The sequence below is a fragment of the Sapajus apella genome, unplaced genomic scaffold (assembly GCF_009761245.1).
Source record: "Sapajus apella isolate SASKATOON/1434 unplaced genomic scaffold, GSC_monkey_1.0 scaffold33, whole genome shotgun sequence".
In the NCBI taxonomy this organism is placed as follows: Eukaryota; Metazoa; Chordata; class Mammalia; order Primates; family Cebidae; genus Sapajus; species Sapajus apella.
The window spans coordinates 11986329-12049385 of NW_022436973.1; the positions used below are offsets into that span (position 1 = coordinate 11986329).

General features: G+C 44.5%; 2 protein-coding genes and 1 long non-coding RNA gene across 6 annotated transcripts in view; 1 reads left to right on the plus strand and 2 right to left on the minus strand.

Moving 5' to 3' along the window:
* The window catches only part of LOC116562867, an 11350-nt gene extending 10761 nt beyond the window's left edge, over positions 1–589 (minus strand). The window contains exon 1 of the long non-coding RNA XR_004274116.1: positions 579–589. This is a non-coding gene — a long non-coding RNA (uncharacterized LOC116562867). The remainder of the gene's footprint in view (positions 1–578) is intronic.
* An 18072-nt stretch (positions 590–18661) lies between these two features.
* DEFB132 (defensin beta 132) lies at positions 18662–22107 on the plus strand. Its single transcript, XM_032294907.1, has 2 exons — positions 18662–18815; positions 20059–22107. The coding sequence occupies exons 1-2, from the start codon at positions 18758–18760 to the stop codon at positions 20286–20288; spliced, it is 288 nt and encodes a 95-aa protein (XP_032150798.1). The 5' UTR covers positions 18662–18757; the 3' UTR covers positions 20289–22107.
* A 14933-nt stretch (positions 22108–37040) lies between these two features.
* Positions 37041–60310, minus strand: CUNH20orf96 (chromosome unknown C20orf96 homolog). Of its 4 annotated transcripts, XM_032295339.1 has the most exons (11): positions 57529–58175; positions 57183–57231; positions 56470–56587; positions 50261–50379; positions 45661–45819; positions 45037–45136; positions 43571–43728; positions 43389–43490; positions 43139–43225; positions 42316–42434; positions 37151–37272 (listed from the first exon to the last, which is right to left on the minus strand). In XM_032295339.1, the coding sequence occupies exons 1-11, from the start codon at positions 57546–57548 to the stop codon at positions 37212–37214; spliced, it is 1092 nt and encodes a 363-aa protein (XP_032151230.1). In that variant the 5' UTR covers positions 57549–58175; the 3' UTR covers positions 37151–37211. The 4 variants fall into 4 exon arrangements, with proteins under 4 accessions (XP_032151231.1, XP_032151232.1, XP_032151233.1 ...); XM_032295340.1 differs by lacking the exons at positions 57183–57231; positions 57529–58175 and adding an exon at positions 60140–60159 and having other exon boundaries at positions 37041–37272; XM_032295341.1 differs by lacking the exons at positions 56470–56587; positions 57183–57231; positions 57529–58175 and adding an exon at positions 60140–60310 and having other exon boundaries at positions 37041–37272.
* Positions 60311–63057: the final 2747 nt, after the last annotated feature.

Sequence of the window (63057 nt, forward strand, 5' to 3'; positions counted from 1 at the left end):
AATCGAACCCTCCAAATATTAGATTGGCACAAAGCCAATCAGTGTCAAGGCTGCATTTCCCATCTAGAACTGGTTATTCTTCAATTCAGAACAGCCATAACTGGCCACTTTTGCAATTATTCATGAATATTCTTGGTGAAAACCTGAGTTTCCATTTTGCCAAAGTTTTCAAAGGAAAAGAGGGCCTTTTTCTAAGCCCTGAGAGCCCCACAGTGATAGTAATTTAGCTGGGCATGATGGTGGGCACCTGTAATCCCAGCTACTCAGGAGACTGAGGCAGGAGAATTGCTTGAACCCAGGAGGTGGAGGTTGCAGTGAGCCAAGATTGTGCCACTGCACTCCAGCCTGGGTGACAAGAGCAAAACTCCATCTCAAAAAAATAAAATGAAATGAAATGAAAAAATAAAAATTAAAAAAAGTGAGATGAGGATTCAACCTGGCCATCCCAGGTCCTACCACTCCAGGTCCTGCCACTCAGGGACTATGTGACTCTAAAGTTTTTCGTTTTTTTTTTTTTTTTTTTAACTTCTCAGAGCCAATATTAGAACCCAATCTGACAAAATTAGAAACCTATGAACATTCCACTTTTAGCAGTGCATTTATGGAGCACTTCACAGGGAGTCACCAAAGTATCAATCAATAAATAAACTACTACCCTACCTTGAACTATTAGGTTGGTGCAAACATAACTGCAGTTTTTACAGTGTTGGAATTTGCTGTGTGATATTGGAATGCATTCTTAAATAAATATGGTTATGTTATACATCATTTTAATAGACATTTCTCACTTTATTTTTTTGCTAATGACTTATTACTTGCTGTTTATTTTATGTTTATTTTGGACTACGGAAGTGATATTAGACAAAAAGAACATCGAAGTGATTTTCTTATTCAAGTTCAAAATGGGTCGTAAAGCAGCAGAGACAACTCACAACATCGACTACCCAACTGGTCCAGGAACTGCTAACGAACGTACAATGCAGTCGTGGCTCAAAAAGTTTTGCAAAGGAGACGAGAACCTTGAAGATGAGGAATGTAGTGACCGGCCATTGGAAGTTAACAACAACCAATCGAGAGCAATCATCGAAGCTGAACCTCTTACAGCTACATGAGAAGTTGCCAAAGAATTCAAGGCTGACCATTCTGTGGTCGTTTGGCATTTGAAGCAAATTGGAAAGGTGAAAAAGCTTGATAAGTGGGTGCCTCACGAGCTGAACAAAAATCAAATCATCGTTTTGAAGTGTTCCTCATCTCTTATTCCTTATTCTACGCAACAATCACGAACCATTTCCAGATTGGATTGTGACATGCGATGAAAAGTGTATTTTACACGACAACCAGTTCAGTGGATGGATGGAGAAGAAGCTGCAAAGCACTTCCCAAAGCCAACTTTGCACTGAAAAAAAGGTCATGGTCGCTGTTTGGCGGTCGGATCCACTACGGCTTTCTGAATCCCAGCGAAACCATTACCTCTGAAAAGTATGCTCAGAAAATCGATGAGATGCTCCGAAAACTGCAATGCCTGCAGCCAGCATTGGTCGACAGAAAGAGCCCAATTCTTCACGACAAGCCTGACCTCATGTCGCACAACCAACACTTCAAAAGTTGAATGAATTGGGCTACGAAGTTTTGCCTCATGCGCCATTTTCACCTGACTTCTCGCCAACCGACTGCCACTTCTTCCAACTTTTTGCAGGGAAAAAGCTTCCACAAGCAGCAGGATGCTGAGAATACTTCCAAGGGTTTCTCGAACCCCAAAGCACGGATTTATACACTACAGGAATAAACAAATGTATTCCTTGTTGGCAAAAATGTGTTGATCATAATGGTTTCTATTTTGATTAATCAAGATGTATTTGGGCCTAGTTATAGTGATTTAAAATTCATGGTCTGAAACTGTCATTACTTTTGCACCAACATAATATCTATGCAGGCGAAAGGTGAATTCTCTCTGCTTTTGCTACCAGTGAGGTGCTTGATGACGTTCCTGCAAGCTGCCAACAGATAGGAGGGGGAAGAGCCAGTGATGAAGAGAACTATTAGAGGGGGAGTCCTAATTGATTAGAAGACCATCCCTCTACAATCCACATCACTTCTAAAGGCCCAATTTCCAGTGCAGAGCTACTTTGAAAATGTTGTTTATGAATGCAAATTGTTACTTGTAAAAATTATAAAATGAGAGACTATTATGAGTATATATAAAATAAGTTGGTCTGTAAATGACCTAAGATGGTGAAGAGAAGAGCACTAAATAAAACCATAAATTAAGAGTTGGGAGCTTGGTAATGTCCAGGAAAAAATATTTATTTTAACAAAGCAAAAGCCTTTTGTTATACAGGAGACTCAGAATGCAGCAAGGAATATGCTGGGCTCTAGAGGGCAGGGCAGGCACACAGCAGCTGGCACTGCTTGTCTGGGAATTAGAAAAATCCAAGCAAGAAGCAGCGTTGTTACTGGCTTCCCTGCTCTCTCCTTGTCTCTCAGAGAGCTGGATACTAGCTCGGCCTGGCCTGCACCCATAGAAGACAATGGGTTATCTACTTCCTTTACCACTAAGTGAGGCAAGAAGCTGAACTGTGTTCCCCTCAAAATTCATATGCTAAAGCCTTAACCCACAATGTCACTGTATTTGAAGGTAAAGCCTTTAAAGAGGTACTTAAGGTTAAATGAAGGCGTATGAGTAGGATCCTATCCAACATAATTGGCATTCTTAAGAGAAGAAGAGGAGCTACCAAGGATATGCATACACAAAGAAAAGGCCATGTTAGGGCACAGCAAGAAGTCAGCCATCTGCAGGCCAAGGAGGGAGGTCTCATGAGAAACCAAACCTGCCAGCACCTTGATCTTGGACTTCCAGTCTTCAGAACTGACAGAAACTGAATATCTGCTGTTCTGGGATAGCAACCTTAGACTAATACAGACCATAAAAGAGATAATGTCCTTTTCTTCCTTCTTTCTGAGCTCTGGGTAAAGAGGTTGGATAAAGCCGGGTGTGGTGGCACATGCCTATATTCCTTGCTAGTCAGGAGGCTGGGACAGGAGGATTGCTTGAGCCCGGTAGTTCTAAGCTGTAGTACACTGTAGTCATACCTGTGAATAGCCATTGCTCTCCAGCCTGGACAACACAGTGAGACCCTGTTTAAAAAAAAAAAAAAAAAAAGGAAGGGGGGGGAGGGGGGGGAGGAAAGAGGGAGGATAAATTGCTTTTTTTTTTTTTTTTTTGAGAAGGAGTTCCACTCTTTTCGCCCTGGCTGGAGTGCAGTAGCACGATCTCAACTCACTGCAACCTCTACCTCCCAGGTTCAAGTGATTCTCCTGCCTCAGCCTCTCGAGTAGCTGGGATTACAAGCACCCACCACCATGTCCAGCTAATTTTTGTATTTTGTTAGAGACAGTGTTTCACCATGTTGGCCAGGCTGGTCTCAAACTCCTGACCTCAGGTGACCCACCCACCTCAGCCTCCCAAAGTGCTGAAATTACAGGCATGAGCCACCACACCCGGCCAACAGATGCCTCTTACAACACCTGAGCCTCTGCCTTCATTCTAAATTTGTGATTCACAGGCCCTGGGCAAAGCTGAGTAACTTCAATAGGATTTTTAACTCAAATCCAAGATGGAAGTTTATATAAAGGTATAGTCAGACTTGGCTGTGTTTAGAAAGTATGTTTCTGCCATTGCTCAGCAAGTATTTATTAGCATCTATTCTGGTCTCTGGGCATACATTAAGGACTAAGAAATGAATGAACTCTAATCATTTTCATGCTTAAAAAAATATACAGCCAAGATACAGAAATAAATAGGCAAATGACCACATAACAGCAAGACATGTATAGTCATGCTCACTGCAGGTAAAAAGAACCTCCAGCTCTGAGTGGGGAAGGGGGAGTGAGTGCTGAGGACTTGGAAAAGAGGAAGCGTGGGTAGAATGCGGTAGACTGGTGTGGAGTGGAGCTGTTGGAGTTGGATTAGAGCCTGCATGAGTAAGGGAGTGAGGTGAAAGTGGAGGAACAGCAGAGTGTGCGTTTTCTCAGTTGCCAGAGATTCTGGGCAGCTTCATTTGATCTTGGAAGATTTGGACAGAAGAGGGTGAGAAAGGCCCATCTAGCAACCCTGTGCCTCATAATTTCCTGTATTCTTGAAATTATTACTAAAGCTTAAGGCTGGGAAAGATCTCTGATTCCCCTGAATTTGATTTGCAAACCAATCAATCATTTGTGTTAAGTGGGAAAGAAAGCAAATGTTTCTGTGTGAATATACTCATCTCAAAACATTTTCAAGATAAAATGTTTTACAAACTATGCTTCTGAGTCAATAGGGCTGAGCTGTTTACTTTTAATTTCAGCAACTTAGAGGAAGTTTCTCGTCAGAAAAAAATTGCTATAAGACACTTCCTATCAGCCAGCCCTGTGCCAAATTATTTACATGGGTCATCTTCTCTAGTCTTTAATCAGCCCGCTTATGAATGGACAATTAATTATCTCAATTTGACAGATGATGAAACTGAAGCTTGAAGAGATTAAGTTACCTAAGATCATACAATATGCCTCCAAAATTCAAAGAGGGCCGAAGAATTGTGCCCTCTTTGGGCACGATAATTGTGCAAGAAGAAGCAAATTATCTATCTCTTTGGACCACAGACTGTGGATCCACCGTAACCTTGCTGAAATGGAAGCCTTTGTCATTACAAGCTGCATCTTCTGGCTTGTAGCAAAAAACTACTTTCTCTTCACCAGATCTTATCAGCACGTTGTGGACCTGTGTAATATTCTGTGTGCTGAAAAGATGATCAAGCTTCCTATGGATTCAAATTATGGCAAAAATGTAAAACAGAATGATAAGAGAGTACTGAAGTCTCTACTAGATGGTGAAAAAACTGCTTAAAAACCACACGACTAGTTATTATAGATACTGTTGGCTACTGTTTCCTTTCTCTTGAGTGGGTCTGAGCAAAGAGAGAGGATGGGATGCACTGTGCTTTCTTTTCTTTTCTTTTTTTTTTTTGAGATGGAGTCTCGCTCTGTCACCCAGGCTGGTGTGCAATGGCATGATCTTGGCTCACTGCAACCTCCACCTCCCAGGTTCAAGTAATTCTCCTGCCTCAGCCTCCTGAGTAGGTGGGATTACAGGAGCACATCACCACGCCCAGCTAATTTTTGTATTTTTAGCACAGACGGGGTTTCACCATGTTGGTCAGGCTGGTCTCAAACTCCTGACTTTGTGATCTGCCTGCCTCGGGCTCCCAAAGTGCTCAGATCACAGGCGCGTGCCACCATGCCCAGCTGTGCTTTCAGCTCTCTATTGTCTCATCTGGGTTTCAGTGTTTCAGCACAGTTCTAAACACTAACACAGGATCTTGTCCCATGTAGCAGTCAGATCTCACCTTGCCTCTAGAGACACCATGCATCCATAACAAAGAACCTCATAACTGTGTGTTCCACATCTTCACGGCTTAATTACTGATGCTCTCAGGGAACCTGAGAACTGAAAATTGATCCTGCTGAACAAGATCAATAAACAGTTTTGATTCAAAGGCAACCCAATGAGTTAATAAGTGCCCCATGACAATGCCAAAGAGGATTAAAGAAAGAATAGCAACCTGGAGGAAGATATCTAGAAAAACAATACTAACAATGCAAATATTTAAGAGTTACAGGGCATTTTTAAGAGCCAGAGACAGTACTGAGAATCTTGAGTATATTATCTCATTTAGTCCTTAAAACAACCCTATACACATTATATAAATAATACAACTGAAGTTTAACTGAAGTTGCTGAAGCTCACGAGCAGTAGAACCAGGACTGGAACCCATGTCTCATCATATCAGAGCTCCTGTGCTTAAGTGCTATTCTTCCCTGACTGCCACTGGCAACAGCTTTGGTGCATGTACCTAATGCCAGTTATATCATAAGGCATCAACATGGATAAGCTCATTTTATACTCTCAGAAATGGTTTGGAAGAAGCTATAGAAGTCCTGATATTACATTTGCTGGTCACCCAGTATAAGGAGGAGTGGTGAATATCCCTATCCTAAAGGATTACCTAATTCTGAAGGACTTGGACAGCTCCTGCAATTGCCAAATTTAAGTGGCCTAAAAAGCTCACACTTAGATTATTGCCTTTATTTTTGGTTCCTACACTATAAAAGAAATTTGGAGGAAATGGAATTAGAGCACAGAACAAAAGCTACATAATAAAAGTTCTAATAAATTCCAGTAAGAAACACACACATATGTCAGAAATTCAGAGGCAATACCTCTGGACCTTGCATTTTAAGAGATGGGAAGGAAAGAGTTAACAGTAGTCCTGAAATCAATTCCCTCTCTTTAACAGGAGATAATTCTGGAAGGAAAGAAAAAAAAGTTGACTCTTTCAGATCTACTTATAACATGCTAATAAGAGACCTCCTGGCAAACACATTAATGATATTCACTGGCGGAGGCGTCTTTATCCAGCAGAATGCATCTGCTCAGTCCTCAGTTGCTTCTGGTAAACAAACTTAGAGTCTAGGAATTTACAGGGTATGGCTCCTTGAAAAATGTCACATATTTGTAATGCTAAGCAATTACCAGAGAATAAAATGGAGATGTTTCTAACTGAAATAGCCCCCTTGGGTAGGTGTTGGGCAACCCATGCATCCATAGACATCACTTAAGAGATCTCTCATGTTAAACCAATCCCATGGCTTATTCTCATAAGGCAAGAAAGGACCTGGGAAGTGGTATGGACATCCCAGACGTTTGCATTCTTAGCTATGCTTCATAATTACCTGCATCCTTGAAATTATTACTAAAGCATAATGCTGGCAAAGATCTCTGATTCCCTGAATCTGATTTGACAAGCTAATTAATCTTTTGTATTAATCAGGAAAGAAACCAGATATTTATGTATGAATATACTCATCTCAAAACTTTTCAAAAAGATGTTCTGCATACACGGAAATAGCTTAATTGACTTTTTCTGATTATGAAGTTACATATAGTCATTTTGTAACACTCAGACAAAACAAAAAACTTCATGGAAGATAAAATAAGAATCACAAAATCCTCCCCAAGAAGAAAGACCATTAAATTTATGTATATATCCTTCCAGAGAGTACACAATTCGTATGTATATGTGTTATACATATATACATATATCACAAAGACTAGCTTATACTACCCATACTTTCCTACAATTTTTGTTTTCTACCTATCATTGCCACCCTTTATATCATAAGGATAGTCCTCAATTATCATCATTGTTTAAGTGGAATTCTAATGTGTTAAGTACCATAAATTAGCAAATTATCTATTGATAGACCTTTAGCCTTTCATGTTCTCATTATGAGTAATGCTAAGAAGGCAACATAGTTCTTGCACCTTCACGAACGTATTCTTTTATTCAATGTGCATTATTCCTGGGTCGAAGGGCAAGCATAGTTTTGGGTTTTTTTTTGTTTTAGACATGGACTATATATTGACAAATTGCCCTCCCTGGAACAGTACACAGTTGTCCCTATGTTCTCTCACCCATGACAATAGTAGCTAGAAAATGCATTTCCAAAGACTGGTGCTAGTTTTTTATGTATTCCTTGAGTGCTCAGTCAATTTAAGCAGTAGCCACTTAGTCTGACAAAGTCCATTCACCCTAATAGCAGAGATTTCTACTTCATCCCCGACTCACTGCCCAACTTTTGATCTCATCCAAGTCCAATAAATGTTGGAGCTCCAGGCAAATGACACAGGTAGCTAGCTCTGACCCCATCCACTCTACCTGGCTACATTCTCTTAAGGCACGTTCTCATCCCTCAAGCATGAAGTTCTTGCCTCTGGCTTTTGTTTCTATCTTGTTCCTGGCTTCAGTGACCTTGAGTACCCTGAAATCTTCCATATTGAGAAAGAAATGATGGAGAGGAAGGGAGATGGAAAAAAGAATTAAATATACCTATTTTTAAAAAGAAAGACAGTTTTAGAATGGACATGTCTAGAAGGAGGAGGAAACAGAGGAGGGGGACAGGTATAAAAGCTGGACTTCTCTGAATTTGAATGTTTGATTTTGGAGCCATCTAAATATTTTATCTAATGCAAAAATATTGAAACTTAAATGGCAATCCCAAAAATCTAAAAGGAATAGAAATCAAATTAGCCCGTGTAATGAATGGGCTGTATAACCACACAAAAAAGGACTATTTGAAATGACTTTCAAAGAGTAATTTGAGAATACCTCCTAAGTGGAATGTAGCCTAAAACCAGAGGAATTGCAAAATGTTTTCAGTAATCATATTGAGACTTTAATACATAGGTTCTGGGATAAAGGAAATGAATGTTGGTGTCGCTGATAGAGATATGAAATAAAAGTTTATTTAAAAATCCTGTAATCCTAAATTTGAATTGGAATTTTTAGTATAATCTCATATTTTATTTTCAAAATATCTTTTTCTACCTCTGCCCACTGAAAAGCCCTGGAAATATTGACCAACCAAGTAGAAATGATTTTCCTGTCACCCTGGATATTATCTCTAAATATAATTTCCCAAAGTCTTATTGAAGAAATTGCTGTTTCTGAGTTTGAAACAACTATCCAAATGTACCTGGAATATTTTACCATATTGGAAAAAAGCAATCTGTCAAAGACTACTGAAGTCCTGTCAAAAAAACAAAGAAGTCAACTTGAAGAGGCTTTCTTTTGGCAAAGATGGGAAAACATGAGCCTTGATAAAAAAACAATTGCATGGATTATTCACAGTATCCAAAATATGTAATCAACCTAGGCGCTATGGATGGATAAATGTATAAAGAAAATGTGATCAGCATAATGAAATATTATTCAGCCTTGAAAAAGAAGGAAATCCTGCCATTTGTGACAACATGGATGAACCTGGAGGACATTATGCTAACTGAAATATGCCAGACACAGGCAGGCAAGTACATGATCTCACTTATATGAGGAATCTTAAAATATCAAACTCATGGACACAGAGAGTAGAATGGTGGTTGCCAAGGGAGTTGGGGGAAGTGAAGAAGTACTAGTCAAAGGGTACAGAGTTTCAGTTATGCAGGGTGAATAAGTTCAGGAGTCTAATGCATAGCATGGTGACTACAGTTAATAACACTGTGTTGTAGGGAGGTGCAGTGGCTCACGCCTGTAATCCCAGCACTTCGGTGCGCCAAGGTGGGTGGATCACCGGAGTTCAGGAGTTTGAGACCAGCCTGGCCAACATGGCAAAACCCCAACTCTCCTTAAAAAAAGAAAAAATTAGCCAGGCATGGTGGCGCATGCCTGTAATCCCAGCTACTAGACCAGCTGAGGCAGGAGGATCACTTGAACCCAGGAGGCAGAGGTTGCAGTAAGCCAAGATTGTGCCACTGCACTCCAGCCTGGGCAACACAGCAAGACTCCATCTCAAAAAAAAAATAGATACTGTGCTGTATACTTGAAATTTGCTAAGAGTAGGTCTTAAATGTTCTCACCACACACAAAAAAAATTGGTGATTATGAGAGGTGATGAATATGTTAATTAGCTTGATAGTGGTAATAATGTCACCATGTATATGTCCATCAAAACATCACATTGCACATCTTAAATATGTACAATTATTATTTGTCAATTATACCTCAATAAATTATACCTCAATAAAGCTGGAAATATTAAAATAACTACAATTAATTGAAACATATCAAACACATTCAAAACTGATAAAGGTAAAGAATTTGGCCAGGCACGGTGGCTCACACCTGCAGTCCCAGCACTTTGGGATGCCAAGGTGGGCAGATCACCTGAGGTCAGGAGTTCGAGACCAGCCTGGCCAATACAGCAAAACCCCATCTCTACTAAAAATACAAAAATCAGCCAGGAGTGGTGGCAAATACCTGTAGTCCCAGCTACCTCTACTCAGGAGGCTAGACAGAGAATCACTTGAACCAGGATGTGGAATTTGCAGTGAGCCAAGATCATGCCACTGCACTCCAGCCAGGGTGACAAAGTAAGACTCTGACTCAAAAAAAAAAAAAAGAGAGAGAGAGAGAGAAAGAAAGAAAAGTGAAGAATTTATCCTGGTTTTTCTGTAAAAACTGCACCTCAGAAGAACCAAATTATTAATGAGGAATCTTACCCTTTAGAAATATTTCCAGCTAATAAATGAAGGAATAATAGCATTGAAACAAATCGCTATTTTGTAATCTCCGGTGAATTTATGGATGTAGGCAATGATCATTAATGGCTGAGAAAATCACAACAAAAGGAACAATTAGACAGTGTGCCTCCTGATAGAAGTACAAAATATCACCATCAAAGCTATTTTGCCAAAAAAGAAAAAGAAATCAAACCCAAATGTAATCAAGGTTCTCACTCTAACTTCCAAGCTCTCAGATATACTAGGGGGCAAGGAAGATTATGAAATACCACCATGGGTGCTGGGCACAGTGGCTCACACCTGTAATCCCAGCACTTTGGGAGGCTGTGGATGGGTTACCTGAGGTCAGGAGTTCAAGACCAGCCTGACCAACATGGAGAAACCCCATCTCTACTAAAAATACAAAATTAGCTGGGTGTGGTGGTATATGCCTCTAATCCCAGCTTCTCGGGAGGCTGAGGCAGAAGAATCGCTTGAACCCAGGAGGCTGAGGTTGTGGTGAGCTGAGATCATGCCACTGTGTTCCAGCCTAGGTGACAGAGCGAGACTCCATCTCAAAAAAAAAAAAAAAAAAAAAAAAATGGAAAGAAATACCATCATAGACATTCAATCAGCAAATTCTGAAGTGCAACATTATCCTCCACCCCACATGGCCTAAAAGTACAAAATAACATGAGGGAAAATTAGTTTCCAGAGCCAGTTATATTTTGAAAAGTCATCAGAAAAGTGAGAACCAAGAACAGAATTTCTGGAACAGAAAGTTCTTTTCTAAAGCCTTCACACTTGCCTCAGTGTATAAATGTGGCTCTGCCCTCAGCTTGTCCCACTGACAGGTGCCAGTCATTAAATTCAAGCACCAAGAAACACAGTCTTGAAAAAAGGCAGCCTAGGAGAAGGCAATATGATTTTTTCTTGTATTTTAAATTGGTTTTTCTCATAAAATGGTTTCTGAATGTTTCTTAGTTTTCAATGGGCAATAAATAACTTTTAGGGAAATAGATGTGAGCCAAGTGTCTGAGATAAAGAGAAAGCTTTGCTGTCTACGAGGAGTACATTAGAATAGAATCACTCCAGGAAAATGTCATCTGTGTTGATTGCCTTTATGAGGTGACATTTAAATAAAAGTACTTGTTCAGTTTTCATTGAAAAACATTAAAAGACATCTCAAAAAAATTTGGGGGGAAACTCTACTACCCAAATGATAAGGTTTTGTCAAATAAGATGAAAAGAAAAAGCAAAACACAGAAAAAAAAAAAAAAAAAAAAAACAGATGAAGGGGTAACATATATTAAGAAATTCAAAAGACACATCTCCCAATTACAATTTATGGATCACATTTGAATGCTGATTTTAAAAGTTTGAAAAAATATACACTTGGGAAAATGAATGCTGACTTCATATTTTGTAATTTCCTTCATATATTTTATAATATGAAGGAAATATTATCAGGTATGATAATGGTTTTAAGGATGCATTTTTTGTTTTTTTGAGACAGAATCTTACTCTGTTGCCCAGGCTAGACTGCAGTGGTGTGATCTCGGCTCACTGCAACCTCTGCCTCCCAGGTTAAAGCAATTCTCGTGCCTCAACCTCCCGAGTAGCTGGGATTACAGGCATGCACCACTATGCCTGGCTAATTTTTGTATTTTTTTTATTAGTAGAGATGGACTTTTGTCATGTTGGTCCGACTGGTCCGAAACTCCTGACCTCAAGTGATCCGTCTGCCTCGGCCTCCCAAAGTGCTAGGATTTTAGGCGTGAGCCACCACATCCAGCCTAAGAATGTATTTTTTAGCTGTATATATTTAAGATGTATAACATGATGTTTTGATATAGATAGTGAAATAATTTCTATAGTCATGCAAATGGACATATCTATCATCTCAGTTACAATTTTTGTATATATGTAGCATGAGCACCTAAAATCTACTCTTACAATATTATTTATTAACTATTGTACATTAGACCTCCAGACTTGTTCATCTTACATATCTGCAACTTTATGTCCTTTGACCTACATTTCCCACCCCTTCACCACACTTGAGTAACAACCACTTTATTCTCTATCTCTGCATTCAACTTTTTCTTTATTTTTAAAATTCTGCATATAAGTGAAATCACGCAGAATTTCTCTTTCTGAGTCTGGTTTATTTCACTTAGTACAATGTGCTCCAGTTCATTCACATTGTCCCAAATGGCAGAATCTCTTCCTTTTTTTTTTTTTTTTTCTCTCGTTCTTTCTCCAGGCTGAAGTGCAGTGGTGCAATCTCGGCTCACTGCAACCTCCGCCTCCCAGGTTCATCAATTTTCCTGCCTCAGCCCCCTGAGTAGTTGGGATTACAGGCACCTGCCGACACGCCCGGCTAAATTTTTTTGTATTTTTAGTAGAGACAGGGATTCACTTTGTTGGCCAGGCTGGTCTCAAGCTCCTGACCTCGTGATCTGCCTGCTTCAGCCTCCCAAAGTGCTGGGATTACAGGTGTGAGCCACCATACCCAGCTTCCTTCTTTTTTAAGGCTGAAAAGTGTTCCATTCTGTATATACCATAGTCTCTTTGCTCATTTATCCTTCAATGAATACTTCAGTTGTTTCCATACCTTGGCTATTATGAATAATGCTACAATGAACATAGGAGTACAGATATTTTACGAGGTGAGGGTTTCATTTCCTCTAGGTACATACCCAGAGAGGAATCGCTGGATCATATGGTAGTTCTACTTTTTATTTACTTAGGAACCTTCATACTGTTTTCCATAAGGCTGCACCAATCTACATTCCCACCAAGAGAGTTCCTTAAGGGTATATTTTTCAAAAGGGTCATATCACCTAGAGATACCTATTAAAATAAATACGAAAGAAATCTTATAATATCAGGGATTTACTTCAAAGAAGGGGAAATCCAAGAAACGGAAAGTAAATCGGATTCTGTAAGAAAGAAGGTTGGCCATGAGTTAATCAGTGCTGAATTTGGATGACGAGTACATGGGGGATCATTATGTCATTGCTTGACTTTTACACACATTTAAGTTGTTCAATAGTATGTATTAGTCCATTCTCACACTACTATAAGGACATACCTGAGACTAGGTAATTTATAAAGGAAAGAGGTTTCATTGACTCACAGTTTTGCAGGGCTGCTGAGGCCTCAGGAAACTTACAATCATGGTGGAAGGGGAAGCAAACATATCCTTCTTCACACGGTGGCAGCAAGGAAAAATGCAGCACAAAAGGGGAAAAAGCCCCTTATAAAACCGTCGGCTCTTGTGAGAACGCACGCACTATCTTGAAAACTGGGTGGGGAAACCACCTCATGATTCAATTATCTCCACCTGGTCCCTCCCACAACACGTTGGGATTATGGGAACTACAATTCAAGATGAGGTTTGGGTGAGGACACAGCCAAACCATATCAAGCAATAAGCTGAAAATACCCTTTATATAAATAATGATAACACTGCACGGAAATAAAGAAAACTCTAGAATACAGCCTAACTGGTATTTATGATTTTTCAAACCCTAGATTAAAAACATCTTTTTACAAATGGAAATAATTAATGAAGAACTGGGATGAACTCAAAATAGCAAACCATGCACATACACACACAAATTGAATTTCGAGTAATAAAACAATATATCAAAAAGTTGAAGAGTTCCTGTGCATCGGTTAGTTTGTGCCATGTAACAAACCGTACCAAAATTTAGTAGCTTAAAGCAAAATCATTTATGTATGTCATAATTCTATGAGTCATAAATTGGGGCTGGGCTCAGCTGAGAGGTTCTTCTCTTCACTTTTGGTCTCACGCATGTGTGGATTAATGGGAGCTGGCAGGTCTAGGGTGGACTTGACTGGAATAGTCTGTCTCTGTTCCAAAAGGCTAGCTGGAGTTTGTTTTCCTGGCAACAGAGCAGAGTTCCAAGAAAGAGCATCAGTATGCAAGGCCTCTTGAGGTCCAACGTTCAGAACAAGAATCACTTTTGATATACTCTATTGGCCAAAGTTAGTCCCAAGTCCAGATCCCAGCTTGCTCAAAACAGTGACCCATCTCTTTGGCCTCAATCTCCATAGTTCTGGTAAAAGAAAAAAAAAAAAAGAAAAAGAAAAATTGAGGTAACATTGGGTTTTTCCAAATGATAAAACCTAGAATTAATGAAGAACTAAATTTAATAAATTTTCAAAAATACATGAAATGTAAAACTGCTGAAAAGATAAGAAGAAATGGATAAATCTATAATTAAGATGGAAATATTTAATGGGTCATAGGCCTCAGGAATCCTCTAAGTCAACAAAAAATACACAAGCATACTTAATTTAAAGGATTAAAAAGGCATTTTAAATCTTGATTTAATACACATGTAGAACTATTAACTAACAAATTAAAGTAGATTCATACCATTTTAAAGCACAGCTGAAAAATGGCTAAAAATTATCATCATAATACATGTATATTTCAAATATTCCAAAAGAAATCAATCCACTCATATAAACTAACCACAATAGAACAACATTAGAACTTCCAAAAAAAAATATGTGTATATGAGGTGGGGATTTTTAACCTTCTAAAAGATTTATGGTTAAAAAAAAAAAAAACTACAAAATTTTTTAATAAATCAAAATGAGAGTTCTACATACAAAATCTTCATTAAAGTGATTAAAGTAGAACTTAAATGAAAGATGTAAAGGCATTTATTAGAAAATCAGAAATTTTATGTTTTTAAATTAAAAGCTAATTAAACTCAAAAGTTAATTAAACTCAAAAAGCTAACAGACCTGAACTTGCTGAGCTGTCTTTATCTAAGATTCATCTATTTTACTGATCTTTTCAAAGACACAAACTTTGTTTATATTGATCAATGCCACTATATTTTTTGAAATTTTTCTAATTTTCATTTATTACATTGACAAATTTTTTATAATTTTTAATGTGGTGCTGGCAATACAATTATGAATAGTTATGAAAACCCAATTTTTCATTTAAAAAAAGTAATTTAATTTATACCAAAATTTTAAAATATATGTATGATTTCCAAAACAACAGTGAAGCATTTAGTTATTTATCCTTAAAATATGTTAGTCCTTGGCCAGGCTCGGTGGCTCATACCCGTAATCCCAGCATTTTGGGAGGTCGAGGCAAGCAGATCACTTGAGATCAGGGGTTTAAGACCAGCCTGCCCAACATGGTGAAACCCGGTCTTTACTAAAAATGCAAAAATTAGCCGGATGTGGTGGACGGCTGTCCCAATTACTTGGGAGGCTGAGGCAGGAGAATCACTTGAACCCGGGAGGCAGAGGTTTCAGTGAGATGAGATCATACCACTGCACTCCAGCCTGGGCTCCGTCTCTAGAAAACAACAACACTGGGTGATTAGCCCTTATATTCGTTTCCTGGATGAGCCATTTTTTAAATTACTTTTTGTTGGTGATTCCGCTGCAGAGCTGTTGCACCTTGTTGGGGGTTAACACCCAGACACTCCCACAAGGCCCCAATTACCCAGGGCTGCCTTTTGGCTGGGAGGAGCAAGTGCCCTTTCTCTTCGGAGCTGAAAAATTCAGTCTCTTATTTATCTGTGAAAACAACAGTTCAGTTCCTCACGCAAATGCACACAGACAAACTGAATTAAGACAAATTTTAGGAGAACAAGCAATAGAGAATGCCTTTTAGAATGCATCTCAGAACTAGAACTAGGATCCGTAAAGAACAACTTCCTAGGAAAAAATATCTCATAATAAATCAAGGACCGTCAACCAAAGGGAATTCTGGGGCTCAGGAGAACTTACCAGTTCCACTAGAGGAAAAGCTCAAAGCTTCAATGGGCAACTGCTTGTACCTTAGCTCTGGTTTTGGGCAACTACTTCAGGGTTCTGAGTCTTCTCTAAGGCCTCACGTGTTTGGGCGCCAAATTATTGTGGACAAAAAGAGTGAAGCTCTGTAAAATATTTTAAGTGGTTTATTCTGAGCCAAATATGAGGGATCATGGCCCATGACACAGCCCTCAGGAGGTCCTGAGAGCATGTGCCCACGGTGGTCAGGGTACAGCTTGGTTTTATATATTTTAGGAAGGCATGAGACATCAATGAAATACATTTAAGAAATACATTGGTTGGGCACGGTGGCTCATGCCTGTAATCCCAGCACTTTGGGAGGCCGAGGCTAGTGGATCGCGAGGTCAGGAGTTCGAGACCAGCCTGACCAACATGGTGAAATCCTGTCTCTACTAAAAATACAAAAATTAGCAAGGCATAGTAGTGCACGCCTGTAATCACGGCTACTTGGGAGGCTGGGACAGGAGGATCGCTTGAACCCGGGAGGCAGGGGTTGTAGTGAGCCGAAATTGCACCACTGCACTCCAGCCAGGGTGGCAGAACAAGACTTCATCTGAAAAAAAAAAAAAAAAAAAAAAAAAAAAAAAAAAAAGTCAAGCTTACAGAAGGAGAGAGTAAAATAATGTAGCAGGCAGAAGGGGATACGGAGAGGTTGGTTAACAAGTACAAAATCACAGCTAGATAGGAGGAATGAGTTCCAGTGTTCCATAGCTCTGTAGGTAGCTAACAATCATTTACTGCATATTTTCAAATAGCTAGAAGGGAGGATTTCGAATGTTCTCACACAAAGAAATGACAAATGTTTGAGGTACCCTGATTTGATCATTACACATTGTGTACATGTATTGAAATATCACTCTGCATCACATAAATGTATCATTATGTCAATTAAAAATAAAATTTTAATTAAAAAATATATTTTAAAAATAAATGCTATATCTGACCTGACACTGTAATCTCAACTGAAGAAGGAAATGAATGCTATAAAGGTATCTGAGGACATACACACTGAATTATTTGGGAGTAAAAGGCCATGATGATATAAAGCGACGAGCATATAACTTATTCCCAATAGGTTCAAAGAAAAATGTACACAAAGATACATAGAGAGACTGATAGAGGTATGCGTATATCTATAGATAGAGAGAGGTGGGGCAAATGCTAAAGAAAGAAAGGTAAAATGTCAACAGCAGGCAAATCTCAGGGAGCTGGAAAAGGGTGTTGTACAATTTGTATGTTGCAGCTTGTATGTTTTAAATTATTTTTAAATGAAAATATTTTTAATTGGTTGAGGAAATTGGGGTGACTCAAATGTATGACATCCAGTGGACTGTGCATGCTGTATGGAAACAAGGAAAAAAGAAAAGTCATCGCTGCTTGACAAGTGAAGGATAAAAAGACAATTAACTCATTGAAGACTATGCACAGGAACACAAAAGCCTTTGCTTCTGTGGTTATAGATTTACCAAAGGTACAAACGGGATTGTATATATTTTAGGATTATAATTTACATCACTTAATTGAAAAAATTACAGATTCTATGATAGTTTTACAAATCTGAGCAACTGCTAAAGTCTTGGGACATATTCTTACCAAGTCCTAGATCTTTTGTTTTGTTTTGTGTCAAATCACACCAGGTTTTTTAGAGCAGGAAAACGTGAGAAGCTAGAGCTGCTTTATTCAGTTGGCCCAAACCAGGACTCCTGAGACATTCCCTTATACCACAGGCACCAGATTAGAGTAAGGAGCCTGGAAAAGTAGAGCTGGAACACAAAAGGAGAGTCTCGATGGGAAACAGACTCCAAAGGATGCTATGCTGGGGAGGGGGCCACAAAATACTTCTTGAGAAGAATGTGGAGATGGCAAAGTCTCTAATCTCCAGAAACCTTAAACTCTAAAGGAAGAAAGCAAAAATTTAGATATGAGAGTGTTCGTATTAAAATTCAAACAATAAGTAATTTTTCTATAAATTATCCTCTTTTTCCAATCATGAAAGTACACATAATTGTTCTCTCCAAACTCAGGCATTTTAGACAAATAGATGATAGATGATAGATGATAGATAGATAGATAGATAGATAGATAGAGATGATAGATAAATATAGAGGTACATACATACATAATACATACATATATACGTACATATGTTGGCACATAGATGTTTCCTTATCAAAGATTATTCTAGATGCGTATCTTGTAACCTACATTTTTATACTTTTTCATCATTTTTAATAACTGCATACTGCTCTATTATATTTTATATTTTCTATATTAGATTAGACACACGTTTTATCACCATTAGGTAGCTTTTGGTTTTTTGTTACTATAATGTTGAGATAAACCTCTTTATGTACTTGTTCAACTATTCCCTTTAAACAAAAGCCCAAGGTACAAAGTTCCTGCGGAAAAAAAAGGCACATTTGAAGGTTTCTGATGTATATCGCCAAATTGTGCTACAAAAGAAAAACTGCATCAGTTAACACTCCCAGCAACAACCAAAAGAATGCCAGTTTCCCTGCCTCTCACCAATACTGGCCGGAACGCAGTTTCAGAGATGAGTGCTGGGAACCAATGCACTCTTTGCTCTACCTCTCCCACTCCTAACAGTCTAGAACACAGGCACTCAATAAATTAATCCATGCTCCAGCCCAGTAGACATTCTGATCTAATCTGACTGCTCTCGGTAACAGGAAACTCTCCCTTGGTTCACTGCCCCATATCCTGGCATCATGTGGATCCTATAAAGGCAGTAGCTCCAGGCACATTACAAGGGGACCCAACTCCATTAAACCACCAGCAGCTCCCCAAGCCACCCCTTCAGCCATGAAGTTCCTGCTCCTGCTCTTGGCAGTCCCTGGCTTCCTGACCCAGGTGATCTCAGGTAAATTGGATAAATAAGAGAAAGCAGAATTGGGAAGAAGGAACACTAACTGATCTGGTTGTTCTGGTGATAGATGAGCCGGGTGGGAGCAGGGATCACCCCAGAGTTCCAGTCTAAGGTAGGGATCTTCTAATAACCACCACTAGCCTTGATATCCCACACTCACACACCCAGCCACCACCCTATATAACCTTTACAAAAATTTGTTTTCTATTCTAAAATGATAGTCACCCTCAACCTGAACCCAAGTATCTTCTTTCACTTTATGTGAGCTGCCTATATCTAACCTTCTAAGACACTGAAGCATTCTGTCATCACCACGTGCATCCATTGAGATCAGCCCTGGGTTGGGGCTCAAAGGAGATATTGAGCCTAGAAGGAAGAGATTGACGTTCCCATCCCTATGCTCAAAAGAGAATTGGCAGGTGGGGCAATGGAAGGAGACCTCTTAGAGGCTAGTTCCCACAGGATGGTAAGCAAAGAGTTCAGCTCAAACCCTGGGGCTAAGAGAGAATGCAGGGTCAGAAAGAGACAGACAGACAGAGAGGTGGGGGAGACAGAGATCAGAGGAGAGCTAGGCAATGGATGTGAAGAAAGCCAAAGAGGCCTGAGGGTGCTCCAAAGAGGCCCCTGCTGTGAGCCAATGGCAGACACAGAGCACTGAAACAAACACATTTCACCAGACGGTGAAACGGTGCCCAGTACGTGTGAATCCAAAATGCCCTGTCACGAGCAACCATTATTTTATTTTTAATGGTTTTGGAGAATGATTTGACTCTCCCCCTTTGCCCCAAGTTGATTAATATTTACAGTTTTAGAGTCTATGAAAACAAATAAGGCAGAAACACCTTAAAAGGGAGGCTGTGGGGTGAGTGAGAATAGTCCCATTTCTCCCTTTGGAGTATCCAAGCTCCTCCCTGACCATGAAGACCTGGCTCCCCACCCCCGTTTTTACCCATACATCCTATTCTGCAGTATCAAATTTAGCAAAATTATGGTCTTCCCTAGCTTCAAAGATGCAGATACTGACAAAGAGGAAGAGCTCCTCAGACAGAGTTCCCCAAGGCCATCAATCCAGGAAGATTCTGTCTCCTCATCACTTGCTTTCCCAAGTCTCATTTGCACGACATCCTAAGGACACATCTCAGAACAAAAAAACAAACACTCCCATCTGGCCCTGACCCCTTAGCAGTCCTGTGCTGCTTCCAACCATGACTTCTCTGTCCTGTCCTCTCCCATGCAGCCAGTAGCGGTGCATCAAAATGTGTGAGTGACATCCCAGGATACTGCAGGACACATTGCCACCGGGGGGAGACAGCATTGTTCATGTGCAAAGCGGTCAGACAATGCTGCGTCAGCTACTTGTTCTTGCCGAAGCCTGACCTACCATACCCCATCAGTAGGCACCGGGAATCAAGGAGAAGAAGCATGCAAAGGAAAGACAAGAAGCAACAAATAACCACAACATCATAATAACCACTGCTATTGTCTTTACCAACTCAAAGAAATATCATTTCCACTGTTCCAATTCCTCCTGCATTGTTAAGAACTAGCCAAGGCTCCTCCTTATGGGGTAGATATCTATAGCCAACCCCAAAACATCTATCTTCTCCATCATTCTGTCATTCATCTAATAACTAATTTGGAGTTTGTATCTATCTTATGAGAACAATCATTATGCAGACTCATCCACAGGGGATCTGCCAGTTTGGGTCCTCCAAATGAAAAATGCCAAGACAGAATTGGTCATGCAAAAGACGGCCTGGGAGAACACACCTCTGATGGACAAAGGTGAGAGAGAGCAGCCACAGGCAGGGAGAGCATTCAGACTGCAATGCTGGCCTGATACGTAACAAAGGAGAGGGAGGGAGGAGGTTTGAACAGGGGAACACTGAGACTGCGGTTCTAAGAAACTCTGAGCCAAACAGATGGGGAGGCCCAAAGCAAGGCTTGCCTCTCAGAGGAGTTCACACAGAGCAGGATTAGCCAGGCTCTCATATCCAATGGGTTCAGTCTTTGGCTGAGAACAGCCCCTGGAGAACATGGGGTGAATGCTACCATAGGTCCAGAAGTGTTATAGCTTGAGACTGTCCACCAACTATCCCCTTGAAGCAAGTTCTCTTGAAAGGAAATCTGAACAGTGCACCCCCATGGCTGCCACGGAGTATAAGGAGGGAGGGAAAGGAGCTCCAAGTTTAGGTTTGGCCAGCCAGGTAGACGGATTTGTGAGGTATTTATTTATTCATTTGGGTGATAAAGCAGAGAAAATTCATAGCCACCACTGATAGTACACCCCGACAGCAAGGATGGCATGATGCTGGTGACTTAACTGTGCCTGCCCATGGTATAAAATTGGCATAACCCTCTAGGAAGCTGTGTGGAAATAAGCACAGAGAAGCAGAACTCTACCTGTTTAATCCACCAAACATTACTTCTGGGAATTTGTTCATTTCAAATTATCCAAGAGAAGCACAAAGTTATGGGCAAAAAGGTGTTCCATATATTATCTAAAATGATGAGAAAATGAAAAAATCTAAGTAGTGAAATACTACATACTAATGCCATCTATAAATACAAATAGAATGCTTATAGAATAATGGAACAAAATGTTATTCAAAATTGCATCGCTCTTAAGCTGTAGCTGTCAAAATTGTCTCCTTATATGACACAAAACTCATGAAAATTATGACAACTTTTTTGTTTGTTTAGAAAGCAGAATTGCTCATAAATTTCCTCTTACAGTTTGATGCCCATTCATTTTATATAATGTTTATGTGACAGGTACTACTTCTATCTGAGAAGAACAAACTAAAACACTCAGTCCTAAATAATTAAAAGCAGTCTTAAAAACCAGCAAACCAGATAAGAAAAAATGTTAATGCCCCTTCCCTAACTTATATCTTAGACCAAAATTAATTATAGATGACTTTAAAATGACAGTGTAAAAGTAAAGTGTTAAAAAATTGTGTGGTCAAATATTTAAGAGCAAAAAAATTCTTATAAATATAACAATAGAGGCATAACTCATGTAAGAATAAATTTATTAGGTGGCATAAAATATTAAATTCTTCTGTATGTTAAAAGATATCATTTTGAAATTCATCCATCTTATTGGGTATTGCAGGAGTTCATTCTTTTTTGTTAATGAATATTCTTCCATCATATGAATAGTATTTATTTATACACTGATTTGTTAATGGACATTTGGGTTGTTCCCAGTTTGTGGCTATTACAAATAAAGTTTCTATGATCATTTATGTACAAATCTCTGTATGGATGTATGCTTTTTATTTCTCTAAGGTAAATACCTAGGAGTGGAATGTCTGAATCATATGGTAGGTAAATGTTTAGCTTTTTAAGGAAATACAAAATTGTTTTCCAAAATGGTCATGCCAGTGGATGTGCCCATCAGCAGTAGGTGGAAGTTCCAGCTGTTCCTCATTCTCACCAGCATGTGATATGGTCAGTCTTCTGCATTTTCATCCTTCTAGTAGGTGTGTAGCGGTATTTCATTATGATTTCAATTTGCATCTTTAATAACTAGTTACCAAAAAAAGTATATTCTGTATGATCCTATTTACATAAAATTATTTACAATTCTTTTTAAATTACATAAAATTATTTTTTTGAGACAGAGTCTCTTCTGTCCCCCAGGCTGGTATGAAGTGGTGGGATACCAGCTCCCTGCAACTTCCACCTCTAGGGTTCAAGTAATTGTCCTGCCTCAGCCTCCTGAGTAGCTAGGATTACAGGCATGTGCCACCACGCCCAGCTGATTTTTGTATTTTTAGTAGAAACAGAGTTTCACCATGTTGGCCAGGCTGGTCTCGAACTCCTGACCTCATCGTCTGCCCACCTCAGCCTCCCAAAGTGCTGGAATTACAGCCGTGAGCCAATAGAAAGTAAGACTAATGACAGAAAGCAGATCACTGGTTGTCAGGGCATGTGACAGGTGTGTGGAGAGGACTGAAAGAATGTTGCAAAGGGACCTGAGGACACTTTGAGGGGTGATTGATCAAGATACATTCATAATCTTAACTGTGGTAATGGCTTAACAGGGGTGTACATAAGTCAAAAAATCATCAACTGGTACACTTTAAATGTGTTTTGTTTATTGTACATCAATTAAACTTCCAAAAAAGCTATTACTTTAATAAAATAAATCTCCCATTGAAACAGAAAAATTAAAGTATCATAAATAGTTTAAAGATGTTGACAAACTAAGACATGTGATGAAGTATTGATACTGATAAAATGTAACAAGTTAGTATGAAGCAACAAGGAAAATATCAAACCCCTAGTAGAAAATGAAAAAGTGACATGAACTAGCTTTTTAACTCCAAAAATGGCCCAAAAAATGGGAAAAAATCTGTCTGACTTGTGATCAAATAAATGCAAATTAAAACTAGAATGAGATCTTGTTTTTCACCTACCAGATTGTCAGAGAATTAACAAACCCAAGTGTGACAAGGCATAAATAGAAAGAAGTCTTATCATCAGATGCTCTTGTTTAGAACTAAATATGTCAATTCTGGAAGACATTTATCTATATTCCTTTCAAAACCCTTAAAAACGTTCATGTTCTGTGGCTCAGAGACTCTACTTTTAGGAATATATTCTGAAGAAATAATTAGAGTTCATATCAAAAAGATTAATGTATATACAGCACAATCATAGCAGCATCGTTTAAAAGAGTGAAGAGGAGGTGATGCAAGATGACTGAATAGAAGCACCCACTGATCATCCTCCCCACAGGAACACCAAATTTGACAATTATCTACACAAAAAAGTGCCTTCATAAGAATAAAAAATGAGGTGAGTGATTACAGTACCTGGTTTTAATTTCATATCACTGAAAGAGGCACTGAAGATGGTAGGAAAGATAGTCCTGAACTGCTGACACACCTCTCCCCAGTCCTCAGGCAGCAGCTGCAGCAGTGTGGAGAGAGAATACGTGCACTTGCAGGAGGGAGAGCACAGTGATTGTGAGATTTTCCATTGGAACTCAGTGCTGCTAACACTAGGCAGAACTCAGCAGATGCCTAGAAAGGGATCATTCAGACCATCCTAGCCAGAAGGAAATCACCCATCCCAGAGGTTCGAACTTCAGTTTCAGCAAGCCTCACTACCACGGGCTAAAGAGCTCGGGGGTCCTAAATAAACTTGAAAAGCTGTATAGGCCACAAGAACTGCAATTCCTGGGCAACTCCTAGTGCTGTGCTGGGCTCAGAGGCAGCAGACTTAGGGAGCACTCAACCTAGTGAGACACCGGCTGTGTGTCTGTGTGTGTATGTGTACGTGCGTTTCTCATGTCTCAGTCTCCCAAGTAGCTGGTGATGGCAGTGGTGGCCCATCTGGAGTGGACGCTGCCATCACACCACCTGGAGCAGGGAGGCAAAGCTCAGGCTGCACATTCCACAGAGCTGCAGAGCTGGGGACAATGGGAGCCCCATACCTTCCAATTCAGTGAGGCAGGAGCTCCCCAGGTGCAACTGCTGCCACCCAAGTCGTGGCTGTGAACCCAGGCCTCCTTGTGCTCTTGGGGGTGCAGGAGCAGGCAGGAGCCCTGACCTTTTGGATGCAGCGGCAGGCGCCCAAACCACAGGTGCAGAACCAGGCATCTCTACACTCATGGGGGTCAGGGAAGGCTCCACTGAAGTTGCGTGGCGGCATGTATCTGTAGCCCCAGCTACTTGAGCTGAGGTGAGAGGATCATTTGAACCTGGGAGTTCAAGGCTACAGTGAGCATGATCACACCACTGCACTCCAGCCTGGGTGACACAGCAAGACCCTGTCTCAAAAAAAAAAAAAAAGGCCAGGCACAGTGGTTCATACCTGTAATCCCAGCACTTTGGGAGGGCCAGGTGGGTGGTTCACAAGGTCAGGAGTTGCCAAGTGCCATTCTCCCTTGCAAGAAGTTGAAAAATTAATACAGAAAGTCTCATGTACCCATAACCTAGTGGCTCTCGGAGGTAACATCTTCCATAATTACACTACATTATCAAAACTGGGAAGTTGACATTGACACAATACAGCTAATAAGACTATAGCCTTTACCCATATTTCACCAGTTTTTGCATGTACTCAGTTTTGGTTCATCATTGTTTATAAGTTTATGCATTTTTAATTTTACTTTAAGTTCTGGGATACATGTGCAGAACACGCATGTTTGTTACATAGCTATACATGTGCCGTAGAGGTTTGCTGTACCTATCAACCCATCATCCAGGTTTTACGCCCCGCACGCATTAGGTATTTCTCCTAATGCTTTCCCTCCCCTTGCCCCCACACTCGAACTTTATGCATTTTAACATGTTTAGATTCACAGAGTGGCTTCGCCTTTTGGAACTCCCTCGAGTTACACTTTTAAAGTCACACTTTGCCCTTTCTCAAGCCCCTAGCAATCATTATCTGTTCTGTTCTTTCTTTCTTTCTTTTTTCTTTTGATAGGGTCTTGCTCTTTCACTTAGGCTAAGTGCAGCAGAGTGAACACAGCTTACAGCCTCAAACTCCTGGGATCAAACAATCCTCCCATCTCAGCAGTCACTCCAGTAGCTGGGACCACAGGCACCTGCCACAACGCCCCACTAATTTTTTTTTTTTTTTTTTTTAGAAACAGGTTCTCACAACGTTGCCCAAGCTGGTCTCCAACTCTCCAATTGCTGGGCTCAAGCAATCCTCCCACCTCAGCCTCCGAAAGCACTGGGATTACAGGCATGACCCACCACACCTACCATTTTAATCTACTTTTAATGTCTCTCTACTTAAAAAAACAAAACAAAACTATCCTAGCCCCCAGGTGTTGATTCGTAATAACCAAGCCGCCATCTTCAGCATTACCCGCTCCCTGGAAGAGGAAGGAGAATACGAGTTGTTGGTGTATTCTCAGGAGCCAATTTGCAGGCTCAATCCAACCAGGAAAAGCTGCGCAGAAAGATTCTGTTACCAACACAGCAGATGGGTTCAGTCAAGCAAGGGGATTTTATTACTTGCAACAAGTAAGCAGAAAGAACACTGGGATAGCTCCCAAAGTAGTGTCTCTTAGGAGCTGGGGGCTGGGTCAAGGGTTTATAAACATAGGATAATGAGGCTGATCTGATTGGATCTTGCAGTGAGGTGACCCCAGAAGGCATGATCTGACTGGATCCTGCCATGGGGTGACCCCAGGGCTCAAGCTGATTAGTTCTGGATCCTGCCTCCTGGCCTCCTCCAGGTCAGAGCACTTAGGTTCCCCTGCCTTTCTGGCTTAGTTCATCTGGGCATGCTCAGTTTCCATGACTTTCAACCTGGGGGCCCAGGGCAAATGAAAAACAACTCACCACTTTGTTACATAAAGGTTGAACTCCATTGGTCTGATGCTGTTACAATGATACAATGTTTAACACTAACACAGGGACATATCTTTGTAAAAGTGACAGACAACTCAGGGTCACAAGTGTTCTGTTTTCTGATTCACTACAATAGAGGGCATGGTCAAGATTCCATGGCTGGTCATTGCAAGCTCACAGACCAGAGATGGTTCTTATCGTGCAGTGAGTATGTTAGCTGTATACTCCATTTTTCTTCACTCTTGGTTCATTTTCCTGACATGGGGCCCTCCTTTTCCTGGTGTTGCAAGCGTCACAGCTGAAACCTGCCTTTGCCATAGATACAGCCAGTACATTCATGCAATAATTCAATAAATATTTATTGAGAACCAACTATGTGCCAAGAACTGTTCCCTGCACTAGAGATAGCAGTAAACAAGGGAGACAGATTGCTTGCTCTCATGCAACTTACAGTTGGTGGAATCAGACAATGAACATTTTTAAAAACAAATGTGTAGGCCGGGTGCGGGGGCTCACGCCTGTAATCCTAGCACTTTGGGAGGCCGAGGTGGGTGGATCACCTGAGGTCAGGAGTTCAAGACCAGCCTGGCCATCATGGTGAAACCCCATCTTTAAAAAACTAATAATAATAATAAATAAAAAATAATAAAGAATAAATAAAAATGAATGTGTAAAATCAGATAGCAGTCGCAGTTACCAAGAAAATAAAGCAGTGTGATAGATGGAAAGTGATGGGGAGAAAGAACTTGGTTAGAAATGGTGGTCAGGCAAGACCTCTCTAAGAAAGGAAACAAGCTGACTGCATGATGAGCCAGCCACGTGAAGACCTTGAGAACAACTTTCAAAGCGGGTGACCGACCGGGTCTGCAGAGGCTGAGCAGGAAATAAGCTTCGTCTGCGCGAAGAAGGAAGGCTGGAGGGAGTAGAAATGGGGACAGGAGCTGAACCCTGGAAGAAGGGGCTCAAAGCCAGCTCGTGTAGTCCCGGACCGGACACTAGCAATGCGGGCAGAACAAAATCCTCTCTCGCGCGCTACAATAAAGGCCAAAATGGTCATCTCCAATCGCGAATTCTGCAATAAAATGCGCCCTTGGCGAGTTACAACCAGGATGCTTTCCACACCGCACACACCCCTCACCCCCGAGCCCGTCCTTGAAGTCGTTGGCTGATTTTGTGTCAGTCTTTACCGCCATCTGCCGGCAGTATTTGGTGTACCCGCGCCTTGGCGGTCGCACACGTTGGCTAAACGCGGGTACACCAGACACAAGGGATTGGACCCCACTGTTCAGGGCCTTGCCAAAGCCCTCCCAATGTCTGTTGGTGTCCCAGGCACAAGAGATTCATGTCAAGACTCACACTTCATAAGATACACAGACAAGGGCCTTAGGGAACAGGGAGTTCCATAGAACTTCCATTTACCCCATTAGCCAGACTCACTGAGCCCCAGAATAGGGTTTTCAACCAACTCTTAATAAAGTTAAAAAATAATGTGTCGCATAGAGTGGAATAATAGACATTGAAGGCTACAAAGCATGGGAGGGTGAAGGGGTGGGGTTTGAAAAATTACCTATTGGGTGCAACATTCTCTATTCCAGTGGTGGGCACTAGAAGCCCACTCCACCACTATGCAACATATGCACTTGAACCCCATAAATCTATAAAAATAAAAAATAGATTAAAAATAGTAATATTGTCTGGTCATCTAAATAGTACCTCTACAGCTCATTAAGTGCTCTGGAGACGTCCTAGTTGCCTCACCTCTGCATTCTTTTCTTTCTTACTCCTGTTGCCCTCCAGTACTCCAATAATGAATGGTAGATGGGCCGGGCATGGTGGCTCACTCCTGTAATCCCAAAACTTTGGGAGGCCGAGGCAGGTGGATCATCTGAGGTCAGGAGTTTAAGACCAGCCTGGCCAACATGGTAAAACCCTGTCTCTACTAAAAATACAAAAATTAGCCAGGTGTGGTGGCAGGTGCCTGTAACCCCAGCTACTCGAGAGGCTGAGGCAGGAGAATCGCTTGAACCTGAGAGACGGAGGTTGCAGTGAGCCAAGATCGCACCCTTACACTCCAGCCTGGGCAACAAGAGAAAAACTCCCGTCTCAAAAAAAAAAAAAAAAAAAAGAAAAAAGAAAGAATGGTAGATGAACAAAGGACAGACACTAGAGCACCGCCAATCCCTGCCCCTCAACACATACACATTCTTATGGCCCCAAGCATGCTGATTTAGAATCCCAGTGATCCTAATTTGCCTAAGCCAAAATCTTTGCCTGAATTTCATAAGTACAAGGAGCAACTCATAGCTAATAATAATGATGAACTTTTACAAGAGGTAGAGTTCATTGTACCTCTGCCCAGCAAACAATAGAGTGTAGATAGTAACAGTAATCAAGGGGCAGAGTAACTTAAGACTGACACACCTAGGCAGGCACAGTGGCTCATGCCTGTAATCCCTGCACTTTGGGAGGCAGGGGTTGGTGGATCACCTGAGGCAGGAGTTCAAGACCATCCTGGCCAACATGGTGAAACCCCGTCTCTACTAAAAATACAAAAATTAGCCGGGCATGGTGGTGTGTGCCTGTAATCCCAGCTACTCGGGAGGCTGAGGCAGGAGAATTGCTTGAAACTTGGAGGCGGAGGTTGCAGTGAGTTGAGATAGCACCACTGCACACCAGCTTGGGTGACAGACAGAGACTCCACCTCAAAAAAAAAAAAAAAAAATAGCTTCTGAAAATAGTGACCTCCAGACTAATGAGAAAGCCACTAACATATTGCATTGTGCCCAGGTCTGTGACTCTAAACAAGGCTCTATGCCTCAGTGTCCTTAAAAAGGCTGATTCTCATTACATCTCTGTCCCTGGATCCAATCAGACCCAAATGGCTGAGATTCAGGATCTGTCCACCTTCACATCTGAGATGACAGCACCTGTCCATAGGATTTCACCTGAGATGATACGACCCCTCCAGAAGATTCCACATAAGACGGCATTGCCTGGAACCCCCATTATTATCTGGAATCCCAATTTGGACTTTAGCTCAAAGAGACCCTGCCTCACAAGCTGCCTGTGCAAGCCCCCTTACCGCACAGGCTCTTCTGCCTGTTGGACTTTCCCTCCCCGTGACCCTCAGAGACAACTGCAGCTGTTAGAGTGCACAGGGGCTTCTCACAACCAATCTAGGTTTGTCCCACATTGCTTGCAAGGGAGAATGGCACTCACCACACACCAGCACAAATGCATTCAATCGAAACAAGTAGTGTCCAGGCACAACTGTCTTCCAACCCTGCTGCCTAATACAGTGACACAGGTGGGTTGGATCATTATAAATTTAAGCTTTAGCTTCTGCCCTTAGCCTTTGACTATATCCCTGCCTGCCCACCCAAGGTAGCTCCTTTCTTTTTAGTGCCTCTTCTGTGCAGCTGAAAAGCAGAATTCCCAATGGATGCAACGCCCCCTTGGCAGAGAGAGGAAGAGAAAACAAGCAGACCAATCTGGGATAATGACTCCCTGCTAAAGAGCTTTACACAAGACCAGAGGGCTTTTAAATGTTTGGGGACAGCTGTGGCTCATGCCTGTGATCTCAGCACTTTGGGAGCCTGAGGCAGTCGGGTCACTTGAGGTCAAGAGTTCGAGACCAGCCTGGCCAACATGGTGAAACCCCATCTCTACTAAAAATACATAAAAAAATCAGCCAGGCGTGGTGGCGCACGCCTGTAGTCCCAGCTACTTGGGAGCCTGAGGCATGTGCATCGCCTGAACCCAGAAGGAGGAGGTTGCAGTGAGCTGAGATCATACCACTGCTCTCCAGCCTGGGTGACAGAGCGAGACTCTGTTTCAAAAAAAAAAAAAGTTTGGGGCAGATCTAGACCCTCTAGGTCAGGGGTCCCCAACCCCGGGGCCATGGAGGACTGACACCTGTCTGTGGCCTGTTGGAAACCGGGCCGCACAGCAGGTAAGTGGCAGGGTGCAGGGGGAAGCATTACTGCCTGAGCTCTGCCTCCTGTCTAATGCCAATTGCGGCATTAGATTCTCTTACTAGCAGGAACCCTATTGTGAACTGTGCATGCAAGGCATCTAGGTTTTGCCTTCCTTATGAGAATCTAACTAATAATGCCTGGGGATCTGAGGTGGAAAAGTTTCATCCTGAAACCATCCCTGCCCCGCTCTCCACAGAAAAATCATCTTCCCTGAAACAGGTCCCTGGTGCCAAAAAAGTTGGGGATGGCTGCTCCAGGCTATCCAGATTGGTGTGACATTTCTTTTAAAGAGCAAGTCAGGCCAAGCGCTGTGGCTTACGTCTGTAATCCCAAAACTTTCGGAGGCCGAGGTGGGCAGATCACGAGGTCAGGAGATCGAGACCAGCCTGGCTAACATGGCAAAATTCCATCTCTATTAAAAATACAAAGCTTAGCCGGGTGTGGTGGCGCACACCTGTAGTACCAGCTACTCAGGAGGCTGAGGCAGAAGAATCGCTTTAACCCGGGAGGTGGAGGTTTCAGTGAGCTGAGATCACGCCACTGTACTCCAGCCTGGGCAACAGAGTGAGACTCTATGTCTCAAAAAAAAAAAAGAGCAAGCCTTCCAAAGCTGCAGCCTGCTGGCCCTGGTGGATGATTACTAAAAATTAGGAATTTCTACCACTTTTATCCCTACTTCTCATTCTTTGAAGACTACCAGGGACCTTTTGACTGCCAGTCACCCCACACTGATTCTCCTCACTCCACCATTCATCCCACTACCAATCCAGCCTCAGCCCTCACACCCACCCCACAGTTCTGTTTTCCTGACTCTGCCTTTTCCCCACACTGATCTTCAAAACCTTTGTGTACAACTCACCCAAATCACTGCGCATGCATTCCATCTCACCAGACATCAGGCCTGCCGTCATCTTCCCATGTCACACGTACACTTATATAGGATGCAACCCCTCCCTTGCCCACCAGTCACCTCCCAGCTCAATGTACTAGAAGCTGCAGCCAAGGAAAATAGAAAATGAAATAAAAGGCATCCAGAGGTGACAGCAAAGAACATCTCCAAGCAGAGTTCTCAAGACTTAATTACTTCCCAAAATGCCCCACCTCTTAATATACTGGATTGCAGGTTAAGTTTCAACATGAATACTGGAAAAATACAAACATTCAATGATATCATTATCCAAATGGTAAAGAACACTAACTTTAAGAGATTCACTGAGGCCAGGCAAAGTGGCTCACGCCTATAATTCCAGCACTTTGGGAAGCTGAGGCAGGTGACTCTCTTGACCTCAGAAGTTTGAGATCAGCCTGGGCAACATGGTGAAAACCTCATCTCAACAAAAAATACAAAAATTATCCAGGCATGGTGGCGTATGCCTGTAGTCCCAGCTACTCAGGAGGCTGAAGCAGGAGGATTTCCTGAACCTGGGAGGCAGAGGTTGCAGTGAGCCAAGATCGCACCCCTGCACTCCAGCCTGGGCAACAGAGTGAGACCCTGTCTCAAAAAACAGAGAGAGAGAGAGAGAGAGAGAGAGAGAGAGCGCAAGCCAGGCGCAGTGGCTCACATCTGTAATCCCAGCACTTTGAGAGGCTCAGGTGGGAAGATCGCTTGAACATGGAAGGCAGAAGTTGCAGGGAGCTGAGATCATGCCACTGCATTGCAGACTGAGTGACAGAACAAGACTCTGTCACACACAAAAAAATAAAAGAAAATAGAAAAAGAAAATACTTTAAAGAGAGAGCGATTCACTGTCAGAGAAACATACTCAAAATAAAATGCTGAGATTGTGGCTGTCAAACTTTTACAACAAATACCTCATAAAGATCAAAGGGTCAGGGTATTCAGCCTCACAAAAGGCTCTTGAAAAGATGCTTGAAATAAGCCCATGAAAAGATGCTCAACATCATTAGTCATTAAGGAAACGTAAGTCAAAACCACAGTGAGATACCACTTCACATCCATTAGGATGACCACTTTAAAAACACACACATGGCCGGGCAAGATGGCACACACCTGTGATCCCAGCAGTTTGGGAGGCCAAGGTGGGTGGATCGCCTGAGGTCAGGAGTTCAAGGTCAGGTGGATCGCTTGAGCCCAAGAGTTCAAGACCAGACTGGGGAACATGGCAAAATCCCATCTCTACTAAAACTACAAAAAACTCAGCAGGGCCTGGTGGCACATGCCTGTAATCCCAACTACTCATGAGACTGAGGTGGGAGGATCACCTGAGCCTGGGAAGTTGAGGCTGCAGTGAGCCATGATCATGACACAGCATTTAAGCCTGGGTGACAGGAATAAGGCCCTGTCTCAAAATAAACAAATAAATAAGTTACCAAGTGGCTGGGAGCTGGAGGAGGAAATGGGAAGCGATTATTTAATGAGTACAGAATCTCTGTTTGGGATGATGAAAACAGCCTGGAAATAGATTGTGGTAGTGGTTATGCTACACTGTGTATGTACTTAATGTGACTGAATTGTACATTTATAATGGTTACAATGATACATTTTAAGTTTATTTTACCGCAATTTTTTCAAAGCTCTTCGAAGAAACTAAGCATGTGACTGACTCACAGATTATCTTAATGATCTGAGCAGAAGCCAAAAATAGAGGCGAGATTATCTAAAGAAAATACCTGGAAGAGCCTCTTGTCTAATGCAGAGAAATTCCCAAGACATACACAGAGTACTCACAAGTTGTTGAGCATGTTATATCAGCAAAAATACTGCCATTTTAGCCTAAAAGGGACAGAAAGAGGACAAAAATGAAGGCTATCAATCTCCTAAAATTCTATAGGGAGGAGACAGGCTGATGAAGCTAGTGAGCTGCAAAAGGCACTGTCTTATCAAAAAGGAAAGCTGGCTTCGAAGACAGGGCCTTGAACCAGAGGGCAGAGCCACAAATGCAGAGGTTATTCCCAAGCTTTGAAAGCAGTTGGATTTTTTTTTTTTTTTTAAACAGAGTCTTGCTCTGTTGCCCAGGCTGGCTGGAGTACAGTGGCACAGTCTCAGCTCACTGCGATTTCTGCTGCTAAGGTTCAAGTGATTCTCCTGCCTCAGCCTCCCGAGTAGCTGGGATTACAGGCACCCACCACCACACCCAGCTAATTGTTGTAATCTTAGTAGAGACAGGGTTTCACCACGTCAGGCAGGCTGGTCTCAAACTCCTGACCTCGGGTGATCCACCCACCTCAGCCTCCCAAAGTGCCGGAATTACAGGCGTAAACCACCGTGCCTGGCCCATTTTCTCCTTTTTTAAAATGGGAAAGTTTATAACTGTTATTTTATGCCCACCCACCATTGTATTTTGGGAGTGGGCAACTTGTTTCTCGAGTTTCACACATTCACAGATAAAAAATAATTGTACCCAAGGATGAATTATTCTCAGAGTCTCTGCGATGCCCAATTTAAATCATGAGATTTGGGATTTTTGATCTGATGGAACTGAAGTGAGGTTTTTTTGCTTTGAGCTGATGCTGTAATGAGATGAGATTTTTGGATGAGGTGAATGTGTTTTGCATGTGGGATGGACATAAATCTTTGGAGTACAGAGAAGGCAGACCACAGTAGGCAGAATAGTAGCTTCCTAAAGATGTTCACATCCTATCCCTGGAATATCTGGGAATGTGTTATTACATGGCAAAGAGGAACTGTGGTTGTAGATAAAATTAAAGTTGCTAAAAGCTGACCTGGATCTTATATTTTTTGAGGTCTCACTATGTTGCCAGGTCTGGTCTCAAACTCCTAGGTTCAACCAGCCCTCCTGCCTTGGCCTTGCAAAGTGCCAGGATTACAGGTATGAGCACCACACCCAGTTGAGCAACCTTCAAAAGGCGAGATTGCCTTGGATTATCCCAGTGGGCCCAATGCAATCACAAGAATCCTTGAAAGTGAAAAAGGGGGCCGGGCACAGTGGCTCAGTGGATCCAAGGATGGATCATCTGAGGTCGGGAGTTTGAAACCAACCTGACCAACATGGTGAAACCCCATCTCTACTAAAAATACAAAACTGGCCAGGTGTGGTGGTGTGTGCCTATACTCCCAGCTACTTGGGAGGCTGAGGCAGGAGAATCACTTAAAGCCAGGGGGCGAGGGTTGCAGTGAGCTGAGATCATGCCATTGCACTCCAGCCTGGGCAACAGGACTGAAACCTCATCAAGAAATAAAGGGGCGGGGGGAGAGAGAGAGAGAGAGAGAGAAAGAAAGAAAGAAAGAAAGAGAGAGAGAGGAGAGAAAGAAAGGAAGGAGCAGGGAGGAGGGAAGGAAGGGAAGGAAGGAAGGGAGAGAGGGAGGGAAGAAGGGAGGGAGGGAGGGAGGAACAGAGAGAGAGAGAGAAGAGGAGCCCATAGTGATGTGATACGAGAACTCAACCAACAATTACTGGTTTTGAAGATGGAGTGACTTTCTTTGATGGATGAAATGCTAGCACATGTGCAAGCAGAGATCTTATGTGGTTTAACATAACTCATGCTCCAGTGGTTCTTCTTGAAAAAAGTCCATCTCTGGTGGCCCCAGAAAATAGGGAGCACCCCTGAGCCTAACCCACAGTCTGGAACCAGGACCAGCTGACCTGCAACCTGAAGCAGAACCACCCAACCAAACCCAGTCTAGTTCAGCCAAAGTACAATTGTCCTGCAGACCCTGAGTGTAACCATAAAACCCTGCTGGGGGCGGTGGCTCATGCCTGTAATCCCAGCACTTTGGGAGGCCGAGGTGCGTGGATCACCTGAGGTCAGGAATTTGAGACCAGCCTGACCAACATGGAGAAACCCCATCTCTACTAAAAATACAAAATTAGCCGGGTGTGGTGGTGAATGTCTGTAATCCCAGCTACTTGGGAGGCTGAGGCAGGAGAATCTGGGCAACAAGAGCAGAACTCCATCTCAAAAAAAAAAAAGAAGAAGAAATTTCTTTTGAAAGGCCATTGAGTTTTGTAGTGGTTTGTTATGCAGCATTATTATTGAGGATGAAAGAGAGAATTCCTCACAAGGCATGCTGTCGTGAGTACCTCTTTTACTAATTGAAACAGTCCCAGCCAGGTGAGGTGGCTCACACCTGTAATCCTAGCACTTTGGGAGGCCGTGGCAGGTGGCTCACCTGAGATCAGGAGTTTGAGACCAGCCTGACCAACATAGTGAAACCCTGTCTCTAGTAAAAATACAAAAATTAGCCAGGTGTGGTGGCGGGTGCCTGTAATCCCAGCTACTCAGGAGGCTGAGGCAGGAGAATTGCTTGAACCTGAGGCACGGACGTTGCAGGGAACTGAGATCTCATCACTACACTCCAGCTACCAGGCCCAGTTAGTTTTTTGTATTTTTAGTGGAGACTGAGCTGCTTTTCTCCATGTTGGCCAGGCTGGTCTCAAACTCCCAACCTCACATGATCTGCCTGCCTCAGCCTCCCAAAGTGTTGGGATTACAGGTGTGAGCCACTGCACCTGGACATCTTTTCTTTGTTTCATTTTTGAGATGGAGTCTCACTCTGTCACCCAGGGGGGAGTGCAGTGGCATGATCTCAGCTCTGCAACCTCTGCTTCCCAGGCTCAAGCGACTATCCTGCTTCAGCCTCCTGAGTAGCTGGGATTCCAGGTGCCTGCCGCCATGCCCAGCTAATTTTTATATTTTTAGTAGAGACAGGCTTTTGCCATGTTGGCCAGGATGGTCTTGAACTCCTGACCTCAAGTGACCCACCCCCTTGGCCTCCCAAAGTGCTGGGATTACAGGTGTGAGCCACTGTGCCCAGCCCAATCTTAAGACACTGGCTGAAAATTCTGGGACACAGCCAGTCTCTCTCCAGCAGGACATGTACGAGGACTTGGACAACCCTGGGAGATGCTGGCACATTGGGGCCACAAGCAGTACTGACCTTAAGAAAAGGGCAACATCTTGGAAAACAAAGTAGATAAATGAAACCAAGTCCTTGGTGCTGTCACATGATTTCTGGATAAAGCCCTCACCTAAGCTATTTACTTACCTGAGCCTTTCATTGTTCAGGACGATTTGAGTTGGTGGTTTTGTTACCTGTAACCAAAAGTCTCCTAACTCAAAGTGGATCTGTGAATGACCAGAGTCTCTTGGGAGTTGTAGCAAGCTAGGTCCCCAGAGAAGCCACCTCTGAGATTGAGTGTAGGGTATACAGCATTTATTAATGAGTGCTCTTGAAATTGACAACTGAGGAAGACAGAGGTATGCAGGACTGGGCACAGGGAGAAGTCCAGCTGCAATGTAGGCCCAAGGATAGCGGCAGCTGAGCCTACAGGAAGTTTTGGAGCCAGAATAGCCCTTCCGAGTTGTTCCAAGCACTGAGGCCCAGCAAGTTCCCAGGCGTATTAAACTCAAGAAGTCTGTCGGCCCTGACAATGCCCTCAACAGGTCTGGGCACAGACTGGAGAGAAGCTGGGCTCCCACTGCAGCAGGAGGGAGTAGCCCAGAGCCACAGAGCCACGGAGACTCGGGCAGGGGTTGCTCCAGCACTTCTTCTGGAGAACTTTCGAGCCCCAGACGCAGTCAACACAGTTGTCCGCCCCTTATCTTAAGACAAAGTCTGTTCCCACCACATCTTCTGCAAGGCCCAGCTGGGGACTCCAAGATACTCACAAAAAAGCAAACGTAAATCCAGCTTTATTGGTAAAAAGGAATAGCAGATTTAATTGGAAATTCCCAACTGGTCCTGCAGCACCAACCAGAAGGAAGGAAGAAGAGAGGAAAAAACTACAGGAAGGAAAGAAAGAAGGGAGAGAGGGAGAGGGGGAGGGAATGAGGAAGAAATGAAAGGAGGGAGGGAAGGAGGGAAGGAAAGAGGGAGGGAGGGAAGGAAGGAAGGAGGGAGGGAGGGAAGGAGGGAGGGAGGGAAGGAGGGAAGGAGGGAGGGAGGGAGGGAAGGAAAGAGGGAGGGAGGGAAGGAAGGAAGGAGGGAAGGAGGAAGGAAGGAAAGGAAGGAGGGAAGGAGGGAGGGAAGGAGGGATGGAGGGAGGGAGGGACTGTAGATCAGGGTCTGGATGGAGACCTGGTTCTGTCAGTAAATGATCCAAGGCACCAGGTGCTGGAAAGAGAGCAGGAGGGCAGGGGAGGGGAGGGGAGGCCCATGGCACTGCCATCTAGAAGGGTAATGGCTCTTCCGCAGGAATGTTGAGGATGACGTCCATGTCTGGGGTGCACCTGATGGGAGGCAGCACAGAGGGGAGTGAGAGGCTACCAGGGGTGTCAGAGCTGGGGGTGTGGAAGCACCCGCTCAGGGAAGTCTTGCTCTTTAGAACTCTGCTACTTAGTTGGGTTGGGGGCAATCTCAAAACACAATCTGTATTTTGGGATTGCCCCACTCAAAGCCCAACTGTGCATACACAAGCATGCACACACACACATCAAAAATGGAAAAGAGGCCGGGCGTGGTGGCTCACGCCTGTAATCCCAGCACTTTGGGAGGCCGAGGCGGGTAGATCACGAGGTCAAGAGATCGAGACCATCCTGGTCAACATGGTGAAACCCCGTCTCTACTAAAAATACAAAAAATCAGCTGGGCATGGTGGCGCGTGCCTGTAATCCCAGCTACTCAGGAGGCTGAGGCAGGAGAATTGCCTGAACCCAGGAGGCGGAGGTTGCGGTGAGCCGAGATCGCGCCATTGCACTCCAGCCTGGGTAACAAGAGCGAAACTCTGTCTCAAAAAAAAAAAAAAAAAGGAAAAGAAACTAGTTTGGCAGGATGAATGTTCCCCTGACAAGTCTGAGGTCAAGAGGGAGCAGGAACTCAGCTCTGAAATGCTGAGGCCCCTCAAGACTATCGCTGTCTTTGGAGTGAGGATGGCTGGTTTGTAACTTGACGCTGTGTCACCTTGAACAAGCTATTTCTACTCTCCCAGCCTCATTCCTTCAGTAGGCACTTAAGTGAAAACCACTCATTAAGTGCTAGACCCCAGGTAAGCCTCAGTTTCTTTATCTGTCAAATGGGTTTAACATTCTAACCTCAGTCATTGGCGGGAAGATTCAATGAGACCATGCTAGCAGGTAGTAAGTGCTCAGTAAATGACAGGCATTATTATTTCCATGAAACTAGCAAAAGAGATGGATTCCCCAGCACAAACATTGAAGAGGCTGAAGGATTATATTCTCTTTTCACTCTCTTCCAAGGAGACGATCCTCTCTCGTGGTTTCAATAATATACTGACACCCATGAAGTATTTAGGCATGAAATGTCAGGATACTTGCAATTTACAATACTATTGGCCAAAAAAATAAAAAATAAATGAACATGAAACCAATACAGAAAAAAAAAACAATTTCTAAATATAGATGGGCAACTAGCTATTCACTATACCGTTCTACTTTTCTTTATATTTGAAATTTTTCATAATAATAGTTTTGAAAAAAATTCATCTCTATGCTGGCAACACCCAAATTTCTTCTTCCAGCCAGTATCTGTCCTCTGAGGCCCACACTCACCTTGTCAACTGCCCACCCAATGACTCCACCTTAGTACCTCACAGAAACCAAACTTACTGTCCAAATCAACTGTATTTTTTTTTTTTTTTTTTTTGAGACATGGTCTCACTCTGTCGCCCAGGCTGGAATGCAGTGATACGATCACGGCTCAAGACTTCTGGGATTTCATGTTCATTTTTTTTTTTTTTTGACAAATAGTATCGTAAATTGCAAGTATCCTGACACAGTCACGTGCCACCACACCTGGCTAATTTTTTAATTTTTTGTAGAGATGGAGGTCTCACTATGTTGTCTCCCTGGTCTCAAACTCCCAACCCCAAGCTATCCTTCTTCCTCAGCCTCCTAAAGCACTAGGATTACAGGTGTGAGCCACCATGCCTGCCTCCAAGTGAACTTTTGACTATGCCTACATACTCATCCTTCACCCTATCCCCGCCTTCCCAATCTCTGCATTTGGCACCACCACCCCCCCTCTGCAAAAGTCAGGAACCCAGGGGTTATTCTTGACCCCTCCCTTTCCTGTACTTCCAAAGTCGTACAAGTCCTTCTTATCTTCCTAAATATTTCTCTAACCCATCTACTTTTCCCATCTCTTATGCCACATACTTGGCCAGGCCACTCCCACGTTCCCCTGGACAACTGCCCTCACACCCACTGGACTTCCAGCTGCCACTGACTCCTTGCCAATCTCATGCCCATGCTCTTTTCTTTTAGAAAGAGTCTTGCTCTATCACGTAGGCTGGAGTGCAGTGGCACGATCTTGGCTCACTGCAACCTCTGCCTCTTGGGCTCAAACAATCCTCCTGCCTCAGCCTTCCGAGTAGCTGGGACTACAGGCACACACCAACATGCCTGGCTAATTTTTGTATTTTTTGTAGAGATGCCGTTTCACCATGTTGCCCAAGCTGGTTTCGAACTCCTGGGCTCAAATATTCCTCCTGCCTTGGGATACCAAAATGCTGGGATTACAGGCATGAGCCACCACATCCAGCCCACCATGGTCTTTTCAAACTGGCTTTATTTGAATACAAATCTGATCATGTCACCATGTGGCTTAAGATCCTTTGCTTCTGGGATCAGGCAGAAAATCCTGGCCTATGGGGCACTGCATGGAGTTCCCTAGGAGCCGATTTGCCCTGCTCCCTGCCTGCCACTCTCCCTGTCACTCTGCATTCCAACCACACTGGCCTCACTCAGCTCCACGTCAATTAGAAAAGCAGAATCAGGGCCAAGCACAGTGGCCTACACCTGTTATCCCAGCACTTTGAGAGGCTGAAGTTGGAGAATCATCTGGGGTCAGGAGTTCAAGACCAGCCTGATCAACATGGAGAAACCTTGTCTCTACTAAAAATACAGTATAAGCCAAGCGTGGTAGCGCATGCCTGTAATCCCATGACTCAGGAGGCTGAGGCAGGAGAATCACTTGAACCTGGGAGGTGGAGATTTCGGTGAGCTGAGATTGCGCCATTGCACTCCAGCCTGGGCAACAAGAGCGCAACTTCGTGTCAAAAAAAGAAACCACACTGGGCATGGTAGCTCACACCTGCAATCCCAGCATTTTGGGAGGCCGAGGCAAATGGCTCACTTGAGGTCAGGAGTTCAAGACCAGCCTAGCCAACTTGACAAAACCCTGTCTTTACTAAAAATATAAAAATTAGCCAGGCATGGTGGCACACACCTGTAGTCCCAGCTACTCAGGAGGCTGAGACAGGAGAATCGCTTCAACCCAGGAGGCAGAGGTTGCAGTGGGCTGAGATGGTGCCACTGCACTCCAGCCTGGGTGACAGAGCAAGACTTTGTCTCAACAACAACAACAAAAATGCAGAATCATGAGCCCCACTCAGACCTATGACTTGGAATCTGCTTTTTAACGAGATCTCCCTGTGTTTCCTAGGCATGTTCCAGTGGGAGGGGCTCTGCTGAACAGCGTGCCATTTCTACTTTTTAGGAGGGAAAAACTGCTTCCTTGCTCCTGGTGTTCCCTTCTACGTGGAAGGGCATCCATGAGTGTATTGCTTCTGGCCTCTCTCTGCCCCTTTATATTCTGCTCTTGGAAAGGGGGTATGACCACTGGCATGTGAGTGTGAGGAGCGGAAGGGGACGTAAGGAGCACAGTCCCTTCCTCTCTTAGCAACGAGCAACCCGAAAGGACTCCACTTTTCTCTGCCCCAAGGCCTGGCTCCACATGAGTCCAGTTCCACCACAATTGGGCGGCTCAATCTGCCTAATTCTGGGTTCACTATTCAGAGGCCAACATGCCTAGAAATGTAAGCCACAGGCCGTAAGATCAGCTTTACCAGAATAAAGGTGATCACCCGGTCCACATGCACCTTACCCCTTTCAGTCTCATTCACTGTGTTCAGAGCTCAGGTAAAGACAACAGGTGACTAATTAGTACATTCCACAGAGACCCTCGCACCACCCCCTAGAATTGCTCTTCCTTCAGCTCCCCCAATAGTCCCCTTCACCTAGTGAATTTCTATGCATCCTTCAGGGCTCAGTTCAAATGTCACATCCTCAGGAAAACCTTCCTTGACTGCCCAGCCTCGCTGTCCTAAGAGTCACGTTCACAGTGGCATGCATTCTACTCAGTAGCTCCAGGCTCCATTGCAACTCCACATTTATTTGTGGTTCATTATCACCTCATGTCCAGTTCCCTCTTTGGTTCCATGAGGGCAGGGTAAGGACTGTTTTCATTCACATGGTGCCTGGCATTCAGAGGCACTTCATAAATCCAATAGTATTTTGCTGTTGTTGTTGCTGTTTGTTTTCGTATTTGTTTGAGACAGAGTCTTGTTCTGTCACCAGGCTGGAGGGCAGTGGCGCAATCTCAGCTCACTGCAACCTCCGCCTCCCAGGTTCAGGCAATTCTCTTGCCTCAGCCTCCCGAGTAGCTGGGACTACAGGCGTGTGCCACCACACCCGGCTAATTTTTTGTATTTTAGTAGAGATGGGGTTTCACCATATTGGCCAGGATGGTCTCAATCTCCTGACCTCATGACCCGCCCTCCTCGGCCTCCCAAAGTGCTGGAATTACAGGTGTGAGCCACCATGCCCAGCTATTGTTGTTTTTAGAAACAGAAGAAAAGGAAGAGACAGCTATAGGACAGGAGAGGAGAAGGAAGGAAAAGGATAGGAGGGAGAGACAGACAGAGATGAAGACGAAAAATTAAAAAAATTTGCAAATGCTAGGCTCTGCCATGCACGGTCCTGTGGTGTCATCATGGAGAGGCAAGCCTGGGTGACCCCAACCCAACCACAGAGGGCTTGCTCCAAGGGAGGGCAGGCAAAGAATTGGTTTGGGGAGGAAATCCTTCCCCTGGGGCCCAGAAACCTGTCAAGTGTAGAGGACATCCTTCTCTCCTTGTGGGGTGTCTTCCAGGCTATTCTTCCCTGAAGCCAACTGCCCCACTCAACTCTGCCTTCCTCAAAAAGGCAGAAGTGGAAGGCTGTACCCATTTGGCTGACACATGGAATCTGTGAACTGGAAGGGTCCTCAGGGATTACATAACCCAACCTGCCATGTACAGATGGGAATCAGAGGCCTCTGCAGAGATGGGAAAGGTCACATCTGCCCCTGGTCAGTGGCAGATCTATGGTGGAAACCCAGGGATTCCCATACAGGGGTTCTGCCATCCATATCAGGATGCCTTCCCCATACAGGGGTTCTGCCATCCACACCAGGCTGCCTTCCCCAAGAACAGAGAGCCTCTGTGGGCCCAGAGTGTGGCTGGTCTACAAGGCAGTGGCAAAACGATCACATACTTGGGTCTCCGAAGCAGAACATCCTCAAATATGACCTCTCGGGGTTCCCGGATCTGGGCCTGGAGCTCTTCTACCTCGGCCCTTAATACAGGCATATTCTCCTCAAACTGGCCAATAAACTGAGAGGAAAGGCAGAGCAGGGCAGAAGTGAGAAGGCAAATGGCCCCCAACCAAAGAGAGAAAGGCCAAAATGAACAAGGAGCAAAGCTATCTGGGAAAATGGTATGGGCTCTGCCGCCGGACTTGCTGAACTCCAGAGAGGGGACCTCCCCATGCAGGGTAGGGCTGACTCCCAAGTTAGTGACACTATTCATCGGTGCTGAAACAGTTGAAGGGTCACAGAGAATGGAGACAGGTTACAAAGTGGTTGGGGAGCGCTCCATCATGGGAATCAGTGGGGCTGGCAGAGATGGTGAAGGGCATGCACACTAAAAACTGGGGAAGGGGAAAGATAATGAAAATTAATTCAAGAAGGCAGTGATGGTGAAGTTCATTAACACTGGTAATGGGTGGTGGGCAGTGACAAGAATCAAGGGGTAAAGATGCATGGTGGTTAATGACTGAATGCATGATGCTTGATGACAGTGCAAACGGATCAATGCCAGTGATGCTGGCTAATGAGATAAGGCTGAGGTCGGTGCCCATCGCCTCCCCAGATGAATGACAAGTGACAGTAATGGCACTGGCAAGGAGACAGGCCCACACCAGTGTCAGAGACCTCCTAAGCACCAGATCAGGAAAGGCCTGGCTCACTCCCACAGGCTGTGGGGACTGCCCACCCACTGCTCCCCTGCAGGGACCACCACCTTCCTTGCCCACGCACTTTTCTGAACCTGTGAATGCATTTCAGCGAGGCCTGGCTTTCCCAAACCATCTGTAGAAGAGCCTTCTCATGAGGACGCTGGGTTTTCTATGAAGAAAGAAGAGGTCTGGCCCCCAGGTGCCTCTTCCTGGGCAGCAGAACATGGTAGAGACTGATGGGGCTCCAGTGGGCATGGAGGCAGAGGATGCGGAAGGGGCGGGGCAGGGGTGGGACCTGGATCCCCCATCCCCCACAGCAACTGGCTACTCACTGCCACCAGAGAACTCAGAACTTTTTTCTCCTCCTTCTGAATCTTGTCGGACAAGGACTTCAGGACCTTTCTGTGCATCTCACTGAGGTCATCCAGCTCATCCTGGGAGCCAGCAGAAGGGTGTTGGCCACCAGCCCTGCCACCCACACGGTCCCGTGAGGCAGGGGCAGGGGCTCCCCTACCTGCTGGCTGTCCTTAACCTCCTGCAGCTGGCGTTCAAGGGTGGCGATCTGGACAGACTTGATGGAATACTCATGGTCCATGTAAGTGCTCAGGAATTTCACATCCTCCTGGGTCTTGTCGATCTTGGCATTCAGCTGCTCCACCTGCTGCTCCAGATCTGGGGAGGGGTTAGGGAGGTCAGCAGGGACAGAAGGCAAGACTTTCCCTCAAGGACCCTTCCCAGGAGGCAAGGTCTCCTTGGCCAATAAATTGGAGTCTGGGTTAAGGCGACCTCACACAGAGCTGGGAGGTGGTTAAAAATTAAGGCTCTAGAGCGTTTTGCACCGCTGCAGGAGAAGAGGCAATGCTGGGTAGGGAAAAGAAAGGAAACTGATCTCTAGACCAGTCCCCACTCTGCTACTGACTTGCTGTGTGGCCCTCACCAAGACTGTCCCTCTCTGGACTTCAGTCTCCCCAGAGACACACTCAAGGAAGTGAGACCAGGGAGATGGGGTGACAGGGGTTCCCAAGACACAACCCACAGCAGGATTAAGACAAAGTCTATCCTCTCTTCCTCCAGAGAGAGATCCCCAGTGTCTGGGGTTGCCTAATCCACCGCCCCTCCACTCAGCAGATGTGTAGCCTGCTCAGGGAAAAGGAACCACAGGCCAGACAGGATGGAAGCCAAGAGTCCTGGATTCTAGCCCAGCCACTGACTCCCAGAAGAACCTTGGCAGGAAACGGAGCCAGGCTAGGACTGGATTATGGCTCCTAGCTATATGACCTTCCACAAACCACTTCACCTCTCTTAGCCTCGGCTTCCTCACCTGTAAAATGGGAGGACAGTTCCCTGCTTCCAGGTAGTTCTGACTGAGTGTGTGCCTGTAACAGTGCAGATACATGGGGCCTGGAAACAGCTAAGTGCTGAGTAAGTAGGCTATTTGCTCTGTATCTTAGCCTTCTCATCTGCCTAGAAGGGAGACGACAGGCCTGAGGGTTTCTGAATGGCATACAAGGTGAATGCCCTGCTGCTGACCTCCCCAAGGGGCCGGGGGAGAGTCAAGGGGTTCACCCAGGGATTCTTTCTCTTTCTTTTTCTCTTTCTTTCTCTCTCTTTCTCTCTCTCTCCTCTCCCTCCTCTCTCTCTCCTCTCTCTCCTCTTCTCTCTCTCTCTCTCTCTTTCTTTTTGAGACGGAGTTTTGCTCTTGTTGCCCAGACTGGAGTGCAACGGCGAGATCTTGGCTTACCGCAACCTCCCCCTCAAGGGTTCAAGCAATTCTCCTGGCTCAGTCTCCTGAGTAGCTGGAATTACAGGTGTGCACCACCATGCCTGGCTAATTTTGTATTTTTAGTAGAGATGAGGTTTATCCCTGTTGGTCAGGCTAGTCTCAAACTCCTGACCTCAGGTAATCCACCCGCCTCAGCCTCCCAGAATGCTGGGATTACAGGCATGAGCGACCACACCCCACAGACCAGGGATTCTTACAGCTCGTCTTCCATTTCTTCTTTTCCTCCCACTCCTGGAGCTCAGACTTCAATTGCTGCAGCCTCTTCTTGTTTAAGTACTCCAAGATGTCGATGACGGTCTGTGGGAGGAGTGGGGTCCACTCACCCACAGGCTCTGCTGGCTCAGAGGAGTCCCCAATCCCAACCCCACTCCCAGAATCCTGACCAGAGGCCACTGGGGATAATAACAGTGTCCACCCATAGGGTTGTTGTAAGGACTACATAAATACATACAGATCACCTGCTATTACACGTACAGGTGTTTGCAAACGCTGGTGGTGGTGGCAGCTACCTCTGGTGCACGGGTACAATATGTGCCAGGTAAACCCCCTCTGGGACGGGTGCTACATTTCACAGAGCTCAGGGAGGCAAAGTTAACTCAGAGCCTCTTGGCCCGTGAGTGCTGGCGCGTTGGGACAAAACTCCCACCACTGTCTGCTTGCAAAGCCCAGGCGAGGGGAGTGAAGGGTGAAGAGATGCGTCTTCCAGTTGCTGGAAGCAGCATGTGCAATTGGCGGGGAAAGGCAGGAGAGGGCGCCCGAGTGAGCGGAGGGAGGGAAGGCGGGCGGGCACTGCCGGCGCAGAGGGCAGACGCGGGTCTCACCGTCAGGATGTCCTGCTGTTGCAGCATGGCCCGCACATTCAGGGCCGTGCGGTTCTCCATGTCCTGGATGCTCTCGATCAGCTCCTCGTTGAACTTGGCGAGGAAGTTCTCATGGCTTTGGAGCTCTCGCAGAGAGGTCTGACGGTTCCTGAGCATCGTCTGCGGGCGGAGGGAAGAAGAGAGAGGCGGCGCTGCGCCGGGCTAGGCCGGAGCCCGCGAGAGCCCGTGGACCCCCCGCCCCAACCCTGCCACTCCCGCCCCCTTGCGGCCTCCGCTGGTAAATGCGGCCCGAGCTGGGCGGCGGTTCCCCATTGTCTGCGCTGCCGGGGAGCTCGGAGACGCTGGTCCGTTCGGAAACGCACGTGTACCCATCATTTCACATCCCTGAGATGCAGGTGCATCTTCTAATTCGTGGCGTGTAATCATCTAATCAACAAATGTATTATTAGTGGGTAAAGATGTGTCTTAATATCAATGGCTTCTCATAATCAATGAAATACAGAAATAATAATAAGGGCCGGGCGCGGTGGCTCAAGCATGTAATCCCACCACTTTGAGAGGCCTAGGTGGGTGGATCACGAGGTCAGGAGTTCGAGACCAGCCTGGCCAACATGGCAAAAGCCCGCCTCTACTAAAAATACAAAAAATAGCCGGACATGGTGGCGCATCCTTGTAATCCCAGCTACTGGGGAGGCTGAGGCAGGAGAATCACCTGAACCCGGGAGGTGGAGGTTGCAGTGATCTGAAATCGCACCGCTACACTCCAGCCTAGGTGATAGAGCAAGATTCTGTCCCAATAATAATAATTAATAATAATAATAATAAATGCCCCAGGAAGGTAAGAAGGTGTCAGAGCTACCACCATGTCTGGAAGAGAAGCAGGGAGGCAAAGTGGATGATGGTAAACGTCAGCATTTCCTGGCAGGCCGTGGGGCTAATGAGTACTCTCATTTCATACAACAGCCCCAGTGGAACAAGGAGGGTATAAGGGTTAAGTGACTCCCCTAACGTTACACCCAGCAGATGCATAAAACCTACAGTAATAATAACAATAGCAATTGTTGAGGGCCCTCTACATGACAGGCCAGGTGCCGTGCCTTGCTCCGCAGGTGGCACATGGTATCGGTTCACCCTCCAGCAGCCCTATGTTTACTAACTTTATTTTGCTGATAAGTGGAGGCTCAGAGTGTTTAATGACTTGCCCAGTGTCACACAGTCAAGAAGTGGCAGGGCTGGAACTGGAAAGCCAGACTTCTGAGCCCCAATGCCTTTCCACTATACTAAAACAAGAACTGAGTAGGCTTAAAACTGCAAGGCATGGCTGAACCACGTAGTGACTAAGAGTTGGATGTTAAGCCTAGACGCACCTTGGTTCAAATCCCAGCTCAGCCACTTACCATCTAAGAGAGTCTAAGAGAACCGAGGCAAGTTAACGTCTCAGAGCCTCCTTGTACTCATTCTAAAGGGAACTAATACCTGTTTTACAGAGCTGCCGTGAAATATAAATGAGATTGGACAGGTGCAGTGGCTCATGCCCATGATCCCAATGCTTTAGGAGGCCCAGGTGGAAGGATCACTCAAGGTCAGGAGTTGAAGACAAGCCTGGGCAACATAGTGACACCTCATCTCTGCAAAAAGTGGACAAAATTAGCTGGGCATGGTGGTGTATGCCTACAGTTCTAGCTACTCAGGAGGCTGAGGTGGGAGGATTGCTTGAGCCCAGAAGAGGGAAGCTGCAGTGAGTTGAGATTGTGCCACCACACTCCAGCCTGGGTCTTTGAGCAAGACCTTGCCTCAAAAAGTAAGTAAGTAAATAAATAAAATTTTAAAAAATTAACAGGTTATCTGGGCATGGGGATGTGCACCTACAGTCCCAGCTACTTGGGAGGCTGAGGCAGGAGGATCTCTTGAGCCCAGGAGTTTACGGCTGCAGTGAGCTATGATTGTGCCATTACACTTCAGCCTGGGTGACATAGCAAGACCCTGTCTCTAAAAAACAAAGACTAAATAAATAAATAAATGAGATAAAATTCACAATCAAGCCTCTTAGTGAGAGTGCACTCATGTGTACTTGGTGAACAATAGCTGATACTATTGTTTCTGGCTCTAACCCTCTAACCCTGCCATAAATATTTGCTCTTTCATTTGTTCCTGTTCTTCCTCATTTCTCCGTCCTTTCCTAAAACTACCCCTTCCTAGCCCTCAGGTCCTTGATTTCTCATATAACAGTAATCACGTTGATATATTGAGTGCTTCCTATGTGGCTGATACCGTGCTAAGCCCTTCACACACACTGCAGCACATCAGCACATCACCCTCACAGCAACCCCAAGAGACAGGCACTATTATTAGGCCAACTTTATAAAAGTGGACACCAGTCAGCCATGGTGGTTCTCACCTGTAATCCCAGCACTTTAGAAGGGCAAGGAGGAAGGACTGCTTGAGCCCAGGAGTTTGAGACCAGCCTGTGCAACATAAGGAGATCCCATCTCTACAAAAATTATCTGGGCATGGTAGTGCATGCCCATAGTCCCAGCTACTCAGAGAGGCTGAGGTGGAAGGATCACTTGGGCTCGGGAGGTCCAGGCTCCAGTGAGCCATGATCATGCCACTGCCCTCCAGCCTGGATGAACCAGCCAGATCCTATCTCAGTCAATCAATGCGTACACCAAGGATTAAATTCAGTAGCTTTTCCAAGGTCACACATAGCAGAGCTGTCATCCTTAAAGTCGGGGCTCCAAGCCACTCCACTATCTTGTCTCCATATCTCCAGAAGAGATACCCAGAAGTATCTTGTGAAATATGCTATTCTCCAAGTCATGGGACCACTCAACCAGCACCACCTGGGTTTCAGCTCAAATGTCACCCACTTTAGTAGCCTTTCCTTAGCACCCTAACTAAAACAATTACTGCCACACTCCCTCCTCCATGCCTCTAGCTCCCTAACCTTATTCTTAGGCTTTTTTTAAAAAAAGAGTTTTGATCTTGTTGTCTAGGCTGGAGTACAATGGCGCAATCTCGGCTCACTGCAACCTCTACCTCCTGGGTTCAAGCAATTCTCCTGTCTCAGCCTCCCGAGTAGCTGGGATTACAGGTTCGTGCCGCCACGTCTGCCTAATTTTGTACTTTTAGTAGAGATGGGGTTTCTCCATGTTGGTCAGGCTGGTCTCAAACTCCTGACCTCAGGTGATCTGCACACCTCGGCCTCCCAAAGTGCTGGGATTACAGGCGTGAGCCACTGCGCCCAGCCCATCACTTTAAAACTCTTTCTTTTATGAATTGTCAGTCTCCCCCATCCAATAGAATTCGAGTTCCTTAAGGTCAGAGGCCACATCACTGGTGAAGCCTCACACTCGGAACAGAACCTGGCACATGATAGGTGCTCCATCAATATCTGTTGACTCACTGAATGAAGATTATAAGAGACAGTATTAAGAACTGGACTGGTTAGGAGCACACGTTTTAAAGCCACATTGTTCAGGTTCAGCTTCTACATCAATCAAAAACACACAAACCCCTCTAAAGTTAGGGTAAAAATAACAGAAATACGAGTTCCTCCTTTAAGAATACTGGGCCACCTCTAAACCATTTTGCAAGAGAAAAGGTTAAAGCGGGAAAAAAGGTTTCAAAGCAAATTCTATTTTCACTTGTTCTTTATATAGTAGTCATTGTTCATTGAGCTATTAAAAACTTTGTTGAAGAATTATTCGATAGTATTTTGTAGTCTTTATAATACTTAGTATTTTACTTTCTGCTATGTATGCTAAAGACTCGTCTTCCTTTAGGTATTTCAAATACTTTGAAACATTGTTCAGATAATTACAGAAGCCACAAAACAATGTATGGTGAGGAAATTAATTACCTATAATTGTTACCAATTGATGTGAAAATTTTAATTGTCAGTTTCTAAGCCTTGCTTCAAAGCACACTGTATGAAAGTTTAATTTACTGGAAAAAAAAATTTTTTTTTAGATGGAATCTCACTGTCCCCCAGGCTGGAGTGCAGTGGCACCATCTCAGCTCACTGTAACCTCTGCCTCCCAGGTTCAAGCGAGTCTCCTGCCTCACCCTCCCCAGTAGCTGGGACTACAGGTGTGTGCCACCACACCCAGCTGATTTTTGTATTTTGAGTAGAAACGAGGTTTCACCATGTTGGCCAGGCTGGTCTTGAACTCCTGACCTAAAGTGATCCACCCACCTCAGCTACCCAAAGTGCTGGGATTAGAGGTGTCAGCCACCACAACCGGCCAAGTTATTGGAAATTTTAAGATAAATAACATTGTGTTCCTAATGCAATGAAATAAGCAATTCTGATTATTTCTTGAGTCTTAAACAGAACAGCAAATGCTTTGTTTAACTGGCTTTGACCCTTGATCCTGCCATTTCCTGGCTGTGTGACCTGGTGCATGTCATTTATCTCCCTGCACCTCAGTTTCCTGGTTTCTAAAATAGTAAAGAGGATAAGCATGCTCACAGCGTTCCTGGGAGGAAGGAATGAATCAAGTCTGGCACCCAGGAAGTGCTCAGGAGATGTTTGCTAGAACCATCATCCCCATCCCCCTACCCTGGGCCCGGTGTCCAGGGAAGATGCATCTCATACCTTCATTAACCGGATTTTGACCTGCATCTTCCCAGGGTCCAACTTCTGCCTTCTATGCAGTTCTCGTGGATTCTTTGGCTGGTGGCTTGTCACCACCATAGTGGGCATGGATTGCAACACTAGGGGTAGACAGAAAAGGACAGGGAGAGAGTGAGGGTCCTGGCAGGCCTGAGGCCAGGTTCCTGGAGCGCACCAGTAATGAGAGGAGGCCCAGGCCCCGGTCCCACCTCTGGCTGCCTTATAATGTGACACTAGACTGAAGGTGAAACTCACAGCCTTCACTAAGCTCCCAGGACCCATTCTGGGCCTCGATATAAGGGAGGGACAAGCCCAGGTGAAAGCAGTGACTATAGGCATGGACAGAGGGGAGGTGGGGCAGCCAGGAACCCCGCTCTCAACTGTCCAGCCAGAATGAGAGGCAGGAGCTCCCATTCCGTGTGTCTTTTCAGTAGCTGCTGCAGCACAGGACAGCAAGAAGACCAGAGTCTGGCAGGCCTGAGTCCAAACCCCTGCTCTGCCACCAACCTGGTTGACAGAAGGCCAGATGGGTAGGGGTTAGGAACAAGAAGTAATAACCCAGACCATCCAGGTTTAAATCCAGGCTCTTGGCCAGGCGCAGTGGCTGACACCTGTAATCCCAGCACTTTGGAAGGTGGAGAAGGGCGGATCACCTGCAGTCAGGAGTTCAAGACCAGCCTGGCCAACATGGTGAAACCCCGTCTCTACTAAAAATACAAAAATTAGCCGGGCATGGTGGTGGGTGCCTGTAATCCCAGCTACTTGGGAGGCTGAGGCAGGGAGAATCACTTGAACCCAGGAGGCAGAGGTTGCAGTGAGCTGAGATCACACCACTGCACTCCAACCTCGGCAACAGAGCAAGACAAAAAATTTATATGTATATATACACATATAATGAATTTAAAAATTGAAAAAGTAAATCCAGGCTCTGCCTTCTGTTAGCTGTGTGACCTCAAGCAGGTCAAATGACCTCTGTGTCCCTCCATTTGTCCACCTATAAAATAGGAATAATCATCATGCCTACCTCATAGGGTTTTCGTGAAGATGAAGTAAGAAGTTACTATACCTTAAAGGTGTTTGGGATAGTGCCTGAGGCATATTCAGTGCTGAATACACATTACCAGCTGTTACTCTTCCTTCTAGTGACCTGAGAACTGGGACCACAATACCAGACGAAGGCACAGCAACTAGGCAACACTCCAACTGGCTGTCTCTGAAACACTCTTAGAGCTGCGGTTCTGCCAGACAGGACGTATAGGCATCTGGGGGACATATTCTTAGAATCCCTGTTCCCTCTCAGCCTGTCTGGCAATGACATGAGACTAACCACCCTGGTGGGTCCAGCTCTATTCAGTCCCCACCAAAATCCCTGCTTCAGGTACAACCCAGTTTATCTCAGAAATATATTAATCTCCTTAATAGATCAATGTCCTTCATCCTGAGAAATGCTGGCATTAACTACGGAGATGATGAAGCCAATTAATTTTGTGTTTAATTTATAAATTACCTGTATATATCCAGTTTTTAATTATATTGTGTAAGAGATAGAATGATTAATAGATTAATCTTGTGATTCTAATTTTAAAGTGTAAGTGGGATTTTGATTTAGATTTAAGTTGAAAGGTTTAAGACACTCCTATTAAATAAGTATAAATTAATTTTATTACTTAAGAGAACATAAGATTACCTATATTAATTTTTATTTTTCGAGACAGAGTCTTGCTCTGTTACCAGGCTGGAGTGCAGTGCCATGATCTTGACTCACTGCAACCTACGTCTCCCGGGTTCAAGCGATTCTCCTGCCTCAGCCTCCCCAGTAGCTGGGATTACAGGCATGCACCACCACACCTGGCTAATTTTTGTATTCTTAGTAGAGACAGGGCTTCACCATGTTGACCAGGCTGGTCTCAAACTCGTTACCTCGTGATCCATCCACCTCAGCCTCCCAAAGTGCTGGATTACAGGCATGAGCCACTGCTCTCACCAATTTTTTTCTTTTTTGAGACAGAGTCTGGCTCTGTCGCCCAGGCAGAAGTTCAATAATGGTGAGATCTCGGCTCACTGCAACCTCTACCTCCCAGCTTAAAGCGATACTACTGCCTCAGACTCCCAAATAGCTGAGATAACAGGTGCCTGCCACCACACCCAGCTATTTTTTTATTATTACTCTTTTTAATAGAGACAGGGTTTTACCATGCTGGCCAGGCTGGTCTCCCGACCTCAGGTGATCCCATCCATCTCAGCCTCCCAAAGTGCTGGGATTACAGGTGTGAGCCACCACGCCCAACAAGATTACCCATATTTAGAATTTTATGTATTAGATATATAAGAATTATGTATATAGCCAATGGTTTTGTTAATCAGACAAGTGAACTATTTGAAAATGAAAATGGATAGGTTAAATTTCAAGATGTGGCTTAAAAGGTTTAAGAGAATTTAATTAACCAGGTTCCAAAACTCCCTTATAAATGTTTATAAAAACTGAAAGATTCTTGACTTGAACTTAAATGCTTAAGGAAGATTTGTAGTTTTAATAATTAAACTTTTTATTTCAAAATAGCTCAGATTCACAAGCAGTTTTAAGAAGTGATACAGAGAAGCTGGCTGCGGTGGCTCATGCCTGTAACCCCAGAACTTTGGGAGGCCAAGGCAGGTGAATCATCTGAGGTTAGGAGTTCAAGACCAGCCTGGTCAACATGGTGAAACCCTGTCTCTACTAAAAATACAAAAATTAGCTAGGCATGGTGGCACAGGTCTGTAATCCCAGTTACTTGTGAGGCTGAGGCAGGAACCCAGGAGTTGGAGGTTGCAGTGAGCCAAGATCACACCACTGCACTCCAGCCTGGGTGACAGAGAAAGACTCTGCCTCAAAAAAACAACAAAGAAAGGAAAGGAAAGGAGGAAGGAAGGGGAAAAAAAGAAAAGAAAAGAGAAAGAAAGGAAGGAAGGAAGGAGGGAAAGAAAGAAGGGAGGGAGAAAGGGAGGAGAGAGAGAGAGAAAGAGAAAGAAAAAGAAAAGAAAGGAAGAAAGGAAGGGAGGGAGGGAGGGAGGAAGGGAGGAAGGAAGGAGAGAGAGAAAGAAAAAGAAAGGAAAGAAAAGAAAAAGAAAAAGAAAAAAGGAAGGAAGGAAGGAAGGAAGGAAGGAAGGAAGGAAGGAAGGAAGGAAAAGAAGGGCCGGGCATGGTAGCTCACGCCTGTAATCCCAGCACTTTGGGAGGCCGAGGCAGATGGATCACAAGGTCAGGAGATCGAGACCAGCCTGGCCAACATGATGAAACACCAACTCTACTAAAAACACAAAAATTAGCCAGGCGTGGTGGTGGGTGCCTGTAATCCCAGCTACTTGGGAGGCTGAGGCAGAAGAATTGCTTGAACCCAGGAGGCGGAGGTTGCAATGAGCTGAGATCACACCACTGCACTCCAGCCTGGGTGACAGAGTCTCAAAAAAAAAGAAAGAAAAAGAAAGAAAAGAAAGGAAGGAAGGGAGAGAGGGAGGGAGGGAGGCAGGGAGGAAAGAAAGAAAAAGAAAGAAAGAAAACAAAACAAAGGGAGTCTATGTGCCCTTTACCCAGTTTCTCCCAATGGCAACATCCTGCAAAAGTACAGAACAATATCACAACAAGGATATTGACATTAAGATAGGCAAGATACAGGACTTTTCCATAACCACAAGGATCCTGCCTGTTGCCTTTTACAACCACACCCACTTCCTTCCCCTTACCACCCTCCTCACAACTGTCCCTAACCCCTGCAATCACTAATCTGTTCAGCATTTCTGTAATTTTTGTGATTCCCACAATGTTATATACATGGAATCATGCAGTATGTAACTGTTGAGATTGGCTTTTTTTTTTTTTACTTGGCATAATTCTCTGGAGATTCATCCAAATTGTTGAATATATCAATAGTTCTTTCCGGTTTATTGCTGAATAGTTTTCCATGGTATGGATGCAACCTAGCTTGTTTAAACACTCACCCATGAGGGACTTCAGGTTGTTTCAAGTTTTGAGGTATTATGAACGAGGTTGCTGTGAACATTCGCACACTAGCTTTTGTGTAAATACAAGTTTTCATTTCTCTGGAATAAACACCTAAGAGTAAAACTGCTGGCTCAGATTGCTAGGCGGTGCATGTTTAATGTCTTTAGAAACTGCCATACTGGTTTCCAGAGTGGCTGTATCGTTTCACCTTCGCACAAGCAATTGTGCACAATCTGATTTCTCCAAGTCTATAGCTTGTCTTTTCATCCTCTTAAAAAGGCCTTTTACAAGGCTGGGTGCAGTGGCTTACACCTATAGACCCAGCACTTTGGGAAGCTGAGGCAGGCGGATTATTTCAGGTCATAAGTTTGAGACCAGCCTGGCCAACATAGTGAAACCCTGTCTCTGTTAAAAATACAAAAATTAGCCAGGTGTGGTGGCACACACCTGTTGTCTCAGCTACTCAGGAGGCTGAGGCAGGAGAATCACTTAAACCCAGGAGGAAGAGTCTGCAGAAAACCGAGATCACGCCACTGCACTCCAGCCTGGGCAACAGAGCGAGACTCTGTCTCAAAAAAAAAAAAAAAAAAAAAAGAAAAGAAAAGAAAAAGAAAAAGAAAAGAGAAAAGTCTTTCACAGAACAAAAGTTTTAATTTTGATGCAGTCCAGTTCATCCATTTTTCTTTTATGGGTCAAGCTTTTGGTGTGATACCTAAGAACTCTTCACTTGGCCCTATGCCCCAAAGACTTTTCTCTCCTGTTTTCTTCTAAAAGTTTTTCACATTTTACATTTAATTTCTATTTTATCTTTGAGATAATTTTTATATTTGCTGTTAAACTTGAATCAAGTTTCATTTTTATTTTTTGCCTATAGATGTCCAATTGCTGCAGCGCCACCCGTGGAAAAGGCTTTCTTTCTCCACCGAAATTTTTTTCCCCTTTCTGAAAAACCCATTGAGAATATTTGTATGGATTTATTCCCTTTCTGTCACTGGGAAGTGCTGGCAGTGTCCAGCAGGGAGCTGATCTTTCATTCCCTGCTTTGTGATGCTGATTCCCCAATTAGGATAGGGCTGGCAGGGATGAGTGGGGAGGTCGTCTTCTCCCCACCTGGCAGAAGAAGGCAGTGCTCTGACTGTCTCTCTAGGGTAGTGTCAACAGGGTCCAGCAGTGACAAGATTTCAGGAAGTATCATGAGGTGGGACTCATCACCTCTGGGCTTCATTGCTCCCCTCCCCCAGCCTACCTATGTCAGTAGAGCCTGGTGGGAACCTGAGCCTCTATCCCCACCCAGCATCAGTGAGGTAAAACAACGTGGTGAGATGCAGGGCAACCTGGCACTTCTACTCTCCCATATCCTTTTTGGATGTGAGTGTTGCCCACAGGGGAGCTGATCTAACATTACTGACTTGGAGGCAATGAGGTGATGTGATTGATTTTATACATAGGTATATACATAAGTATGCTATATTGTCTATGAAGTTCATTTCAGGATACCAAAGAAATATTAAATATTTGTTATTAATTCTCACAACAATTCTATGCGGTATTAGTGTCCCCATTTCATAAATGAGAAAACCAAGGCTTAGAGAGATGAATGATTTTTCCAAGTGAGTAAATGGCAGAGCCAAAATCTGACCCCATGTCTGCCTGAGCCTGACGGCCTCAGAACTCCCCTGGAAAGCATGATAATGATGCAGCAGAGATTATTCTATGAGTTCACCAAACCCTGTTTTCTTTTTCTCCTGGAAACACAGATGCACTACATTTTCCACCTTCCCTTGTGGTTAGCAGAGGTCGTATGGCTAAATTATGGCCCCTGAAACATGAGTAGGAGTAACATTTGCCACTTCAAATCTGGACCTTCCCCAAAAAATGCCCACATAATTTTCCATGTTCTTGTTATCTCTCTTCCCTCTCTGCCAGCGGGATGCAAAAGTATCCAGCAAGACCTTACAAAATATCAGAGCCACAAGGTCAAAGGAACCTGGATCCCTGAATGACCGTATGGAACAGAATGTCACCTTCCTCAGATCCACAAATGCACTGTGACATAAATGAGATATAAACTTCTGTATTAACACTTGCAATTTGGGCATTGTTTATTACATCAGTTAGCCTACCCTAATATGGATGGTGTCCCCAAAAGCCAAGAGCAGCCACTCTATCCTGTCTCCAAGCCCCACACCAGCTCCCAAGCGCCTCTGCCCACCTGGTTGGACCCTAGTCAGAGTCTTCATTTTGCTTGTTTTAAGGCTGTTGGCTTGTCGGACCGGAGGCAGAGTAGATGGCTTGGTTTTCTGTTTGGACTGCTGCCATAGTACATAATCCTACAAAATATATAATCGGTGACATAGCACCGTGAGTTCATATCCCAGCTCATACCCTTTTCAGGTATCTGTTACCTCAAACAAGTGACTTTACCTCTCTGGGCCTCAATTTTCTCATCTGTAAAGTGGATCTAATAATAAAACCTACTTCTGTGGGCTGGAACAAGAATTCTGATAGATGATGATATTTATGAAACATGTGGTGAGTGCTCCATAAATGTTAGCTATCACTTTTTTTTTTTTTTTTATCAGCCAGCCAGAATTTACTAAGCACATCCAGGCTGTGAGGTGCTAAGAACTGTAAGAAACAGAAGGCATGGAAAAGACCCAACATCCACCCTCAGGAAACCAGAGTAGCAATCAGATAAATAAGAGAACAATGTAATATACCCTTACATTGTGATAAGACAGTCAGAGGAGAAAAATTAGGTTCTGAGGCGTGCTCTGGGTCCCACAGCAAAGTGTCACCCGGCTGGGACTGGAATTCAGGTCTCCAGCCTATATCCGCGGAGCAGTCACGACAGTCACAGTGGAGGGCAGGTGGACTGCAGGGCCAGTGAGCCTCCCACCCCAGCCCTAGACCCCCAAGACTCACCTTAACCTGGAACTCGTGGACTGTGGAGTAAGTCCCAGAGTGCTTGGGTCTGGAAAGAGTTGGGGAGGGTAAGAACTTCCATTATTCCCAGTCCAAGGGGCTGCAAGCAGCAAACTTGAAACAGGATTGGAGTCTCGAACCCCAAACTCCACAATAGTTCACCCAGCACAGTAACGCCCGGGGAGTGGGGCGGGGTCAAGGACATGAGGGCGGGAAGAGGGCGGGGGTCAGAAGACCTCATGGCGAGGGCGGGATCAGGTCGAACTCAAGGCAAGGGCGGGGCAGCGGCGGGGTGGGAAATACGCATGCGCACTCCGCCCCGCCGCCAATGCTCTTTTTTACCTACTTTTGTAAGACATGCGCCATTGGGGAAAATGGAAAAGAAGTTGCGAGTCTGTGAGACCCTGATCTTCTAGAACGCCTACGCGGCTTTTCCAACTTCCTTGTCTCAGTGTAGATCGCGCGGTAACCCAGGCCACTTAAAACTTGCCGAGACCCGATGCTTTTGCTAGTGTCTCGGTCTCCAAGGAAACGCGACGCCAGCTACCGAGCGCCTAGAGGGACTAACCTCTCAAGGCAAAATCTAGCTCGGCCCGCTTTTCAATTTGGTATAGAATTCCCTTCAGTTTGTTCGGCCTATAATCCTAAAATATTATATTTCTCCATTCTCATCAAACCTTCATCACTTCCTTCGCCATCCTCACTCTTGGCTAACGACTTTGCTTCCAATTTTACCAAGAAAATTGTGGGAATCAGTAAACCCACAAGTTGACAGCACCATTTACTCGCCTACTTGCCTCCCTCCTGTACCTACGTGTAAACTGCCTACTAAGACCAATTCCTACATGTATGCACTAAATCCTATGCTCTCATTTTCTCAAAGATATTGGCCGAGCAGTTTTCCCCGTTTTCTCCTACGTCATCCTCTTTTCCCTCTCCTTTGTATCATCCGTATACCAACATTTGTTTAAGTTTCTTCTATTTAGAAAGATTGACCACAGCCCGGCACGGAGGCTCATGCCTATAATCGCAGCACTTTGGGAGGCTAGAAGGGGAAGATCACTTGAGCCAGGAAGGTCGAGGCTGCAGCGAGGCATGATCCAGCCATTGCATTCCAGCCTGGGTGACAGAGCAAGACCCTGTCTCTAAATAAATAAACAAACAAACCACTTCCCCTCCAGCCAGCTCCCATTTCTGCTTCATTTTAAAGCAAAACTCCTAGAGAGGTTTCCCTACTGTTTCCCAATTTTTGCCCTCCACTAAATCGAGCTTTCACTCTCCACTGAAACTGCCCTTGTCAACATCATTGGTGACCTCCACTTTGCTAAACCCCATGGTGTCTTCTAGGTCCTCCCCTTATTTGGCCTGTCTGCAGCATGTGACCCAACAGATCACTCCCTCCCCTGAAACACTTTCTTAACTTAGTATCCAGGAAACCACTCTTGAGTTGCTTCCTGCCTCCTTTCAGTCTCCTTTGCTGGTTCCTCCTCTTCTTCCTTTATCATTGTGGTGTCCCAGGGCTCAGTCCCAGCCTTCTCCCTTCCAGTCTCATGGTTTTGAATAACAACTGTACCCAGATGCCTCTCAGACTCACGTCTCCAGCTTGCCCCTGAATTCCAGCTATATACATCTAACTGCCTACTTGGGCCACTTATAAGCTACTCTAATGTGCAGTATTTTTCCAGAAACCTTTTTCCTGAACTCAAAATGGGGAAATTCTCTTCTTGAAATCATCCTTAATTCATCTCTCATCCCACATCCATCAGCAGATCCTGTTGCAATAACTTCAACATATATCTGGAATAGGAACACACACACACACACACACACACACACACACACACACTCTCATACACACACAACCCTCTTTCCTTTTGTGCCGCAGCTAAAGTAGTAACTCCCACCCTTGACCTACACCAATTCTTTCTACACACCAAATTTGCTAGATAGAGCATAGATTTAAAAGTGAATTCCAGTTTGAAAGATAATTGGGAGGGAGCAAATAATTGGAAATCACTGAAACTTCAATGGGGGAAATTACTGTAGAATACCACACCAGAGCTCCCAACATTTTCTGCCTCTTAAAAATCACAGGGGAATGTTTTAAAATGCACTGTAGTAAATAGAAGCAGCTGCTAGGATAAAAGCAATTAGACTGGGTGCTCTGGCTATCCAGGTCCCTCCTGGCTGCACCTAGAGCTGAGGGAATCACTATGTTGGGTACCCTCATTCGCAGAGCACACTGTATGACAATACTCTTTCTGGGAAACTGTACCAGGAAACCATTAAAGTAAAAGATAGCGGGGCACAGTGGCTCACACCTGTAATCCCACCACTTTGGGAGGCCAAGGCAGGCAGATCATGAGGTAAAGAGATCGAGACCATCCTGGCCAACCTGGTGAAACCCCATCTTTACCAAAAATACAAAAATTAGCTGGGCATGCTGGTGCATGCCTTTAGTCCCAACTACTCAGGAGGCTGAGGCAGGAGAGTCACTTGAGCCTGGGAGGCAAAGGTTTCAGTGAGCCAAGATCGTGCCATTGCACTCTAGCCTGGCAACAGAGCAAGACTCCGTCTCAAGAAAAATAAAGTACAAGTTAAAGGTCAGGCGTGATGGCTCACGCCTGTAATCCCAGCACTTTGGGAGGCTGAGGCAGGTGGATCATTTGAGATCAGGTGTTCAAGACCAGCCTGGCCAACATGGTGAAACCCTATCTCTACTAAAAATACAAAAAGTTGGCAGGGCGTGGTGGCAGATGCCTATAATTCCAGCTACTCCAGAGGCTGAGGCAGGAGAATCACTTGAACCGGGGAAGCAGAGGTTCCAGTGAGCCAAGATTGTGCCATTGCACACCAGCCAGGGCAACAATAGGGAAACTCCGTAAAAAAAAAAAAAAAAAAAAAAAAAAAGCTAAGTAAAAGATAGCAATACATGACAGACCCAGGTAGTGACTTACTCAACAGCCTTTCCTCCCTGTCATCCCAGCTACTGGATGCTGATCTTGTCCATGTATGCACTTGCCTTAAGGGAGGCAGGCCCCAAACCCAGCCCTAGTCCTAGTCCTAGCTCCAGTAGTCATGACTGGTCTGAGGCTGGACTTTGGTAGGCCGATTTCCATTCCCAGTCAGCGGTCTAGTCATAGACACGTGATGAAAGTCTGGCCAGGGAGACGAATGAGAAATCTACTCAGAGGCTTTTGGGAAAGGTTTTCATCACACTTTTAAAAAAAGACATTACAGAAAAACATTCCTTCATCTGCTCGTAGACATTGTCATATCTGTGTGGGATTCCTGGAATCGAGGAACTGTGAAGGGAGCTGGCCAAAGAGGATATATTGTGAATGGTAGAGAGGAAAATGGAAGAGAAAAAACCCTCTTCCTTGATAGCACTGTTGAGCCATTAAATTATCTAACCCTAGCCTGGCACAATGGTATATGCCTATAATACCAGCTACTTGGGAGCCTGAGATAGGAGGATTGCTTGAGGCCAGGGGTTTGAGATTAGTCTTGGCATCATAGCGACTCTGCATCTGAGAAAAAAAAATTTTTTTTGTTTTAATTAGCCAGATACAGTGATGTATACCTGTAGCCCCAGCTACTTGGGAGGCTATAGTGGGAGGACTGCTTGAGTCCATGTGTTTGAGGCTACAATGAGCTATGATTGTGCCATCGCACACCAGCCTGAGCAACAGGGTGAGGTTCTATCTCTAAAAAAATTAATTGATTAAATTAACCTGTCACCTATCTAGAAATTACCTGAGATTAAATAAGAAATCATATTACTGCATGAGCAAATTTGAGTCGAGTTTTCTGGCACTTGCAGACCGAAAGCATTTTACTGAAATCTACACATGGAGGAACAACAAGATAGAAGGAACCCAGGTCGCTGACAACCTTGCAGGACAGAGTTACCTGCCTGTCCTTACTGCCTACCAAATTCCGAGCTGCTTAATCAAAGAGAAATAAACCTCCAACTTGTCTGAGACCCTGCATTTGAGAGTCCCTTTGGTAGAGTAGCTTAGCCTGTACCTTGATTAATACAAAGAAGAGCTTGACCCCTGTCACACAGCCTTCCTCATCAGACATGTGGACCCAGCATGGACATCCACTGAGAGCTGCCCGCGCCCCACATCTCAGGTGCTCAGTCAGTAATATTACTGCCTCCCATTTCAAATTTTAAAATAAATACACAAAAACATTTGCCAGTTTAATCAAAGCCAAAACACACTTGAGGGACCACTAAAAATCACTTGTAACAAAGCTGTTGGAACTGGGATTGAATAAGATGGGGTCCACTTGCACTTACACCTGTCCAGGTAGCATTTCTGTGTTCATCAACACCTAATGGAACCTCCTGCCCCCAGGATAGGTGGGCAAGACGAGCTGGCCTTTCCTGCCTGCGCATGTGAGGTGTTGAATGTGACCGAGGGCCTCTCAGGTCTGCTTGGCTCCAGGCTCAGAAATAGCAACCTGGGCTCTGATTGCATCAACATCTTGCTGAGAGGTGGACTCGGCTGAGCAGGAAGTCTCGGGCTTCCATCCATGTCATTTGATGTGCTGGCTTTGTGGCAAATGTGCACACCATCCTAAACCCACAATCCCTATTGTTGTCACTGGGTAAGATGCCATGGTTCTTGTGAAGACACCTGCCACACTCAACATAACAAGATTCTGGCCAGGTGTGGGGGCTCACACCTGTAATCCCAGCACTTTAGGAGGCCAAGGCAGACGGATCATGAGGTCAGGAGTTCAAGACCAGCCTGGCCAACATGGTGAAACCCCATCTCTACTAAAAATACAAAAGTTAGCCAGGCATGGTGGTGTGTGCCTGTAGTCCCAGTTACTCAGGATGCTGAGTTGGAAGAATCACACCAGAAATTAACAGAAAGCCATGGAACAGATTTTCCCCTAGACCCTTCAGGGAGAACGCGGCCCTGCTGACACCTAGATTTCAGACTTTCAGCCTCAGGAACTGTGAGATAATAAGTTCCTGTTATTTTAAACCACTCAGTTTATAGCAGCGGTTCCCAATCTTTTTGGCGCCAGGAACTGGTTTCACAGAAGACAATTTTTCCATGGACAGGGCTGAGGGTGGTTTCGAGATGAAACTGTTCCACCTTAGATCATCAGGTATTAAATTATCATTGGGTGCATGCAACCTAGATCCCTCGCATGTACAGTTCGCAATAGGGTTCCACTCCTATGAGAGTCTAATGTCACTGCTGATCTGACAGGAAGTGGAGCTCGGGTCGGTAGTAATGCTCACTTGCCTGCCGCTCACCTCCTGCTGTGTGGCCCGGTTCCTAATGGGCAGACCCAGGTGTTGGGAACCCCTGGTTTATAGTATGTTGTTGTAGCAGACCTAGGAAACTAATACAGTCTGCATGATGCCATTGACTCCCACAACAGAGCTCTGACCCTGTTCATGGACCATCTTTAGCTGTGTTACCTCCTCGACAATCTGGATGAAGAAATACCCCTCAATGGTGTCTGCAAGACACTGGGGGTCCTAAACAGTGAATATGTCCTACAGGATGTCCTCCTGGATGCACCTAGAGGTCAGCGGATATAAAACAAACTTGGTCAAGTGGTCCTGAAGAGCCAGAATAAGTGTGCACAGCCTGGCAGGATTTGCTTTATGCTGATGAACTAGACTTGGCATCTGCAGCTGAGCACCTTGAAAACCAATCAGCTTAGACACCAAGCCACAGTTAACAAGGTTCTCTTTTGCCAGCAGGGTCTGCTGAGTCAGGTAGAAGCCACTGCAATCACAGGAGATGTTCTTGTTACTGTGATCCAGCTCCCTCCCCATGCACATGCACCTGCCAAGTCCGGTGCCAAGAAGGGTCCCAGAAAAAAATGTCAAAGAATTTAC

Bases quoted from the DNA above. Each gene is read 5' to 3' on its own strand.
- DEFB132 (XM_032294907.1), top strand. From the start codon at position 18,758: ATGAAGTTCCTGCTCCTGCTCTTGGCAGTCCCTGGCTTCCTGACCCAG. The intron at 18,816-20,058 runs GTAAATTGGATA...TCTCCCATGCAG, and splicing joins CCTGACCCAGGTGATCTCAG to CCAGTAGCGGTGCATCAAAA.
- CUNH20orf96 (XM_032295339.1), bottom strand. From the start codon at position 57,548: ATGGCGCATGTCTTACAAAA. The intron at 56,588-57,182 runs GTGAGTCTTGGG...TATATTTTGTAG, and splicing joins TCCACGAGTTCCAGGTTAAG to GATTATGTACTATGGCAGCA. The intron at 43,226-43,388 runs GTGAGTAGCCAG...CTTTCTTCATAG, and splicing joins TTCTGAGTTCTCTGGTGGCA to AAAACCCAGCGTCCTCATGA.